Here is a 67877-nt window from a genome sequence, read left to right on the forward strand (position 1 = left end):
CACAGAAAAGCTCCTCAGAGGTCAAAAGGGGAGCGATGTCAACCTACTCATAGGCCTCTTCTCTGGAATCCATCTTGGCTAAGAGGTGCTCACGCACACACGGGAGGATCCTGAGATATACCAAATACGGACTCAGAACCAGGCAAAGCAAGATGATCAGCCAAAGGAAACCCAGAAGAAATGCCCCATATAAGTGATTCAAGCTACCGCAAGGGTGCAGCTCTCTCTCTCTGAGTCTCCTCTTGTGTCTATCCACACATACTCTTTTTCCTCCTAAACACTTTACTTGTTTCACTACTTTCCATCTTTGTGGGAATTCATTTCTGCAAATCCAAAGGGCCAAGACCTTGTCACTGGCCACTGGTCTAGTGGCTAGGATTCAGTGCTCTCACTGCCTCGGCCTGACTTCAATCTCTGGCCAGGAACCCAAATCCTGCTTCAAGCCACTGCAGGCCAAGGACACTAGAGATCAGACCAAACCTCCCGTATTGGCAGGAATACCTGCTCAACCATAAAGAGCAACCTTTGCCCAGCACCAACAAGACAACTCCTTAAAATATAGCATTCCTTCTAGATCTCGTAAGGGGTCACATGACCCACCATGATGAGGCTTAGATCTGGATCGTGTAAACTGTCAATAATACGTCATTTGATGTCCAGCTCTCTGCCTCAAAAAACTTATATGACTGTGCCTTGATTTCTAGCTGGTGGAACAATCTCAGAGCTCTCTGAGATGCTTTTCCTGGGCATGCTCTTCGAGCCAAATTCTCAAATTTGGCTTGAATAAAATTTTCCTATTCTTTCTTAAATCGACTGATTAATTTTTTGTGGACACCCTCTAAAAGGGAGGGCTACACGTGGATGTTGAACGGAGCAGCCAAAACTCCACAAGCTCTGCAGAATCTCTCATCTTCATCAGAGCTGCAGAAGGGGAAATGCACACAGGAAGCACACATTTGACTCAGACACAGGCCCAAATGCAGTGCCACTCAGGAGCATTTAACTCGTCGGAAGGCCCCCCAATTATACGAAATTATCATCCCCATTAAATTCCTGGCACTGCCATTAAATATCATTAGGGCTAACTCAGTTCTCTGATCACATCCTGAAGGAGTGGATTTCCCGCATAAGCACCTCCCAATTAAGAAAGGAGTCCTAGATCTTAAAGTGTAAAGGATAGTCCCTCAGTAGTCACTTAATTACCATATCCGCAAAGCTTCCACCAGGCTGAGCACCAATCGTTTGCAAAGCAATGGAATGATTCGGAATCAGTACAAAGTGTAAACTCAGCCCCTAGATTTCCTATCAGTCTTAACCCTCGACAAATATCCTGTATTGTTTTCTCCAAGCAGGGAGTTCCCTGGGTGCCTATTACTAATTTCTACACGTAGGCATAGTTCTTATACTTCTCTGCATTAGCATGGTGCCTTGCACATAGGAAGTACCCAATACTTTTTAGGAGTGATCAAATTATGAAGTTGAACTTGAGATTCTAAACCTGCAGATTTAAGAAACGTAAAAACTAAGTCCCTTTCTAGAGTGGCTTTACACCAAGGTGATCCTTGGAATGCCAAAAAGTAAAAGGAACTTTTGGCAAACCTACAGAAATCTGTTATGAAACAGCTTATTATAATACAGCCTTGGATTTACACGAGTCTAGTAATATCTCCCTAAACAGAACTACTAGTAAAAGCCTAATATAATGCAACTAGCTTAAAACTCCTGGGTATCCCACAGGCAAATCAAACTCAAGTCCCTATACCAGGTCACTTTATTTTTCCTTTCAATCCTGTGTCTACTCTTTATTTCCAGCCTCTGTTGATTGAATCACCATTTACCCAGAGTTCCAATGCCAGAAACCTTAATTCCTATCATTTTTTCACCTACCACTTTCCTGGTTCCTCCCAACTCCCCTCATCTCCCTCTCCATCTCTTCCCACACGTGGACGCATTGGCCAAAAGTTGTGTGACCGAGCAGGACCCTATGGGGTCTTCCCAGGACAGGCCTTCCCCCATATCCTCTGCTTTAGCTCCTCTCTGAAGTACCTAGATAACAGTATTTGATGCACATTTCCTGAGTTGTTTTACAGATGGGAAAACCCCCCACCAAATGGAAGATGTTAACTACTTGATGCCCATGAGCACATGGGCCCAGGCCTCCAGGAGCCTAAGGACTGATAATGTTAACCCCTGTGACACCACCCTGTTACCTCACCATCAGCCAATCAGAGAACTGTGCACGTGCTGATCACATACCCTGTGACACCCCTCCCTCACCTGCTTTTGAAAATGCTTTGCCGAAACCCTTGGAGGAGTTCGGGGCTTTTAGGGCATGAGCCGCCCATCTCCTGGCATGGCCCTGCAATAAATCTTTCTCCGCTCCAAACTGACGTCTCAGTTTGTTTGGCCTCACTGTGGGTCGGGCACACAAACTTGTGTTCACAGTTGCTCTCAATACCACTTCAGAAATTTCCTTCAAGTGCGTCCCATCTTTTCCATTCCCACCACCATCTCCGTTTCGAACAAAACTATCTTTCAGCCAGACAACTCCCAACGGCCCTGCTTGCCTCTGTCTTTCCCTTAACAAAAGCATCCTCCCCACTACTGCCAGGATAATCTTCCTCAGTTAAAAACAAACTAAGCTAAAACAGGCTGATCACATTGCTCTCTTGAGCTAAAATCAATCAATCAATCGATCCAGTGCCTACAAGAAAAACTCCACACTACTTAAATCATCACCAAAGCTCTTGGCAATCCTACCCAGACAAGCTCTGATGCGTGTCCCATCCTGCCAGGGGCCGGGCAACTCATTCCCCCAACGGTGGTGCCCTGATCCTGTTTAGGGAGGCCTGACTCCACATCACCTGTGCAATAAGCAGATGCTTTTCTCGCATCTTCTTTTAATTCCAGTAGGAAACTTTTTCCAGACATATTTGTAACATGACGTTCCGTTTCCCTTATTTATGCATATTTTTAATGGGACTTCTGTTGCTCTGTGTGGCTTTTTTCCTAATGGCTCACTCTTAAGCAATAGAAGAAGTCTCCAGACCTGACCTTTGATGGCAGACAGGGTGTGCGTGTTACTTTTGGCCTCATTTCCTGCTCACTTGCCCACTTGTGTCCTGGACAAATTCCCTTCTTGGATGTGTAGCAAAAGTGCAGGATTGCCATACACAACTCCTGGCCCTATCCCCATCCCCTCAGATTTTACTGTCTTCTCTGCGTTTAAGCCAAATGTATTGAGGTTCAATTTACGTACCATTACACACATTTTAAATGTAAAGTCTGATGAGTTTGGACTAATGTAGAGCCTCACAAAATCCATACCTTAATTAAAACATAGAACAGTTTCACAGTCCCGGAAAGTTTTCTCTGCACTCAATCCTTCCCGTCCCCCACCCCAGGCAACCACTCATCCACCTTCTATCAGAGTTTTGTCCCTTCTAGAACATCATCTAAATGAAGTCACACAGAATGCAATCTTTTGTACCTGGCTTTCTTTATTCAGCATGTTTTTTGAGATTCGTCTATGTGACTATGTACCCTGACAGTTTAATCCTTTTGTTACAGGAAAGCATTTCAATGTATGGATTGTTTATTCACCTGTTGATAGACGTTGGGATGCTTCCAGTTTGAAGGGACTAGGAAATATGTATTTTCTAAAAAGAGAAAAATAGAGCATGGGATCATATGATATTTTAAATGACGAAGTGCAGGATTTTTACCTGATTTTATTTTGTATCTCTGTCCTGGAAAATCTGGTCTCCTAATGTCATTACCAACATTATTTCCTTACCCTAAAATGTGTCTACCTGTATATCGATATAGTTGTTTTGACATTACAATACCGGTATTATTATCAAAAATAAAACTGTAGAATGTAGTTAAAATTTTTTAACGCTCATTACACATGGGTAATGTGCGTACAGGTAAATTTCTGTGCTATCATATAAAATAATTTTTTTCTATGTGATTTATTTTCAACCACTTGACACAGAATTAGGATCATCTGCGTCTCTAAATTTTTTAAATTTTATTTTATTTTTACTCTGTAATGTTTGATAACGTAGAACATTCACCTGGTTCCAAAGTCAAATCTACATATCAAGGCCTGTTCAGAAAGGTCTAGTTTCCATCTTCGTCCCTACCTTATTTCCCCTTATCATTCTATTTGCTCCTATAAAAAAATATAAGCACATGTGAACCTCTCTTGGCACTCCTCTTCCTTTCTTATACAAAATACTAACTGCATTCTCCATCCTAACACTCTAAAAGAAGCAGTATGTCTTTCTCATTTCTTTTTACAGCTGCTTCATTTATAGATATACAGTATTACAGTTTGTTCAGTCAACTCACTGGTGGACATCCGGGTTGTTTCCAGGCTTGTGCAATTATCAACCATGCTTCAATAAAAGAATCTAGTGCAAATATCATTTTAGATGATGCCAGTGTCTTTGGGGTTGCCTTCCTGATATGGTACTGCTGCCTCCAAGGGTGAATCCACAAGCCGTTTCTCTAGCTATTGCCGAAGTTTCCTCTTCCGGTGTTGCGTCATGTTCCCACCCAATGGGGTGCGAAGTGGCACTTGCTCCCGTGGCCTCACCCTCAGAGTATGTTGTCATACTTTTCGATGTTTACTAATCTCATAGTTGAGAAATGGTATCTCAGTGGAGTTCGAATTTGCATTTCAGGCGGTTACCCTTTTAATTTGCAAGCAAACCATTGTCTTCCCTTGATCTCTCCATCCACAGCAGGCAGATTATTTCTCATTACCTGTTAGCCCCAATCGCCCTTTGATGGTAGTAACTTCAGTCCTCCTCCAGAACCCTCCACTCCCTCTGTCAGGGCTGCACCCTGGGTGAAGTTTCACCATGCAGTTCAAGATATCTCTCCCTGGACTTCCCTGGTGGCTCAGTGGTGGAGAGTCCGCCTGCCGATGCGGAGGACACGGGTTCGTGCCCCGGTCCAGGAAGATCCCACATGCCGCGGAGCGGCTGCGCCCGTGAGCCAATGGCCGTTGAGCCTGCGTGTCCTGAGCCTGTGCTCCGCATCTGAAGAGGCCACAACAGTGAGAGGCCTGCGTACCGCAAAAAAAAAAAAAAAAGAAATCTCTCCCTTCCACGATAGAACCAAGCCCGCCTCAAAACCAGTTTTCCTGTATAGAGAACAAACGAATGGCTACCAGTGGGAATGGGGGGAGGGGCAATATAAGGGTAGGGAAGTGAGAGGTACAGACTATTGGGTGTAAGATAGGCTCAAGGATGTATTGTACAACGTGGGGAACATAGCCAATAATTTGTAAAACTGTAAATGGAAAGTAACTTTTAAAATTGTATAAAAAAGATGTATTAAAAGGAAAATTGTTTAAAAAAATATAGTTATACTGTAGTGACAATATCCTGGGATGGAAGTAATTTAAAAGGAACAGATACAGCTCTTTGAAAGTCTCCAGAAGCATATTTTTCAGTACTTAATACATGTCATCACTTTCACACTGTATCTTTGATTCTCCCTCCCTTTCTCAGAAGATGCCATTATAATGGACTCAGCTATTACGGAAACAAGTTGTTAAAATAGAACAGATTATCGTATTCAACAATCCCAATACCTAGGTCTAGGCCCTAGGTTGGTAAGCCCTGAAGGATAAAAGCCCGGCTTATCATCGATGTTAGCTCTGCTTGCAAGGACATCTCCTAGCTACATTCTTCTTTCATCCATAGACTCAGATTTGGAGGGAAAAATAAAAGATAAAAATAAGCCATGGAAAAGTTCATTGCAACTCAGGTCATGGTATCAGACCGAGAGTCATTGTGAATGAGGATTTTACCAAAGCTGTGAAATAAAAGTCAATCTCTCCCGATTTCTCCTGCCATCTCTTTCTGGGAAGCTCTGTCCACATGGCATGGATCTCCTCAGGAGGAGGACCGAGTCCTGGAAACCCCGTGGAGCTGTCCAGGCACTGACAGGAATTGACCAGGCTGAGCTGATCTCCAAGGACCTCCCTCAAATCCCTCCACCAGGCCAGGGCTTTTGTTCACCGCTGTCTCACGCTGTCCTCTCGAGAGGTTTAGGCTCTGGAGCCAAAACCCTCACCCTTTCCACAAACAGGCTTTGTAATATTTTAGTGTAATTGCACCAAGCATGTTGGGAAATGAAATACCAGCCCACACCCAGTGGTCTACTTAAAATGTCAGCAAGAAAGGCAAAAATTCACTCCCAGGGTGGCAAAGAGCCATTCCAATTCTCAGAGACCGGGCTCAGACATCTTCTAAGAATAAACAGGAACATCCACAGAGGGCAGCGGGACTGATGTAGGTTATTCAGTCAAAATGGACACACTGCTTTCCAGAGTTTGGAGGTCTAAGCTCATGTGTGCTTTGGTTGAGAGAAGCAAAAAAGCAGAGGAGGGAAATGGCAATGGAGTCCACATTTAGACCCAGATTACCAGGCAGAGAAGTGCAACCATAAAAACTCAGAATCAGACAGCGGGTTGGCAGCGAATGACTTTTTTTTCCCATTAAGTAGTTTGTGGGCAGGGGCAGACCTCCAAATACTCTGTGGCAGTGCCACTGAGCAAAGAATGGTTTGCGCCTTGATTGGTTAAGACCAACAATGACACACTCTCACCCTCCTTCCATGCAGAAACACTTGCACTGAAATGATTTTTAGGTCGATGAGCTGAGACCTTTTACGGTAGAATTGTTGCGCATAAGAGGTTAAACTAGAAAGGATCCACAGACTTGGTATTACTGAGCAGTATGTTCTCATCTGAGGTTTGGCACAAGCCAGCAGGACATTTATGGCCTCAAGCAGCCATCACCAGATCCCAAAGGCCATTATCAGTGCCAACTATTTGCCTTAATTAGGATATTCTGATAGTGGTTCCTCATAGTGGTAAAGTGGTAACCCCTGTGGTCAGCTCTATTTGGTGTTATAAGTCATACAAGATAAATACCAGAGGAGCTGGTTGATACCTGGGTTGATGGCAAATGTGCCAAAGAATCACATTTGTCGTTAGTAAGTACAGGTAAGAATCAGATCACGTTATCATGAGAGTAATGACTTCAAACCTTTACAGGTGGGGCTTCCCTGGTGGCACAGTGGTTAAGAATCTGCCTGCCAATTCCGGCGGCATGGGTTCGAGCCCTGGTCCAGGAAGATCCCACATGCCACGGAGCAACTAAGCCCATGCGCCACAACTACTGAGCCTGCCCTCTAGAGCCCACAAGCCACAACTACTGAAGCCCGTGCACCTAGAGCCTGTGCTCCGCAACAAAAGAAGCTACCGCAAGGAGAAGCCCATGCACCGCAACAAAGAGTAGCCCCCGCTCGCCTCAGCTAGAGAAAGACTGCTCACAGCAACGCAAACCCAATGCAGCCAAAGATAAAATTAATTAATTAATTGTAAAAAAAACCCTTTACAGGTAAGAATAGGGGCTTAATGTGTCCTGACACTCATGTAGACAGACTGTACAAGAGTGCCTTTCAAACCTTAATACGTGTGCAAATCAGCCAGGGATCTTGTTAAAATGCAAATTCCAATGCAGCAGGTCTGGAGCTGAACCTCAGATTCTGCATTTCTAACGAGCTACCAGGGTATGCAGCTGCGTAAGGATATCGAAGGTCCATTGGGACAGCCTTTGAGTAGCAAGACTGTAAAAAAGATGAAACATAGAACTCAAGGATGATAATAATTGTTCCCCCTTCAAAGTGGTTTTGGAAACATGTATTCCAAAATTGTAGCCACTGCTTAAAATAGTTTTTAAAATTTCTCTTTTAAAGTTGCTTTAGAGACAATTTTGTAATGTATTCTAAAGTCAATTCTACTATTTTAAAGTTAATCCTTTGTTTTGACATAGGAAACCAATGCAGTATTGGTTCATTCAACTCATCCATCAGTCTTGGCATCCAAAATCCATGAATTCGAGAGATGGGTCTGTGAGTTTACAGGCAAGTAAACAGATTTCAAAGCTGTGTGGAGCAGTGGTAGCTGTTCTGAAGGGTCCTATAATGATTTAAAAACTAAAGTCAGATTCGTTGGTTACATGAAAAGATGCTCAACACTGTTAATTATTAGAGAAATGCAAATCAAAACTACAGTGAGGTATCACTTCACACCAATCAGAATGGCCATCATCAAAAAGTCTACAAATAAAAAAAAAAAGTCTACAAATAACAAATGCTAGAGAGGGTGTGGAGAAAAGAGAACGCTCTTACACTGTTGGTGAGAATGTAAATTGGTACAGCCACTATGGAAAACAGTATGGAGATTCCTCAAAAAACTAAAAATAGAGCTGCCATATGATCCAGCAATCACACTCCAGGGTATATATCTGGAGAAAAATATAATTCAAAAAGATACATGCACCCCAATATTTATTGCAGCACTATTTACGATAGCCAGAACATGGAAGCAACCTAAATGGCCATTGACAGATGAATGGATAAAGAAGATGCGCTATGTATATACACAATGGAATATTACCCAGCCATTTAAAAGAATGAAATAATGCTATTTGCAGCAACATGGATGGACCTAGAGATTACCATACTAAGTAAAGTCAGAAAGAGAAAGACAAATACCACATGATACCATTTATATGTGGAATCTAAAATATGACACAAATGAACTTATCTACAAAACAGAAAGAGACTCACAGCCATAGAGAACAGACTGGTGGTTGCCAAGGGGTTGTGGGGTGTGAGGAGCGATGGACTGGGAGGTTGGGATTAGCAGATGCAAAATACTATATAGAGAATGGATAAACAACAAAGTCTTACTGTATAGCACAGGGAACTCTTGATATATTCAATATCCTGTAATAAACCACAATGGAAAAGAATATGATAAAGAATGTATAAGTATATATGTAGAATGGAATCACTTTGCTGTACAGTAGAAATTAACACAAGGTTGTAAGTCAAAATACTTCAAGAAATTAATTTTTTTTAAATTAGCCTGGGTCATTAGCTCTTCTATGTAAAATAATAATAACAATAATAATATTGTTAGTACTTAGAAGAATTCTTAAAATTCACCTAGCCATTGGCTGTAAGTACGCTATAACAGTGTATTCCCATAACAAGATTCCCCGTTAGCTCTGAGCAGCATTTGGGGAACTGGGGTGCAAGGTCAATGTAAAACCAGTGAAATAATAAATGATTGTATTTTATATTGAGTGATAGTATATGCATGTTCATATGTTATAAATATATAAAATACACTTATGCAGGATTGACTACATCTGGCACAGTCCTAAAAGCTATTTTACATGTATGAACTCATGTGATCTTCACAAGAACTCAGTGAGAAAGTTATCCCCATGCTGCCGTTGAGGGAACTGAAATACAGACGGATGGGCTAAGATGGACACTTCCATGCAGCTAGTGAGAAATCAGAGCCCGTGATCTCCATCACGCTGCCCTCCTGCACCTTGATGCTCTCATCACTGCAAGTTGGTTTGCTTGATGCAGATGAGTGGAAGCAAACGCCCACCATGACTTCTGTAGAACGTGGGATCTCAACATCCATTTCCCATCTTTGCAGGTGTCTGAGCACGGCGATCATGCCACAGCAGTGAATGGGGCCTGGCCTTGGCACGTTCAAGTTCAGAAGGGAACACTGAGTTATACTACAAGAGAGATTCCAGGTCATGTGGGTCGACATCATTTGAAAAGTCCTTGTTATAAGTAGCATGTCATGTAACATTTTTACTTGTGTATCATGAAAGAATTGCTTCATATAGGAGTTAAAAAAAATCTGTGAAACCTCTGCATTGGAAATGGTTAAAAATTATTAGGACTGTTTACAGAGAAAGAAGTTGTAGCTGGTTCTCCTGTTAAGTGACATGATCCATCCTGGAACTGCTAAGGTAAGGCAGGAGCTCTGGCCGTGGGTTGAGAAAGACTTCAGATAGCCGTGTTAAAACAGACCTCACGTGGGCAGGTCCTGGTGTTTGTGGGGTACACATTTTGTTCTGTGAAAAGAGTGGATGGGTTTTATATTGTCAGAGACTTCTTCTGGAAGCCAAGAGGATTCTTGATATGTGTAGATCAGTTTATACTGAATGTACCCCTGAGGTACAAGGGGAACATTTCATGGTGAGTTGTCTATAATGATAGCAAATACTTAGATGGTACGTGCTGTTTATGTGTATGAACTATGTTAAGCCCCCTACTGACCCTATGAGTTAAGTACTAGTATTATTATTCCTATTTATCAAATGCGTAAACTGGGACAAAGAAGTTTTATGATGTGACCCAGGGGTCACGTGGCAAGTGAGCAGTGGGGACAGAATTTAGGACTAGGCAATGTCTCCAGTGTCCCGGCTCCTGACCACTGGCCACTCTGCTTCTTCACAAAGTAAGTTCCTCCCTTCCCCTTGCCCTGTGGGGCTTTGCACCAGCTTCTCCCCTCTTCCTGCAGCATAAACGTTGTTCTTCTTGACCTTCAAGGAGTGACTCTTCTGGGTGCCTTCAGGGTTAATGTTGCCAATACAATGTGGAATAAGACATTGCATGAAACATACCTATACTAAAATATTATTGTTTATCTGAAATTCGAATTTAACTGGAAGTCATGCATCTATATTTGCTACACCTGGCAATTCTACTCAGCACTCAGCTTAAACATTTTCTCCTCAGAGGCCCTTTCTAAACACACAGACTTAAGAGACCCCCAGCCATTGCCCCATCCCCACAAATCTCTGCACAGTCCTCATCTAACAATATCATTTTTCTTCACTTGTCTACTTGACCTCATCTGTGTCCTGCTATGAAAATGTCACTCAGAGAGTCAGGAGCCTCGTCCATCTGGTTTACCACTCTATCTGCAAAGCCTAGAACAGTGCCTGTTGAATAATAAAGCATGTGATAACCTTGTGTGGGAAGAATGAGCTCTTCCCTGCTGCAAGGACCTCTGCCTACATATGTGAGGGATGCTTTGTTCTGCCAGCAAACACAGAAGAGCTAATCGGAAGATATACTGTACAACGTTGCCTTTTCCCTGCTTTGTGCAAATAACCTGGAACCAAACACACTGACCCGATTTTCTAATTCAAGGGCGATAACTTTCCTATTGGCTAATGGTTATTCATATTTTTAAAACTGTTAAAGAAATGTCCGTTCCCTTGCAGGCAAAGTGGTAATTTAGTGTATGTCTTTGAAAATAGTGATCAGCACTTCCCCAGTGTATGTGGCAGATGCCCTCAAACACGGAAAGGAGTCGGTATAGCTTTGAAAAGCACTACGATGACCACGATGACAGCCAGGGAGAAATAATTCATTTTTATGCAGTAGCCCTCGGTTTGGGTAAAGCACATGATAAACATCTATTTCACTAACTCTCTTTTAAGGTAGCGCTGTTTTAGTTTTACAACAAAATTGAGAGTTCGAAGGTACAGAGATTTCCCATATACCTCTTCCCCCACCCTTTCTCAACATCATCACCAAAATGGTACATTTGTTACCACAGATGAACCTACACGGACACATCATAAGCATGCAAAGAACCCAAAGGCAAAGTCCATAGCTTGCCTTAGGGTTCACTCTCAGTATTGTACGTTCTATAGGTTTGGACAAATGCTCTCTAACCTATATCCGTCATTATAATATCATACAGAGTAATGTCACTGCCCTAAAAATCCTCTGTGCTCTGCCTATTCAAGTCTCCTCCCTCCACACCCCTTGCACCCACTTATATTTTTATTGTCTCCACAGTTTTGCTTTTCCCAGAATGTCATATAGTTGGAATTATACCACTAAGTCTTTTTTTACCCACTGCTTCAAGTAAATGGAGTAGCAATACATGTAGAACAAGCGAGTGACCCTCTATGGACATACACTTTCCCATTGAAGACCTTGATGTGGTAAGTAAAAGGCTATAGCACCAATGATTTTTAACCTGGTTTAATACGAACAATGAGGGTTTGATAAAAGATGAACCCGAATGAAGTAAGAACAGAAATCTTGAGAATCTTTGAGCTGTTCAATCAACATCATTTCCAGAATGGGTTAAGTGATGCTGAAGTTCCCTGTGACGGTAACTATGAATTTGTAGAAGGTAGAATTTTCACCACTTTTATTCATTGAAAGAAACTAAGACATTTCTCACATGCAAGTTACAGATGTTTGGCTACTTTTCAAATCCTAATTTCACTGAACCAAAGCTATTGCAAAAGAATCACTAGTTGCTAATTTTTTTAAAATGAGTAATTTAGTCTTAATATTAGGTATAGTTAGAATAACTAATTATTGATTTTATTTTATAGTTATGACATCTTAAGTTGGAAAGACTCTTCTACTTCAGTAATTTGGGGGAAGAGTTGTAAGAAAATGTTTTAGAACATTAGAGGTGCAAACCCTAGTGTGTGGGCTATGTACTCTACATAGACCTCTACAAAGCTTATTTCCTGACCTCCTTTTTTATAATCCAAACAAAGTGTAAAAAAAAAAAGATGCACTTATCAACCAGGACTTTTTTTTTTTTGCCAAGAATTTTCTCAGAGTGAAAAAAAATCAATAATATACACCCACTTTACCTGCCCACAACTCCCTCTTCTCTCCCGATATCTTTTCAACCTTCTACAACTGATCAACACTTTGCATTAATAAACTTTGAAAGTAAGAAAAACTGATGATGACTACTTCAAATGGGAATCCTACTGGGAAAACCATTGATTCTTTATCAGAAAACTCTAAAATGCCACCCAAGGCAAAATGAACTGATTTTAATATTTTATTCTAAATAACAGTGTACTTTCTCATAAGATGATATTTTTAAAAATAAGAATGAGTGAAAAACAATTTGCTCCGAGGTACAAGAAGTCACTTCTTATTTTATATGGGGGGGGGGGGGGGAATTTGTGGAACTATTGAGGGATATGAAACCCCTGTCTAAAAAACAACTTGAACTGATGTCCATATAAATCACAGCTTTAGAAATTCAACAATTTTATTTTAAGATATGCTCGTGGCTTAATCTATATGCAAACTTATACCTTTCCCTGAATTGTCATTTCTCTAAAACCGTTGATTAAGGATGAGCCCCTGTCAGGAAATGCAACCTTCCTCTCTATCCACCATGGGGCAGGGGACATGCAATAACTGATAATTTTCTTTTAAGACAGCTTTGCCATGATCTACCTGGCATACTCCTTAACCTCTTTGAACTCAGCTTCCTCACTGTGAGATGCCATAAAAATACCTATTTCATTGAATTGTCATGGGGATTAAATGAGCTAATGTATACAAAGTACCTGTTGTATAGTAAGTGCTCAATAAATGTTAGCTTCCCCCCTGCATTTACGTGTATATGTTAGCAAGGTTATGTAATAGCAGATGTGTAAACAAGACTGGATTTTCCAGTTCTTATTTACAGATCTCAATTCATGTTTTTTTTGTTTTGGGGTTTTTTTTTATACATTATTATTTTTTTAAATAAATTTATTTATTTTTGGCTGCATTGGGTCTTTGTTGTTGCACATGGGCTTTCTCTAGTTGTGGTGAGCAAGGGCTACTCTTTGTTGCGGTGCACAGGCTTCTCATTGCAGTGGCTTCTCTTGTTGCAGAGCACAGGCTCTAGGCACACGGGCTTCAATAGTTGTGGCACATGGGCTCAGTAGTTGTGGCTCATGGGCTTAGTTGCTCCGCAGCATGTGGGATCTTCCCGGCCCAGGGCTTGAACCCGAGTCCCCTGCATTGGCAGGCAGATTCTTAGCCACTGTGCCACCAAGGAAGCCCTCAATTCATGTTTAATAATTAACATTAATATACACAAATGCAAGCAGAATAAAATAACTTATGCACACAGTCAGATGCCTCACACCCTAATGCGTTGTAAAATGTCCTTGAAGTTTTTCAATCTCTTAGAATGCTGTGTTCTTCAATCTCCCTTTCCCCCTAGGCACCATTTGGGAGTCTCACCATGCCCCTCTCTCCATGAGTCCCTCTAGTTGACTCCACAGGCTACTTGGACCCTGGCTGGCAAAGTTCCAGGGAACGCGGGGGAATTTCACTCGATCAGAACATCAACATAAGCACACCACTTGGGAGCTCCTGGTACAAGTCCAAGTGGATAATTGCTTATAACCGTCATGCGTTCTCCACTAGACATATAGGATACAGTCCACGAGCTTTTCATTACATCAAGACTGTAATATAATGTATTGTAGGTAAGGAAGATATTCATCACTTGGCAATTGCCCTGCATAAGACATTCAGATTTGCAAAGCATTGAAAGACGGCAAATGTCTATGATTCTCCAATGACAGATGATGAAAAATATCAACTATATGGCAGAGGCTGAAATCACTTCTTGGGCATCCCATGACATCTGCAGCAGCTTAGAGCAAAGATCACCAGATTTGGAGTCGCAAGACTTAGATGTGGGTTTTAGTTCCGACACTGGTATTTTTCAGAACCTCAGATGTGTGACCTGGAAGAAGGAGAGTAAAGACTCTCCCAGTGCTATTGTTCATGAATCAAATAGGGTGGAAAGGTAGATGACTCTATAAAGCCCTACACACGAAAGTTATTGGGGTCGTCTTTGCTTAGTTTGTAAGAAGTGGACTTAAATCATTTCCAGAAATTCTCAATTTCTCCATCTTCAACGCCATGACTATTCCTGCCTTTCACCTGTAACCCTCCTCTGACTGGTGCAAACTGTAAAAAATCATCATCGATACCACACCGCCATTTAAGGAGGCGATTTTTCAGATCAGAGTACCAAGACCCACATAAATGCACGTTAATCAAAGTCATGCGTGCTGATTCGTAGACTAATATCCTATCGTTTTACACTCTGCACTTATAAATTTCAGTTAAGAATTTTGCTATTCTATCTCTGTGTATTCTCTACAGGGAACATGCTGTTGCTGTTGAATAGTGTTATTGGTTTTTGTTCTATAAAGAGATTCTAGACTTTGTAACTACACAAATTTATCATCAATCATGAAACTGAAAACTCGGCTGTCGAATCTTTCATGCTCTTTGCTTTTAAAATACAATTTAAACAACCATCATGCCTATTTATTGGCATCCTTACCTGATATATTAAAGAACCATTAGCGGTTTGAGGGGCAGAAATGTAGGTGGTGCTAAAGCATGACACGTGGGATGTATTTGACATTCGAGCAGCTCTCACCGCTGCCTGTCAATTGCTTCCCCTGAAATATCACTTACGCCCATGTGGGCACCCTAGACACAGGGGGATAGTCTCAGGAAATGGCGCTTCCATGATCCAACGATAGTGTTGGAACTTGGAAGCAGAACCTTAAACAAGTGATCATTAGAAGTCTCTTTCAACTTTGGAAATTTTTTTAAAAATGGATACCATTTTCACAGAAAACAAATATGATATCCAAGCCAGTCCCAGCACTTTGAGATGTCCAGATTAGTCAGAAGTCCATAAAATACACACATTTGTGTGCCAGAGAGAGAATGAGATTACATGTGCATATATTAAGCTTGATTATAAATGAAATAGTTGTATGTTTGTACATTGTATAGATCCACATATAGACATACATAAACATTCCATTAACAATTAAGCCAAATATTAAAAAAATTAACTCCAAACCAAGTTAATGGTCAGTAAGAAAGAAGAACAAAATATAGCCAATCCTCTGTAATTCGTGTTAAAAATGTTAAGACACGGATATGGATACTTTTTATCAAATTCAGATTTTGCTTTGAAATGCAGGATGTGATGATTTTGTACCATATTTATTTGTGCTAAAACTTTCCACTCTAGACAGAGAGCAGCTAACTTGGGAGCTACAAGAAGTAGCCTGAGAGTGAGTCAAACAATATTATTTACCAGGTGCATGGAATTTTAGGAGCTTGAAAATCACGACATCCCCACTTTCTCGATGAGAAAACTGAGACTCAAAGCATAGGGGTCACAGCTAGAATTCTAGTCTGAACTATTCTAAAACCTAAATTACCTAAAACTATCATGTATCTTTTATTTATTTTTATTTAACAAGCTCTTAACTTAGCATTACCATGTACCTGGCACTTCTGTAAATGGTTATATACCTATTAATTCATTTAATCAGATCCCCTAAAGACCTAACAAGTAGGTACTGATGTTAGCCTCATTGCACTGATGAGGAAACTTTAGGCTAGAGAGCTTAATTTACCGAAGTTTCGATAGCCAGAATGTGGTGGAGGAGGGTAGGGTGAATCCAGGCTTTGTGTGGCCTGAAGCTTATACAATTTGGGGGACTCTCTTTATAAAAAAATAATACAAAATTGGGTATGAATAGGAAGAAAAATCATAACAAATTATTGGAGATTTGGGGCCTTTCTGATGAGACACCAAAGTGAATGTACTAGAAACATTTCCTGATCACACCTGTCTCCCGCCCCAACTAAAACATTCTGTAGCTTCCTGTGAGTGCTGAGTGCAGGTAGCTTTCCATATGGTACTGCTAATCTTATTAAGAGCCCTGTAAGGCTGGTCACTGAGGCAGGGAGAATGAAATGACTTGAAGACCTTCTTCAGGAAGCCTAGATGGTTCCAAATCCTGCCCTTTCTGTGAAGCTCTTGCCAACATCTCTCCTAGGAGCTGGCTTTTATAGGACTGAGAATTCCTCCTCCTCTTTCAGGTGATTCCATTGCTTCCTCTAAATGACTGTGCACATCCTTCTTCAATATCTCCTGCTGCTAACACGGAACACTGTTATCCACAAAGAGGGAGTGCTGTTAATAGAAAAATAAGAAGATCTTAGATTTTTGAGCATTCTACTCAAAACCCACTAAAGACTCTAGTGCATTCTGACTTATATAAGGGTTACTGGTTTATAAGATGTGCTGTTAGCAATAGTTTAAAAATGAGTATATCCTTTGATAAAGGAGGCAAGACTATACAATGGAGAAAAGACAGCCACTTTAATAAGTGGTGCTGGGAAAACTGGACAGCTACATGTAAAAGAATGACATTAGAACCCTTCCAAACACCATACACAAAAATAAACTCAAAATGGATTAAAGACCTAAATGTAAGGCCAGACACTATAAAACTCTTAGAAGAAAACATAGGCAGAACACTCCATAATATAAATCACAGCAAGATCCTTTTTGACCCACCTCCTAGAGAAATGGAAATAAAAGCAAAAATAAACAAATGGGACCTAATGAAACTTCAAAGCTTTTGCACAGCAAAGGAAACCATAAACAAGATGAAAAGACAACCCTCAGAATGGGGGAAAAAATTTGCAAATGAAGCAACTGACAAAGGATTAATCTCCAAAATATATAAGCAGCTCATGCAGCTCAATATGAAAAAATAATAATAATAACCCAATAAAAAATGGGCAGAAGACCTAAATAGACATTTCTCCAAAGAAGATATACAGATCGCCAACAAACACATGAAAGAATGCTCAACATCACTAATCATTAGAGAAATGCAAATCAAAACTACAATGAGGTATCACCTCACACCGGTCAGAATGACCATCATCAAAAAATCTACCAACAATAAATGCTGGAGAGGGTGTGGATAAAAGGGAACCCTCTTGCACTGTTGGTGGGAATGTAAATTGATACAGCCACTATGGAGAACAGTATGGAGGTTCCTCAAAAAACTAAAAATAGAACTACCATACAACCCAGCAATCCCACTACTGGGCATATACCCTGAGAAAACCAAAAATTTTTTGTAGTGAGGTGGATGGACCTAGAGACTGTCATACAGAGTGAAATAAGTCAGAAAGAGAAAAACAAATACTGTATGCTAACACATATATATGGAATCTTAAAAAAAAAAAGTTTCTGAAGAACCTAGGGGCAGGGCAGGAGTAAAGACGCACACACAGAGAATGGACTTGAGGACACAGGGAGGGGGAAGGGTAAGCTGGGACGAAGTGAGAGAGTGGCATGGACATATATACACTACCAAATGTAAAATAGACAGCTAGTGGGAAGCAGCCGCATAGCACAGGGAGATCAGCTCGGTGCTTTGTGACCACCTAGAGGGGTGGGATACAGAGGGTGGGAGGGGGATGCAAGAGGGAGGAGATATGGGGATATATGTATAGCTGATTCACTTTGTTTTATAGCAGAAACTAACACGCCATTGTAAAGCAATTATACTCCAATAAAGATGTTAAAAAAATAAAAACTAAAAGAGTGTATCCGTATTATATCATATCTTATATATTAGTATTCATTCTAGCAAACGATTGCTTTGTATTTTTTCTTGTCAGGTGCTAGGATCAGATATCTCTACGTTCAAGATAGAAATGGAAAGGCTCACAACACAACCCAGAGAGGATATCTGAGTCAAGAGTTCAAAAGTCAGACAATAGACTAAACTTACCACATTTATAATAGATGTGCCAATCACCAAGGCAAGCCTTTTACTGGCATAAAAGGGCAGAATCCTGCTATCCCCTACTTTACTGCTTACTCTGACCAATGGAATCAGTCTGGTCTCTTTTTGTTGTATCTGTTTCCTGCCAGCCTCACCACTTGTCCATAGGAATCACTTTATATGGCTCCATAGAATGCTACACCCAGGACTAGCACTGCCAAAGAAGCAGCCAATTCCCACAACCCAGGCCCAGCAAGTGGCCCTGCCGAGGCTATGGAGAGTGGATTCACGGGAATTCCAAAGAGGTCCTCCCAGCTTGGTCTCTAGAGCTGAACTCCCTTTGAATAAGGTAGATTCACCAACCTTTCCTTCCTGGACCATGCAATCTTCTCATAGGTCCCATGTCTCTAGGGAATACATGACCATTCACAGAAAGTACTAATTACAAGGAGGCCTGACCTTGACCTCCTATGGGAGAGGCATCAAGAGTTCGCCTAAGGATAAAGATCCATCCCTTTAAGACAGCAACTGAGTCCAAAGACTAAAGTGTGAAAAGAACAACGGGTCCAAAGATGAGCACATCAACACTTTCATTGCCAACAGCAATTGGTTGCATCTAAAAATAGTTCTGTTTTTAAGGAGAACTGTTCCAAATGACTCTTTAAAAAAAGAATAAGCCCACATTACCAAATTTTACACATTCCTATCTCCTAGGAAGAAATTTCTACACTTAAAAATTAAATAAGTAAAACATTCTGACCCCTTAGTTTATGCCCAAGACAAATTCCTTGACTCCACACATTCACAAATTTGCTAACCACGCAGCTGTGGTTAGTCATATGGTTCCTTGGTTAGGTAACTATGGTTTTGTTCTGATCCTTTAAAAAAATACATTTTTAGCATATCTTCCATTTTTTAAAATATATTTTCTCATTCTTGCCATTCAAATCATTTGAAATGCTTCCCTAAAGATCTATATCAATAGTGTTGAAAGAAATGAATGCTTGGGAACAGGAACAAACAATGGAATAGACTTCCGGCTCTAAATATTCTATGAGTCTATGCTTCATTTAAAAAATTTAACCCCAGATCTGCCAGTAGAGCATGGATAGGTGTTGAATAATCCCAGATCCCAAAGTCTGTATTAGAATTCAGGTAATTGGTCTTTTTATCATCCTCAGCAGTCTACAATATTATCCTTGATTATTTGTGACACTTTTACTTACCCTTCTAAGTATCACTTGTTTCCATAGCAGACAAACCCAAATACCTCTCAACCAAACTACATTTTTTGCACTATACAGCCCATGTGCAGAAATTCAGTTTGTTTATATTCTGATTTTCTCAAATGTAGATTTGTAATTAAGTGTATTTGTTGCCCTTAGAATAGTGTAAATATTTTGCCTGCAAAACTCAGCATAAACATTCATCCATCTTTTTGAGGCTCCAATTCACTTCTGTGCCTCTGAGGATGTAGTGGTGGGGTTGTTAATCAGCTCTAGACATTGAATTACTGTTCGGATGCCATGTTTCACCTTTGGACTTGTTCCTCACAAAGCTGGAAGCAGTGTCTTTAAAACTATGCGCAAATAACAGATTAGCAGCAGTAAAAGACTTTTCAGCAGCATCAATAAAACCTCGGCAGTATGCACGGGGAGCCAATGGTCAGAGAGACCCAGGAGGCCTTCCACACAGGATACGTATCTTGTTACAGAATTCCTCAATGCCTTTTTGCTGTCTCCCTAATGACCAGTTAAACGGGCTCCCTCGAGGATGCTTGAGTCAGCGCCAGCTTGAAAACTGCTGAGGAAACATCCTCTTTTACTGGAAATGATTTCCATCAAACTGCCATGTGCCATATTTAGACTCATGGCTTAGTAACACCCAGCCAAAGGGGCTAAGTTTGCAGGGCAGGAGGCCCTGCACTGTGAGAAAAGAACTTGCTTTCGTCTGGCCCAAGTGACCACAGGGCAGTGAGCTAGTGAGTCTGTGGTGGGCTGTAACCAGAGGCACAGAATCGTTTCTTTCTATCTGGAGAGACAGGCTTCCTTCCGCACAGGCAGCTGCTTCATCCCATCCTGCTTGTCCCACAAATCAGAGGTGTGAATAGGGAGGTGGTGATTCAAGTTTATGCACATCTACCTGCCAGTGGGACATCACAACCCAGCGATTCTGCTCACCGGAGCTCAGCGGGTGGATGGCGGGCAAATGTCTCTTCTCCCCCACCTAAACTTAAATCACAGAAAAATGATATTAAAATGTCTTGAGTCATAGAATATAATTCTGCTAAAAAGCTGAGTCACAAGATTATAGAACTTTAAGAAATGTAAGATGTTATGGAAAAACCTGAAATAACCTTTTGGGCACCCCAATATTTATACATAAACATACACGTATAACGACGTAAATGTTTAAGCAAAATTATGTAGACATGGGATTTTAAGTGCAATCATTTCCCCCACCCCAATTTTGTCTTTGCCTTCTCTCCTCTCCCCGTTCTCCCTACTCCCAATATATCACCCCAACTTCCCAGATTAATTTATATTAACAACATATCTTACATCTTTCCATGTTCCTCCTTATGCTTATATAATTGTACACAAACACACAGACATATATGCATATAGCTAGGTCATTTCTGTCACTGTTTGATGTCTACAAAAAGAATATTCTATTGTAAACACTTTTCTGCATTTTGCTTTTCTCTCAATAAGAAATCTGGGAAATCCCTCCAAGTCAATAGTCAATAGCTCTGATTCAGTCTCCAACAGTGTGTAGTATTCCAGGGTACGGAAGGTTCATCATTCTTTCAACCATTCCCCTCTGAAGGGGCAAAACTTCATGAAACTCTGTCCTGTATTTTTAAATATACGTTTCCACTGGAAAGCCGAACAAAGAATGCTTACCCAAGTCCTAAATATATCTTAACAAAGAAAAGTTCTCCCTTGAGCCCCAGTACAAGCTTATCTTCTATTCAGTGCACAAGGTAATGCTGTTTCAAAGTGTAGGTTTTGTTATTATTCAGGTACCGTAAGGGAACAAATCAGGAAATGACTGTAGGGAAAAGATAGTTTGTTACTCATAGTCCCCAAGAGGAGAGGGCATGCCATGCCATGCAGGGCCACATGCGGAAGCACCAGGGTTAGTCTGGAGAAAGAAGTGTAAGGGGAAAACTTGAGCAAAGAGCCTTTATTGTGGTTTTGCTGGGAAGGAATGGGCAAGATAGTGTAAGCAAGTTAAGCAGGTTTAGGATTAGCTAGTTTGAATAATTTCAGTGGGATCTGGGTTATAGGCACTGTCCCAAGTTGTCTGGTACTTGGACCTGGAGTGATTAGGGAAGGGTAATATTGGGCCACAGTATAAAAGCCCCAGAGCTCAAAAATGGAGGCGGTTGGGAGGTATGGGTTTTGGATCAGTTGGTTTGCAAATGAAAGTTTCACTCCCAGGCAAGTGGTTTGCCATCTCTAGGAATTAGCTAGTGCTGGAAAGGAGCAGTCCCACTCCAGCCAGTGAGACCCCAGAAGCCAAAGCATCAAGAATACAGAAAATAAGGGCTTCCCTCGTGGCGCAGTGGTTGAGAGTCCACCTGCCGGTGCAGGGGACATGGGTTCTTGCCCCGGTCTGGGAATATCCCACATGCCGTGGAGCGGCTGGGCCCGTGAGCCATGGCTGCTGAGCCTGTGCATCCGGAGCCTGTGCTCCACAATGGGAGAGGCCACAACAGTGAGAGGCCCGTGTACCGCAAAAAAAAAAAAAAAAATACAGAAAATAAGAAAACATAGTAAATGCAAATGCCCAGCACACTCAAGTAATATTTGGTAAATGACAGGCACATTAACCAAGAAAACACAGCACACTCTGCCTCCTGCCAAGGGACACAGCTCCACAGACTCAACCAAGTTGTTGCAAAGGGCCTTGGGCTCTGAGGGGTGCATAGGAGTTTGTTCCGGGGTAAGGTGGGAGAGGTACTTCTGGAGCTGTGGGGCTGGTAGCTAAGATGACAGCATCAAAGCCATGCAGAGCTAGCACTGTGGCAGGGAGAATGACCACAGCCACTCTTTGGTCTACACAGCCTGTGGTCCTGCCTAGTGATGCCCAGCTGTCCTCAATCCCCTGACTGCTTTGGGCAGTTGCTTCAGATCCTGGAGTGGCATCCAGAGTGTCATAAATTCCCTCTCCCAGGATTAAGAGGTCTGCCACCAGACAGCTCTTTGCCCAACTCTCTTCCACTGGAGAATCTCTCCTGCATTCTGTCTCCATCTTCCCTCACTTCCCCTGTTCATGGGAGGAAGGATGGAATTCTCCCTGCCATGCACAGGTAGGACCCCTTTAGACCTTTACTGGGACCTTTTGCTGGATATGTCTTATTCCCACACACACTGGAATACAATGACTATCATGTATAGTGATCACTGGTCATTTTTCCATGTGTTTCTGAAGAGGACATTACTTAGGGGTTTTTTTCATGTATAGAGGGATTCATAGGTGAAACATGGCAAAAGAACTAAGGTGTTTGGGTTTTTTCTTTTCTTCTCCATCAGCCTACTTCCTATATCCTCCCTTTCTACTGGCTGACCCTCAGGTGTTGCTGAGTTTGAGTTAACTGAGGAAGCAAAAACTGTGCTAATGACCAGCCAGGCCAGTTCAGTTCAGGTATATCAAGAATGTACTGTGTGTCTCTTCTGCACTAGGATTGGAGACTAAAATAAACAACATGGTCCCTTCCTTCCAAACACCTGTCCTCTAGTGAGAGAAGCAAAGCAGAACAAATGTTTTGAGTATGTACTGAGTGTTGTCAAGAACTGTGAAGGGTCTGAGATTTGATTCTGCTTGGAAGCTAACAAGTGAGTCTGCTACATTTCATGGATGCTGGCAGAAGACACGAGACTCCTGGGTCAGAGACAAGGGACTTAGTGACTCACAGCACAGCAAGCAGTATGAGTGTCGCATTCACTTCAGCTCTCTTTGTCCCTCAAACCCCACGGAGGTGAGGAGGAGGGATCCAGGTGGATGCTGCAAACAGAGTGAGTTTGTGTCACAGCTGAGGAATCTCAAGGTTAGGTAACCCAGACCTTTATAGAGGGCCACAAGCAAACCTGCCCAACCCTTTGCTCCATTGGGAGACACTATCTCTACCATGCGAGGATGGGAGCTATACAAATATCTTCAAAAAGATAGTCCATAGAAAATGGACAGTTAGTATTCTTCTCATAAGACACGCAGAAGCAGACACCTGTGGGGAATACTATCCCCAAGGGCACTTAAGACCAGCCAGGAATTGTCCTAAATGCATGATCTCATTGATCATCATAGCCACTCCAGTTGGCATCACCCTTCCCATCCTGCAGATTAAGAAACAGATGTGTGCCTCAACTTCCAGTTCACCAACACAAAACTAAAAGGTGACAAAAGAAATGGGATTCAGATCTGATGCCTTTGCTGTGTCCTTCTGATTACACCACACTGGTGTCAAGAGGCACCAGAGGTAGAAAAAGAAAATCTCATTCATGGCATATGACTGAGAGTTGGCAGCAAGCAGAAATCCAAGTTGGGATCCCAGAGAGCTGGAAGCCAGGCATGATGTTGAGGGGGGAAGATATTAAGACATCCTCCCTTCCACCACCCACCAGTGCCCCAGGACATTCTGGAAGATGCTGCTCTCACACATGAATAATTACGTTGCTTTCTGTTAAGATAATCCACCCTGTCATGACAATTTGGCAAGTGGATAGATTAACTATCAATCTTTTGAGTTCTTACCTCTTGCTGGACACTGTTCTAAGTGCTGGCAGTAAGTGACTGCCATGAAAAGAAAGAAATTCATCCTCAAGGAGCTTGCCCATCTTCTTGTGGGAGGAGCCAATCTGCTGTCCAAAAGGTGTACATTTTGCAGCTACACAGGTAGTTTTGCCAAAGACAGTGTAATATTTATCACTCACCTCCCCATTACCACCTACTAAAAAAATATCTCAATAAGGCCCTTGCTAGGTGTTCAGGTGTTATGCCCATCTACAGATAATGATGGAAGTCATGAAACAACTTTCAAATGGACTTAATGATCCAAATGTCACAGGCAATTGTTTTCCTCCATGAAGGCTCAGGCTAGTCAGAGAAACAAGATGACCAGAACATAACTATGATACTTACCTGACAGGTTAGAAAAATACCATGAAATTTGCAGATTGCAAACATAGGCAATTATGATGCTTAGCTTGTGTATCTCCATTCCAGAAATATTTATTTATGGTTCACCAAAGGCCAAGTTGATATTGCCTGCCCTTGTATCTTAGGCATTTTCCATTCACTGTCAGATCTTTAAAAAGCCAAGTAACTAAATGTTTTAACTTTGGGTTTCTGCTTTTAAACACTTTGCATGTTTTTAATATTTAATAGAATAATTAACAGCATTGATTCTGATACCTTCCTAAATCTCTAAATTTTTTCTCATCTATCTAATCTGGGTAACAATAGCTTGTTTAATGAATGTACAATTTTTGTTTCATGTTAAACTTAGTGCAATTAAATTAGACTAACCTAGCCTAACTTAAACTCAGCGCCATTAAATTAGACTAACCTAGCAATCACTTAAATCTCCCTCTCCTCTAACTCTTCCTCTTAAAAGAAAATTATGATTCTGCCCAAGGATGGCAAGTAGAGTGTGTGCCCAGCTTTCAACATTGTAAGGCAGAACTGCCATTTGGATGCCAGGGATATTCGGAGGCAGGGACATACTGACAGATCACCAATCCCATCACTCCTTTCCACCAAACAATTAAAATAAAATAAAAACTTTTTTTTTTAATTACCATGTATGTAAATTGAAGTGCCTCCTCCCATACCTGGCCTTCATCCTAACCTCAACCCCATAATCAACCCCCACCCCAAGTCCAAGAACACAATTTCAAGTTCTGCTTCAACCAGTGGACAAGACAGGGCGTTGCTATGGGTTGAATTGTATCCCCCCACCCAAAATTCACATGTTGAAGTCCTAACCCCCAGTACCTCAGAGTGTTACCTTATTTGAAAATAAGATTATTGCAGAGGTAATTAGTTAAGATAGGGTCGTTAGGGTAGTCCTCAATCCAATAAGACTGGTGTCTTTAAAAAATGGGAAAATTTGGATACAGACACATATAAGGATGAAATCTGTATAAACAATAAATGCTGGAGAGGATGTGGAGAAAAGGGAACCCTCTTGCGCCGTTGGTGGGAATGTAACTTGATACAGCCACTATGGAGAACAGTATGGAGTTTCCTTAAAAAAACTAAAAATAGAACTACCATACGACCCAGCAATCCCACTCCTGGGCATATATCTGGAGAAAGCCACAATTTGAAAGGATACATGCACCCCAATGTTCATTGCAGTACTATTTACAATAGCCAGGACATGGAATCAACCTAAATGTCCATCAGTGGAGGAATGGATAAAGAAGATGCTGTACATATATACAATGGAATAGTACTCAGTCATAAAAAAGAACAAAACAATGCCATTTGCAGCAACATGGATGGATCTAGTGATTGTCATTCTGAGTGAAGTAATTCAGACAGAGAAAGACAAATATCACATGATATCACTTATATGTGGAATGGTACAAATGAGCCTATTTACAAAACAGAAGTTGAGTCACAGATGTAGAAAACAAACTTGTGGTTACCAGGGGGGAAGCGGGAGACAGATAAATTGGGAGATTGAGGTTGACATATACACACTACTATATATAGAATAGATACTTAACATGAACCTACTGAATAGCGCAGGGAACTCTATTCAATACTCTATAATGACCTATATGGGAATAGAATCATAAAAAAAGGGGATATTTGTGTACGTATAACTGACTCACTTTGCTGTACACCTGAAACTAACACAACATTGTAAATCAACTATACTCCAATAAAATTTTTTTTAAAAAATGGAAGGCAGAGGGGCTTCCCTGGTGGCGCAGTGGTTGAGAGTCCGCCTGCCGATGCAGGGAACACGGGTTCGTGCCCCAGTCCAGGAAGATCCCACATGCCACGAAGCGGCTGGGCCCGTGAGCCATGGCCACTGAGCCTGCGCATCCGGAGCCTGTGCTCCACAGCGGGAAAGGCCACAACAGTGAGAGGCCCGCGTACCATCAAAAAAAAAAAATGAAGTCAAAGATCTAGGTGATGCTTCTACAAGCCAAAGATTGCCATCAAACAGCTAGAAGCTGGGAGAGAGGCACAGAGCAGATTCTCCCTCACAGCCTCAGAAGGAAAAAACCTGAGGCCACTTGTGTTCAAACTTCTGGTCACCATAACTGAGACAATCAATTTCTGTGGTTTAAGCAATGCTGTATGTGGTGTTTTGTTATGGTAGCCCGGGAAACTAACATAGGTGTCATCATACCTTACTCAGGGAAAGTGATGGGAAAATAAGGACTACTTATTTCCAGGGGCTGCTGCTGAGTCAATTCAGCATTTGTCAGATGCCTTCCTCACCTTCCTGATAACCTCTCCATGCAGGTTGGTTCCCACAAATTTGTGGGGCCCAGGGCAAGATTGGAGAGCTCCCTTGCTTACATCTAAATATCTACATCTTATAAATCAAATTAACAAACTGTTAAATAAAATGTTATCCTTATACCTTTATGATATCAAAATAAATGATTTTTATATGACTGTCAGCAGGATATAATAATTAATATTACTAGGCAACAATTAATATTATTAGTGTTCTGCTTGTGTGTCAGCATTCTTACCAGAGTAATAAAATTTAAATGTACATAATTAATTAAATATTATATATTTATTCCATAAAATTTAATCCTTTTTTACTTTCCTTTCAAATGTCTCTGTAATCAAAATTGTCACATAATTTGCATTGTGTTGACTATAAGCCAACTGAGTCAATATAGTTTTTTAATAATTTTAGTTTCAAAGAATGAAAGTGCTGAGAGTGGGCATCCTTGTCTTGATTCTAATTTTGTAGGAAATGCTATCAGCTTTTCACCATTGATTATGATGTTAGCCGTGGGCTTACCATATAAGGCTTTTAGTGTGTTGAGGTAAGTTACCTCCATACCCATTTTCTGGAATTTTTATCATAATTGGATGTTGAATTTTGTTAAAAACTTTCCCTGCATCTATGAAGATGATTGTATGATTTTTATTCTTCAATTTGCTAATATGGTGTATCACATTGATTGCTTTGAAGATATTGAAACATCCTTGAATCCCTGGGATAAATCTCACTTGATCATGGTGTATGAACCTGTTAATGTATTGTCGAATTTGGTTTGCTAATATTTTGTTGAGGATATTTGAGTCTATGTTAATCAGTGATATTGGCCTATAATTTTCTTTTTTTGTGATATTTGCCTGGTTTGGGTATAAGGGAAATGCTGGTCTTGTAGAGTAAGTTCAGAAGCATTCCTTCCTTTGCAATTTTTGGACTAGTTTGAGAAGGACAGGTATTAACTATTCTCTAAATGTTTGGTAGAAATCACCCATGAAGCCATCTGTTTCTGAGCTTTTGTTTGTTGGAAGTTTTTGTATTACTGATTCAATTTCATTACTGGTAACTGGTCTGTTCATACTTTCTATTTCTTTCTGATTCAGTCTTGGAAAATTGTATATTTCTAGGAATTTGTCCATTTCTTATAGGTTGTCCATTTGATTGGCATATAATTGTTCATAATAATATCTTATGATCCTTTGTATTTCTGTGGTGTTTGTTGTAACTTCTTTTTCGTTTCTGATTTTATTGATTTGGGCCCTTTCTCTTTTTTCTTGATGAGTCTGGCTAAAGTTTTACAATTTTGTTTATCTTTTCAAAGAACCAGCTCTTAGTTTCATTGATCTTTTCTACTGTTTCTTTAGTCTCTATTTCACTTATTTCTGTTCTGATCTTTATCATTTCTTTCCTTCTACTAACTTTGGGCTTTGTTTGTCCTTTTTTTCTAGTTTCTTTAGCTGTAAAGTTTATTAGAGAATTTTCATGTTTCTAAGGTAGGTGTGTGTCACTATAAACTTCCCCCTTAAAACTGCTTTTCCTGCATCCCATAGATTTCAGTTCATTGTGTTTTCATTTGTCTTCAGGTATTTTTGATTTCTTTTATTTCTTCAGTGACCCATTGGTTGTTTAGTACCACATTGGTTAGCCTCCATGTGTTTTGGGATTTTTTGCAGTTTTTTTTCCTTGTTAATTTCTAGTCTAATAGCATTGTGGTCAGAAAAGATGCTTCATCTCATTTCAATTTTCTTAAGGTGAAATTTCAAATTTCTTAAATTTACTAAGTCTTGTTTTGTGGCCTAGCATGGGATCTGTTCTGAAGAATTATTAACGTGTACTTGAAAAAAATGTGTATTCTGTTGCTTCTGGATGGAATGTTCTATATATACTTATTAAGTCCATTTGGTATAATGTGTCATTTAAGGCTAGGGTTTCCCTACCGATTTTCTGTCTGGATGATCTGTCCATTGATGTAAGTGGGGTGTTAAAGTCCCCTACTATTATGTTACTCTCAATTTCTACCTTTATGTCTGTTAATATTTGCTTTACGTATTTAGGTGCTCCTATGTGTGTTCATATATGTGTGTGTGTGTGTGTGTGTGTGTGTGTGTATATATGCTATCCTTATATCCTCTTCTTGGATTGATCCCTTCATCATTATGTAATGTCCATCTGTGTCTTATTACAGTCTTAGTTTTAAAGTCTATTTTGTGTGATATAAGTATTGTTACTACAACTTACTTTTGATTTCTATTTGCATGGAATATTTTTTCCATCCCCTAACTTTCAGTCTGAGTGTGTCTTTGGATCTGAGTGAGTCTCTTGTAGGCAGCATACATATGAGTCTTTTTTTTTATCCATTTAGCTACTCTCTATATATCTTTCTTTTTAAATAGCTGATAAGAATTTTACTTTTACTTTTCTAGGGAATATTAATATTTAATTGAGCAGAACATTATTATACAAAACGAACTAACAATTATGTATGATAACATTATTTTTGCACTTCTGCTTATTTAATTTGCATTTTTAGCCACAGTTTTTAGAAAGTTGGTTTTTTGTTTGTTTAACATCTTTTTTATTGGAGTATAATTGCTTTACAATGGTGTGTTAATTTCTGCTTTACAACAAAGTGAATCAGTTATACATATACGTATGTTCCCATATCTCTTCCCTCTTGCATCTCCCTCCCTCCCACCCTCCCTATCCCACCCCTCTAGGTGATCACAAACTACTGAGCTGATCTCCCTGTGCTACGTGCTGCTTCCCACTAGCTATCTATTCTATATAACTTTTGATTGGAGCACTTAGTCCATTTATATTTAAAGTAATTATTGATAGGTATGTACTTATTGCCATTTTGTTTATTGTTTTGTGGTTGTTTTGTAGTTCTTTTTACTTCCTTTCTTCTTTTGTTCTCTTCCTTTGTTATTTGATGACTGTCTTTAATGTTATATTTAGATTCATTTCTCTTTTTTGTATGTGTATTCAACATAGTATTGGAAGTCCTAGCCACAGCAAACAGACAAGAAAAAGAAATAAAAGGAATCTAAATTGGACAGAGAAAAGTAAAACTATCACTGTTTGCAGATGACATGATATTATAAATAGAAAATCCTAAAGACACCACCAAAAACTACTAGAGCTCATCAATGAATTCAGCAAATTTGTAGGATACAAAATTAATATTCATAAATTTGTTTCATTTTTACACATTTATAGTGAACTATCAGAAAGAGAAATTAAGAAAACAATACTATTTACCATCACATAAAAAAAGAATAAAATACCTGAGAATAAATCTAACTAAGGAGGTAAAAGGCCTGTACTTGGAAAACTATTAAGACACTGATAAAAGAAATTGAAGATGACATAAACAGATGGGAAGATACTATGCTCCTGGATTGGAAGAATTAATATTGTGAAAATGACAATGCTACCCAAGGCAACCTACACATTCAAGGCAATTCCTATCAAAATACCAGTGATATTTTCCACAGAACTGAACAAATAATTCACACAGAAGACCCTGAGTAGCCAAAACAATCTTGAGAAGGAAGAACAAACCTGGAGGTATCACACGCCCTGATTTCAAGCTTTACTACAAACCTTCAGTCATCAAAACAATAAGGTCTTGGCACAAAAACAGACACATAGATCGATGGAACAGAATAGAGATCCCAGAAAGGAGCCCACACTTATATGGGAAATTAATCTATGACAAAGGGGACAAGAATATACAATGGGGAAAAGATAGCCTCTTCAACAAATGGTGTTGAGAAAACTGGACAGCTACATGCAAAAGAATCAAACAGGACTACTCTCTCACACCATATACAAAAATAAACTCAAAATGAATTAAAGACTTAAATGTAAGATCTGAAACCATAAAACTTCTCTAAGAAAACATAGGCTATATGCTCTTTGACCTTGGTCTTTGTAAAAAAGTTTTTGGATCTGTCTCTTTAAGCAAGGGAAGCAAAAGCAAAAACAAACACATGGGACTACATCAAACTAAAAAGCTTTGCACAGTGAAGGAAGCTATCAACAAATCAGAAAGTCCACTTACTGAATGGGAGAAGATATTTATAAGTGATATATCCAATAAGTTGTTAATATCCAAAATATACAAAGAACTCATATAAATCAACATCATAAAAACCAAACAACCGATTAAAAAATGGGCAGAGGATCTAAATAGACACTTTTCCATAGAAGACATACACATGGCCAACAGGCACATGAAAAGATGCTCAACATCACTAATCATCAGGGAAATGCAAGTCAAAACCACAATGAGATAACACCTCACACCTGTCAGAATGGCCATCATCAAAAAGACTACAAATAACAAGTGTTGTCAAAGATGTGGAGAGAAGGGAAGACCTGTACATTGTTGGTGGGAATGTATAATAAATTGGTGCAGCCACTAAGGAAAACAGTATGGAGATTCCTCGAAAAAATTAAAAATAGAAGTACCGTGTGATCCAGCAACACCTCTCCTGGGTATTTATCAAAAGAAAATGAAAGCATTGGCAAGGACATCTTGTGACATTAGAACATCTGCTGTAGTGACTAACACTCTTCAGGTCCCAGGGAAACACTTCTCCACCTCTCATCTCCTTGTGTGATAACTGAGTCCAAATGCCATGAAGGAGTGTGGGTTTATTACTGGCAAATAAAAATATAGGGCACCCAGTTAAATTTGAATTTCAGGTAAGCAACAAATATTTTTTAGTATAAATATGTCTGCAATACACTGTAATTTATGTTAACCTTATGCTGGAGATGGACACAGCTTTGGAGACACCCCTGGACAATGAATAAATTAATGAACTTGTTCATCCTTAAAGACAGAGGTGCTCAAGACAGAGGTGCTGATCTGGTCTTTAAGGCAGGTTCTCTTTCTGCCACCACAGGGAACAATTGTTATGCACACACTTCTTGCCAACTCTCTGCGAGATAACTCCATTCTTCTTTCTTTTATTATTTCATTCATAAATATCTATTGCATGCACACCAGGAGCCAAGCACACCTCCAGGCACAAGAGAGGTGAGGAAGTAGAAGACTACAAAAATGAGTAAGAGAGGAACCTCACACTCTGTTGCCTACAGACTATCAGGAGAGACAAGGCACATCTTTAATAGCAAGAGCATGAACAAAAGATCTTGCCTGTGAAGGTCAGGAGTAATTTCAAAAAGAAGCAGCCTTTAAGTCACCTTACATGCAGACTGGCTTAACAGACAAAGAGAGAAGCAAACAAAGGAGGTTGAATGTCCCACGTGAAGACATACCAGGAAAGAGTGTCACGAGGCAAAACTCATATGTCTTAGAGGTAAAATTTGATAAATCCTAATGTAAGTTACTATTTTTTTCTTATGTAATAGAAAAGTTGGTCATTTTTCCTTTGGAAAAATTGACCGTAATTATCCTGTAAAGAAACTCATGGATACTAGTCAAGGAGCAGGTCAGTCCCTTTCACAGAGTGAGAGTTCAGGCAGCTATACTTTTCTAGCATCAGTTAATGCGTGAGACCTATTCCTCAGCCCTTCCAGTTAGGGATGCCCTGCAGAGCTCTCTCCACCATGCCGCAGATGGCATACCGTGGTTCTGGCTGTTAAGCTGGAAATGCAAACCACCTTTTTGTGGTTCAAATAATCTCCAGGAGATAGTTTCCTGGAAGTTTTAAGTCCTATTTCTCATATCACCTCCATCTAAATTGATGATATCTATGACCTTTTCATCTAATTACACTAGTATTTTGTACCTATTTTTATTAAATGGTTCCATTACATACCCATTATGTGATAGCTGCTTTCTGTTAATAACTTAATGAGCCCACTCTGCTATTTCTCTTTCTTTTCACAATTAGATCAACATACTTAAATACTGAATTTGTCATGTTATCTAAGATTGTCACAGAAACCCTTATTTGACAAGTGATTTTTACTAACACCTAAATAGAAGAGATAGACAACTAAAACTCTACCAAAATCACGTGTACCCCACTTAGAGAAGTACCTAGATTGGGTCACAGGACAAGGAAAAAGTGGAGAGGACTGAAAAGCAGGAGGTAAAGAGATGACATTGCAAAGGAGAAATCGAGGAATGCAAAAAAAATAGATGACAAGTGGGAAAATGATGGGAAGAGCCTGAAGAATTCCCCAATATGTCACCAGTCGTTACAAGATGCACTGTGTAGCCACCATGGGCAGTACAAATCAGCCCTCTACCCCACTTTCGAATCAGAAAAATTCACAGTGTAAGGCAATATCCTCCTAATATGTTGTGAAAATTCTACTGGGTCCTAGTTAAAGGTAGAAATTAAATAAACGAAAAGACATTTATGAGAACACCATTAGGAAGACCTGCACTTCTTTACTATGGAGGCTTATCAGTGAATTGTCTATTATTATGACTCGCATATTAACATTGCATGGATTTCCACTTGCTCCTACCCCACAGTATTTGCTATATTTGAGTTCTAAACCACTATTTTTATTTTGTTTTCTCCTGTCCGATATTTGGCGTGCATCTAGTCTATTGGGAACATTTGCTATGTTTGCGATAATTATTCAGAAGTTATAAAACGGGATTATATAGCAGCATGTAGCTGTTACATGTGATTAGAAATTACTAAATGCAAGGCAGGGAATTCAACTAGAAAAGTTAACTCATTGTGTTAGCTAGTATCACGAAGAGAGCCTGACTTTAGGGAAGACTTTTTTACTGAGGGCAGTAAGCCAGTAATGATATGCCTAAACCATATTAATAGCAATTGCACTGCTAATTTCATTAGCATTTGCATTATCATTATGTATTACTTACTACAGTGAGGCCACCAAAGACTAATATCCAAATCTGACAGCACCAATTCCCCAGATGCATTTTGTGGTCGTTGAATGATTATCATTCAACAGTTTGCTGCTTTGACAAATACAAAGCAACACAGGCTCCCCAGCCTTGACAGGACCGATCGCACAGACATCATTTAAACTAAGCTAAAAATGCCTTCAAACACTTTAAAAAGAGAAGATGCTGCATGAAAAAATGAAGGAATAGATGAGAAAACACCAAGCACAGACGGTTACAAAGTTCTACCTTGACTCCAGGTGGAAGGTTTTTGCTCAAATTCAAATTCCTTCAAGTGGAGTGACATTCTCAGGGCTTTCTCTGATGATCTGTGCTACTGAAAAAAAAGTCAGTGGTCAACTAAGCGCAGGAAACACTGATCTAAAAAGAAACGTGGATCCTACTGCAGACCTTCTCAGAGCTTTTAACATGTTATTGCCAGTTGTGATCTTATGAGAGGAGGATAGAATTGGCAGAGTTTCCTAAAATTTGCTTGACCATCTAATCTTTCTTCTCACTGCCTATCTCCTAGAATTATTAATCCCAGGAACACATTTTTGAAGAAGCTGAATTAGCAGAATATAACTTTAACCAGAATAGTGAGCATTTCATAAAAGTAAATACCAACTCATGCAATAAAAACTTCTGTTGTATTTAAGAGAAATCCATTGTCATTAGAGGCTCCATAATTTCCATATAAACCTCTAGTCTACATTGTGAGCAGAATCTAATATCATTGCCAAGATCTCTGCAAATTATTCTCCTGGATACTCTGCCCCTGAGCCCCAGGTTCTACGGAACTAGGAATCTATGGATCATCTCTTCTCCAGTGCACAGTGTCTCCTTCCAGCCCACATTAACCCAAATAAGGAATGCCAATCCTTTCCTAGATTTCCACCAAAACCAAACAAAAAAAACCCTCTCACAAGGTCTGTTTTTTATTTTTTGTAGGCTTTGCTAAATCCTGGGGAGGCATTTGGAACTTATACTGCAGCAATGTAGTTGCAGACAACTCAAAATTGAGTAAGGGTGAGCTTCGACGGCGAGAGAGAGTCATGGACATATACACACTAACAAACGTAGTAAGGTAGATGGCTAGTGGGAAGCAGCCGCATAGCACAGGGATATTAGCTCGGTGCTTTGTGACAGCCTGGAGGGGTGGGATAGGGAGAGTGGGAGGGAGGGAGATGCAAGAGGGAAGAGATATGGGAACATATGTATATGTATAACTGATTCACTTTGTTATGAAGCAGAAACTAACACACCATTGTAAAGCAATTATACTCCAATAAAGATGTTTAAAAAAAATTGAGTAGTAGACACATCTTTGCTTTCTTTTTTAAAAGCTTTATTGAGATGTAATTCACATACCATATAACTCACCTGTTTGAAGTATGACTGAATGGTTTTTAATAGATTTACAATGTTGAGACACACCTCCGCTTAACTTCCGCAATTAGTTCACCAAGGTGGTGGCCCTCCCACTCCTCTACCTTCTCTTTTTCTCTCCAACCCTCAAATTCAATTTCTTTCTTTTGCAATTCTTTGGTGTTCTTGCCTGCAGCCAATCCCTTTTAATCCCATCCCTCAACTCCAGATAGCACAGTAGGGTAACTTTCTAAATAAAGATACAGCAGCACTAGTTACAATAGCCAAGACATGGAAGCAATCCAAGTGTCCATCGACAGAGGAATGGATAAAGATGTGAGATATATATATATGCAATGGAATTCTATTTAGCCATAAAAAAAAACAGAAACAGACTCACAGATATAGAAAACAAACTTGTGGTTACCAAAGGGGAAAGCGGGGGTGGGAGAGGGATAAATTAGGAGTTTGAGATTAACAGACACACACTACTATATATAAAATAGATAACAAGAACCTACTGTACAGCACAGGTAACTATACTCAATGTCTTGTAATAACTTATAATGGAAAAGAATCTGAAGGTGAATACATATATATACATATATGTATACATATATATATATTTATAAATATATAAAACTGGATCACTTTGCTGTACACCCAAAACTAACACAACATTGTAAATCAACTATACTTCAATTACAATATTTTTTTAAAAAGATGGATCTCTTCCTGAGTGTCAGATGTCAGAATTTAAAATCTTGAAATAGATAAATAAAAACTTTATTGCATGAGGCCAATTTTCATCTCCCCTACAGAAGTCTCATGATGAATTCTATCGGATCGCTTCTGGAAAAGCTGTGGCTCCTCCTTTAATATAGTATCATCCTACATGAAAACAGTTATAGCTGTTTCTCACTTCCCTCAATCCATCTCCTTCACCTAGTTATGTCCCTCAGACAAACTTGCAGTAAAACCAACACAGAGAGCTGAGTTCAGACTCCCTCATGACATCACCATCGCCTCTACCCGAACAAGCCGAGAAAATGCTATTATTCAGTCACAGGCAAACAATTCAATAGAGCAAGTGAGTACACAGTGTCTCTGGCTGAGGGCCTGGCCTCCAACAAAAATGGCCCAGACTTTCTTAAGCAAAGAAGAGAGGGAGGGAAAGTAAATGGAGGAGAAATGGTAGTGGGTTTAAGAGCGCTGCACCATAGGTTTCTGACCGGCCATGTCAGATGTGGGCTGAGGATGAGAGGAGATCTCAAACTCCGTAAAAAGCAATGGGGGCTGCAGAAAGCACAGGAAGACCATGACCCACCCCGTCCTTAGGGTATTTCCACCCTGGTGAAGGGTAAACAGCTCAGTTGCCGGATTATGAGTTTGTTGTGCAGGGCACACCTAGAATTTTCTTTCCAGAAAGGGAGGCTCTACCAATTTTTTTAACCATTGGGTAATTATTGCAATAAAAGCTCTACACATTTGCACTTGACCCATGTGTTCCCTGTATTCGTTCATTCCCTGTGTGTTCTGTCCAGGCTATACAAAGACACGTCTTCTTCACTCTACCTTGAAGCATTTGGTTTAAGGAATTTCAACTTTCTGTTGTGTTTCATCATAATTCCTTATACTTCATATCTTCAATAAATCTTTCTTCAACACTTAGATCGAAGAGCTCAATGCTATGTACATGCAGCCAACTGACATCAAGAGGATGCAAAGGATGGTGTGAGGGACTTCCTGGTCAGTCCATCTGGTACATCACTGCCTCACATCTCAGCAAGTGATGATCAGGTGAATAATTACAACTTTATTTGAGAACCAAAGCCAACAAAGACAGGGAACTTGGAAAGGTGTCTGTGTCTAGTGGTCCCCAATCTCCATCTGCTCTCCCCACAGTAATACCATATTTAGATGGGCAGGTGCTGGTCCAGAGCTATAGATCATCTCTAGACTATATTTCCTTCTATGCAGCTAGGGGGGCTATTCACAAATAAGCCTTTAGATATGCAAATTTGTTACTGAGCTGTTGCTACCTGGGGCAAAGAGGCTTTTTTTTTTTTTAATTGAATCTGTTGAGAACTGATGCTTTTGTAAAATACAATACAAATTAACTATAAAATGAGCCAGGCATCTGGATCTCCTGGCAATGTCACATTGCTGTTAAAACTTTCCAAGTACTTGACTCTCAATTTCTGTGCTTATCTCAGCGCAGACTGTCCAATAGGATGTGAGAGGAAGGTATGTACACGACCTGCAGGTCATGCTTTGAAAGGGAAGGGGCGTGGTCTCCCTTGCTCCTGCATGGTCCCCTTCTTATTGGCTGGCCCGTGAACTACCTGGGACCACACAGACATAACCAGTGTGTTAGGAGGACAGAGAAACAAGGCAGAGGAAGTCTGGGCTCCACTGACTTCACTGAGCAAATTGCCTCACCAGCTTGAACTTTTACACTTCTCTGGTTCAGGAGACATTGGTCACAATGGCAAACCTATACCTTATCAACATATGGACTCAAGGCCAGATTGCTAGTTGGAACATCTCTATACATATGGATGTCTGAGTATATAAACAAGTATTAAAAGTCCTCTCAGCAGTGTTCTGTAGTTTTCAATGTAGAGATTTTGCAAGTATTTTGTTACATTTAAAAGTGTTTTATGTTTTTATGCTATTATAAAAGGAGTTGGTTTAAAAAAATACATCAAAGTCACAATAAGATCCTACTGTATAGCACAGGGAATTACATTCAATATCTTGTAATAACCTATAATAGACAAGAATCTGAAAAAGAATAGATCTATATGTGTGTATATATATATGTATAACTGAATCACTTTGCTGTACATCTGAAACTAACACATTATAAATCAACTATACTTCAATAAACAAATAATAATAATAACTTGGAAAAAATACATCAGAGTCCAACTGACTCTATGTCTAAATATTTGGGTAACACACCTTGAAATTCTTATTGGTTTGGTCCCTTAGTAAAAACAGAGCCAGAAATTTACCTCCTTTCCCTCCATGTGGGGACAGGCTATTGTCTCCCTTGAGCTCTGACAGCCTCTGCGCAAAGATACACCTTGGTCATAAAAAACAATATATGATTATATGTATCCTAAAAATATCATTCAGCAATGAAATAGTTTGCTATGGAGCATATGGTTTTTTCCCTGGGGGTTGAAGGAATTTGATAATGCTTTTGTATTAAATTTTGAAGCAAGTTGACGGAAAGCAGTCCATCTGCAAATGTTCCACACATAATGCACATTGACCACGGACAGGATTTAAAAAGGTGTTGGATTAGGATGCAAAAAACAATAAAGTCAGTTTAAAAGCACTTTACCCGTATTCCTGAATAATGAGCTATTAAAAGAACTGCCTTTAAAAAGACCTTTATTGAGTTGATAATTTAATAATCTTATTAATTTAGAACCGATTGCTATTTATCGCAATGTGTGTGTGTGTGTGTGTGTGTGTGTGTGTGTGTGTGTTTAAAGGTATCTCATTTATTTTAAGCCTTGAGTAGAGCTTTCTGAACTGTCCAGGTTGGAGCTACTGAAAGTGAGTTTTGTGACCAGTGTGGTCCAGGAATTGTTTGTAATCCATCTGTACTAAGAACAGAGACTGGGAGTCAAGTACTTAGAGACATTTATAGCAACATGACATCGCTGTGAGATCCAAATACAAGTTCCACTTTCTAACAACTAATTTTTCTTGTAGAGTATTGATACAAAAGCACCAGTTCTGAACAGACTTGACATTTTAAAAAAATGGCCTTTCACCACAGATAGCAATTGGTCTAGTAACCAATCTGTGGATACGAAGGCCCATTTTCACATTAGGCCTCGGCTTCACATATGCCTTAACTCACACACAGCCAACATAAAAACTTCTTAAGGACAGAGGCACAGAAGTGAGCACCTACAGTAAAAACAAAACAAAAACTTATCATTCATATATTCTTGCCACTTGGCAACAGAGCAAGACTGTTATAACTGATATTGATTATTATCAGTGGACAAATTTGCAAAGCATAGTTTTATGAGTATAAAAATTACAAAATAATTTACTTTATAAGAGAGACCAATTTGTATTCGTGTGTGTGTCTCAATCATAGAAACAGTAATGGTCCCCATGTCTTCTGGACTTTGTCTTCAATTCTAAAACCATTTCTTAGAATTTGCTCCAGGTGTTGGTAGCTACACCTCTGGAAAGAGTCTTTGGTTGATACCAAACGCATTTGACTTATTTCTTTGGAAAGCTTTATTTTGTCCCTGGAGAAATGCAGCCTGGTTAAATGTCTGAACAAATTGTTATTATTATTTTACTGAGCAATAAACTAAAGAGTGATTGAGTTACCAGTGACTCGCAGATATTGTTAAGCCTGGAATCACATGGTTGAATGACCAGAACTTGGGTGATTCAAATGATCCAGAAGACAAATGAGCCAGGAGCGAGAACGTCTCACACCAGTGCAAACGCAATTAATGTCAACAAAATCCCATTAAATTTATCGGTTGCCTGGCTTCTGAAAATGGTGGAACCAACCCCTTTCCTGTGCCTGCAGGGCAAATTCATTAGATGGAAAACAGCATCTTGTTAACCATGGAGTTCAGCCAGGTAAACATGGGGGGGCAGTGCCAAGTCCTTGAGACACTTACAGAGGGTCAACCTAGAAGGAGGGACCACAGAGAGGAGTTGCTGGACTTCCTTTATGACGCACAGTAGGTTCTTCCTAAACAGTGTCTTCTTAGAGTCACCTTACAAGATGGAAAGAATATATCTGATTGTCATTCAGTTCATAAAAGAATGATTATATATGGCGGGGGGACAGAGACAGAAAGATTGAGATTTTGCCTACAAGTTCATCAAAGACTCCCACTTTTTTGTTTTTTGTCTTAGTATTTGTCTTAGTTTTTTCTCTTAGTAAGAATGGTTCATTTGTGCTGACTCAACTTCAACTATATTCACATCAGATGCTCTTATGCCCACAATTGGCAACTCTGTGGAACAAAACAGAACTCGCTGGCCCCAAAAGTCATCAAACCTACAATTTTGACTTCTGTTCTATGTGCTCACACCAACTGGATGAACATTGCTAAACTCATCCAACTCTAAACGCTCTTAAACGATCCATCACTGTGCTATTTGGCAATGGGATGGCGCCGCTTCTGAGATAACTCATGCCGCAAAACTCAACAACACTCCCCTTGTTCAAAGTAGAGATGATGAACAGTGAAAGGGCCATGTCACAAAGGGCTTTTGTGTGAACAGACTTACCACCCTGGGGTGAGAGAAGTGTAGCCTGGAGAATGGTTTGGCTGGATAAGGCAAAAAAAAAAAAAAAAAAGCCAAACAATCAAAAAGCATGGATTTTCAAAGAGATCATTTTCCCAGCCATGTCTGATTCTGAATTCAAACCCTTAGATTTCATGGTGTTCTATCAAAAATCTACTGAAATCAATCCAAAACAGAAAAATATTGAGGTGAAATGTTACCAGCATCAGAAAAAATGTCAAAAATACTTTTCTTATAGAGCAAATGTTCTTTGTTGGTTAAGTGGCTAATGCAAGATGTAGCACATTATGGCAGTGGGAAATTTAAAAATTATTACTCATTCATTGAGTCAAAGCTTATGTGTCTGGCATTGCTCAAGGCTCATGGGATAGTATTTCTTTGTGCTTTTGCTTAATTTTTTTTTTCCATTTTTAATAGTGATTAGTGCATGAAGAAAATCTGGGAGGTAATGAGACAGAATTCCAGAAGCGAATGGCAGAGTAATCCATTTAAGAGAGGGGAATCCCGTGAAATCTAAGAAATTTGAGCTACCATAACTCCCAGTGTCCTTTAATTTTTGTATTTTTACTTAGCTCACGGGAGAAATCAAAATTCATAAATGATGGCTGATCATGGATCTTTAGGGATAACAAAAGTTGACATGTGATTAACATTCTGAAGAAAACTAGATTCTGGTTATTCTTAACATGCCATGACAAGGCCCTTCCAGAATGCAGAGCAGAGGCCATTGAGGAACAGGGGGAAAAGTGGGATGAGGTCGAAAACATCAATAGAGCCAAGAAGCAGCAAGCATAGGGCAAGGGGGAAGGAGGGACAGAGAATATACCTCATGGCCTCCTAGAAGAAGTTCTGAAATGTAATGAAGGAAGTAGAGGGAATATCTGTACATTAAACTGCCTGGAGCCTTCCCCATATTCTCCTAGACTCCTGAGCCTTTCTTTCATAGCATTTTTTCTTTGCTGATTTCGATGTTACCCAAAAAAATTTGTAGAGTTTCACTGCTGATTTTTTCTCCAGACCATTTGCTCATTCTTGCCCTGGGCACCCTAATCCATAACTATTGTCAGCTGAGACAAAACTAGCTGCTTCACGATTTACCGACTCATGCAGTCTCCACAACATCGATCCCAGCAGAAATGTAGATCAGCTTTTCCAGGGAGAGCCTCCCTCCTGAAGAAATGACCCTAGGCCAGTGTCCACCACAGAGAGAAATCCCGAAGAACTCACCTGGGTGTGCAGGCAGGAGTTGGGAGGGTCACAGGGTCTCACAGTCCATGTGACACACCATAGGCAGGAGCTCATAACTTGCTGCTCCCAGCAGTAAGACAGTGATGTGTCAGCTCTTTTCCTCTCTCCTTGCCAACTAGAATTCATTTGGATCCTAGAAAGTGGAGGAGACCAGAAATCAGTTTCCCTTATTACCCACTATCATATACCGCTATTTTGGCAGAACTGGGCCCTGCAGCTGTGTGGAGGGCAAAGTCTATTTCAGTCCTGCCATCAGAATATCCAGCAGCCAATGGACAGGGGGGTTCGGTGTAAACTGGGGGAGGGAGAGGGAGCGGGTTGGAGGGGTATATGCAAAAGCTACAGGCACTGAAGGGGTCAGAGATCTGCTAAATAAAGTGAACCTTTTCTTCCACGATTTGTTTCTCCTTGGATCACCATTGGCAATGCCCCCCAGATAAGAGGGAGCCCAGCTGGGGCCACTCTGCAAATTCATGAGGCAGGGGAAACACACAAGCTGGGCATATGCATGATTATTACAGGAAGAGGAAAACACTGGAACTATTTAGCATCTCATGGTTGGACAGGGCTATTGCTGAGACAGTGGTGGGGAAGAGACAAATGGGGTGGGGAAAATTCTCTAATCTTAATAAAATCTGTTTGCCTCTTCCAGTAAGTAAAATATTGAGTGATTACGTGTCTGACCCTTTAATATCATCAGTGGAACGAGAGAGATCTAAAGGAAAATATTTAGAAAAACAGAGTCTATATTTTGCCTTGCCTGTGTTATGTCTTAATAGGTTCTCTCATTAGCAATAAGCCAATTCTATATAAACAATGCTTTCTCAGCAGGCAACAGCAAGTTAATAAGGTACCCTCAACACTCCTTAGAGCTCCCAGGCTTTAAGAACCTACCTAAAGAGATATTGTGGCTTTCCTGGTACTCGGCACACATTTCAGTGGGGAATAAATGGGTGTGTGCGAGGCAGTAAAGAGCAACTTCCCTTAACAAGCTTACTCTTTTCTGCCACTGTCCACCAACATGGGGGAACGTGAGCAAAGCAATTATTCAGGCTTTACCTGCAAAAGGGGAAATATCATACAACCATCAGAATACATACTACAAAGGTTAAGTCATTTTTTCTTTCTAAATGACTTTTTTTTCTCAATTTGGGAAGATGTTTTTAGTCCTTATTTTAAACAGATGTAACTTCTGAGGTGGGCAGATAAGCCATCTGAGTTTTAAAACCATAAGTCATTATTAATTGACTTTAGTTATCAAATTAAGTTTCTTCAAAGATCTGCTGACTTACTAAACCCCAAATCGGACACAATTGCTTTCCTGCACCTTTCCACTTCTTGATCAGCTACAAAATCTGATATTTGAGATGGATTCTATTTGCCTTTGCCCAAAACTTCTTAGAACCAAACTGGAAAATTATTTCTCTTTCCTCATCCTATTTAGACTTTGTACTTCCCTGGGAAAATGTAAACAGTATTTGCAAAACAGCTTAAGGAAAACCCAATTATTTCCCTGGTTTTATTAACTTGATATTTGTACCAGTAACTCTGTACTTCCACACGTATCAATAAAGTTTATCACTTGTTTCCTTCATGGATTGGCTGACATGGTCAGGGCAAAATTTAATGTCTTAAGGTCAGTATTTTGGAATTATAAAAATGATTATTTTGGACATTCTTTGTAATATTATATATAGTTCAAAAGCCAAGCTCTAAAAGTCTATTCCCCTTTAAGAAATGCCATAATTATCTTCAATTATAAATTTAAACACATATAAATCTGTATTATAATTGGTATACTTTAAATCAGTTACTCACTTGAATCTTTAAGAATACGTTTAAAACCAGTATAGTATAGGAATACTTGCTATTGATCAAAAATAGAAAGATTTCACAATATGTGTTAACCTACATCTTACTTACCTTTCTTTTTCTTTACCTTATGAAATAAAAATGTTCTGCAAAATAGGATTGCTACTCCCAAGCCCCCCTAGACAAGCCATTAAAATCAAAATGACAATCTTATTAGCTTTAACTTTAATTGGTTTTATACAATCAGTGCTTTAAGTTGTTAGGTAAATTCACTTCTCAATATATTTTAAGTATTAAAAGATTACCTTGATGTCTAATAAAAAAGTTGTACTAGCTTTAACTAAATTTTTTTTTCTTTTTAAGCATTACTTCCCCTCTGTCTTTCATTTTATGTTATATGCACTGCGCGTATTCCCAATATTTTTAGAGTTTCAATACCCTACTGTTAACATATTTATGTTTTACTTGAAGAGAATTAAAACATATTTTAAAAGTTGAAAGTTTACCTCATTCCTTCAGAAAACTCAGTACACGTCAATGTATCACAGTATCAGGATTGATCATCATCTATTTAGGGGCTGAATCATTCATATCCTAACTAGAATTTCTCATCTTTCTTTCAAAAAACTTTAAACAGGTATAAATAAGTTTTAATATCCTGAAGATTTTAATAGGAAAATCACATTTGTATGGTTATACTTCTAATAATTAAATCATTTAAAGCTAGAGGAATACGTTAGCTCAAACATTATTTTGAGGACAAGAAAATGGAGCTCCAGTATATATAATTTATTATGTGGCAAACAAACAAAATGCAATCTTGAATTAATTCACTGACACTATTCCTTGAGTAACAATAAAACAACAAAACTGTAAACAGTTTCAATGTATGTTATATTGTTATTTGTAAATCCAGAAAAGCAAGCACAACTAAAAAACAAACAAACAAACAAAAAAAACCTTAAATTTTACATTCTACTCAAAGATACAGGTGCTCTGACTATACCAAATTTGTTCTCACTAATACCCAAAGCAAGGGTTCTTAACATCGTTTTTGTTTTGTTTTTTTTCATATTACATCACATTTCACTGACATTTAAGTTATCAACCAGCTGAAGGGACTAAAACCAGGCCCCCCTTACTACTCAAAAAGATAACATTCACAGTGATAATGTGTCAAGCAACTGTACTCGAGTGATTTTGATTTTGATTCATTTCTTGTCTTTACAACTTTCACTTTGACCTTTTTCAAATGGACACAGAAATGAGTGAGTGGTGTGATTTCTTTTCATTCATTTATTTGACCATTCTAAACCTTTCACTGAGTGCCTAATATACGTGAAGCATTATAAAATGGCATGACCACAAATAAAGCAAATATTGCCAAAGCTTCGATTAACAAAAACAGCATGTCTGGAATGAGGTAAGTGCTGGCTCAGATACTACTAGAGTATCATTTTCAGCCATCCTCTAATAAGGATGCACCTGGGGTGCACTAAGAAGTAAGTGACCAGAAATCGTCAGTCTGCAACTTCCGGATGGACTAGGAATGTGTAGCCAGGGAGGAGATACCTTGGTTGTAATAAACTTTGTCTTGGAGTTCCTCAACTGTATCATTTAGTTAAGGCCTCCCCTATTTTTCTGTAGTATTTTTTTTCTCAGACTTAGTTGTGCTTTCTTACTTTTCAAGCACATATAACTATGTTTATTATACTCCCCCCCAATGGATACACAAAACTGCAGGATCTCCTAACAAGTCCTCTATGTTGAACACTTTCAGGGCATCATTTACCAGTGGGAAGGAATACTTCCTGCTCGTTTGCCTTTTAGCATTTATGTTTCCTTCTTAACTACATGTCAAGCAAGAACGTTTGAGCTCACCCAAGTCCTGGAATTGGGTAAGGATTCCTCTGTTTACTTAAAATATTTGCTTAAGTTTTGCTTCATTTGTTTAAATACCCAATAAACCAGTAGTAATTTCTTTAGTTCACATTCTATGTTTAAACCAAAAAGAAAGAATAAGTATGATCATATTGTGAAGTATATATGGTAAAGAATAAACTGGACTTTAAATTTATCACAGAGAGATTTTGATCATCTATCTCCAAGGTTAAGTTATTTAACTGTTCATAAAATTTGCCAAGCTTTCCTCACATCATTAGGATGTTTCAAATTGTAACCCCCAAAATCATTTGTTTTTACCTCAATAATTTTATCTTGACTCTTTTTAATAGGCATGTGAATGTCTTTCAATCCCTAAGTCTCTCCAAGACCAAACTAAAAAGGAAGACAGAGAGAGAAAATAAAAATCCCTTTCTTTGCCTCCTTCTAACCAATAATCGCTTATGAAGTTCATCAGCTATGAAGGACAGAAAAGGCAGAATCACAGACACAACTGGAAAAGTAACAGGAGGTACCTTTCCATCCCACAGACTAACTTTGTGATGTGCTTCATTTAGCAGTTCCCAGGCCCAGGTGGAAATTCTCTAGCATCTTCTTAATAAAGTTTCATGTTGGGAAAGTTTCATGTAACAAGTCATGTTTATCATGTCAGCAGATTTTTTTTTTAAGCTAAACTAAATTCATAGCACCACGCATGATTTACAATAAAACCTTAACGAAACGCTGAGAACTGTTTAAAAAGCTGCAGCAGGTTTTTAAGGAAATTGGTTGTCTGTATTTACTCTTTGAATTAAGTGTTAAAGAAAAACAGAATAATAATATATAAAACCCTGGTTTCCTGTAACAACAATAATTATGATAACTAACATCTGTATATGGCTTTACAGCTTGCAAAGTGCTTTCTCATACGTTACCTCATTTAGTAGAGTGGAAATGTTTAATGATCCCAGTCTTAAACTGCATTTCATTAATAGTATATACATATAATATTAATAAGCACATATATGCAATATTATATATATAATATTAATAAACACATTTAGAAGAAACCGTCTTCATAATCACTCTGCACTAAGCCTGAACAGAAGGGAGATAGGGAGACGCTGAAATCCAATATCAACCCCATAAATCAAATAAATGTCAAATAAAACCTGTCAAACACTTCATAATGTTCTGTGCATGTCATCAAACTCAAGGAGAACCCTGCTGTGTCACCTCAGAATGATGAAGAGATCTAAGGTGTGAAAGCACGCTGTTAGAAGTTTCATTAAAGCCTTATTTACTAGTTCCAAACGAAGTTACATTGATCTTTTAAACTATTGCTAACCACAAATGCATTAAACCTAAACAGTCTTCATTTACTGAGAAATAAATGTGTCAGCAGAATCATGACTTTTGTCCAATGTTGTTCCGGCATTTAATTCACAGAGGCTCAGTGTTAAGCTTTTTATTGCTTGCTGTGCTAAAGCCTGTTCATTTAATTGCAAATATATTTCCTTCCTGCATCATTATCAAAATTGTTATCTTAAGGAAATATTGTTTTTAAATAATCTGCTGGAAAACCAGAGCCGTACATGGGCTTATTCCGAATAATTGTTTCCTGCTACAGATGAGTTAGCAATTAAGTGGTAACGTTGCTCAAACAATTTTAAAAGGAGGTGAGGATAAAAGGAATCGGACTGTGCTGATCCAAGTTATGAGAAGCTTTTGGAGTTTTTTGTGGAGTCAACATGCACTCGTGGCTGATTTAATCAATACTTACCTGTTTACATTTTAAAAGAACTTGGTTAATGGTTCCAGGGCCTAATCTAATAAATAAATCATTTCAATGTAGGTTGTAATTTTGTGAGATATGAATTAATTCAAAAGTGACCTTAGTCTTTCTATCCTTGAAATGGAGACAAATGTTCTGCATTTGACCTTGACCTTGATCTTTCCTTATATTAATTTGGGGAAAGGACTTGCAGCCAGGTTTTAAATTAAATGATGCCAGTAACACTATTATGGGCACACCCATACTAAAGAAAAAAATTAAGATGCTATAATAAAATAAGGAAGAAAATGCATTATGTGACTCCAGAATCTACAGTACTTACATGCACTTTTTAAAAAATTACTTTTCCATAGCTAAATACAACAGGCATGGCATGTTTGTTTCAGTGGGTGAAAATGTATCGACAGCATTCCCAATTCTTCATTAGTTAAATCCACACTAAATAGATCGCATCATATTGTCCATTAAAGGAGACTTACAAAAAAAGGAAGTGCTCTCTAGGAGATGACTCCAGTTCAATAGTATTTAAATTCAAGAAAAGAGCAATTGTTTACTGAGGAGATGACTATGGGAAATACTTTAGAGAGTGTTCATTATTTCTGAGATTAGTTCTATTGCTAACAATGGAGAAAGACACAATTTCTAGAAATTAAAGCAATATTAATCAAGCTTCCAATGGGAAGCAACCAAGATAATTCAAATTTGTAGTTAAAAAAAAATTGCCAGTAATTGACTGGTGATTATTGCTCTATTTCAAAAGAATTGAGAAACCCTCCATGTACCTGTTACTACATGGAATTATCCAGTTTATTTCAGAGGGAAACAGTAAGAAAATGATTGGCAGGGTGGGACCAGAAATGGGTGGACCCCTGCAGTGGACCAATGAGCAATTAGCCATGTCCTGCGTGGCCAAGACTGGGGAGTGACAGGAAGACATAAATGATAAGAGTCTAAGGTAGTAAACACTCACAGCCTACCTTGATTCATCCTGTCCTTTGTCCGCCATGGAGTATCGGGAACATGGGCAAGGGACACCCATTCCCAAGGTACAGAGGGTACCCACCCCAAACTTCCATAATACATCTACCCCCCAGCAGCCTGGAAACCAACAGACTTGTCTAGGTATTTTCTGGGTTTCTCCTGCAGAACTCACAGAGCGAAGGGCTCCAGGAGTGTGATGGAAATGGGTAGCAGCTACTAAGTAGTTAGAAAATGGAGTTAGAAAATGGGTAATACGGGAAAGAAATTTCTATTTCTGCAGTCAGCTGAGCCTCTGAAACCTGGCTTCCAAAGAACGAAGGTGTTACCTTGACAAGGCTGTTGATGGGCATCCTCTCACGTCTCTGCCCACATGCATCTTTCAACGTGCTCTCCCACCGTCACAACCTTCTGCTGCTGTCACCCTCCTCCTCTCCCGGGTCTCACATGGTTATAAATATTGCAGTTCTCGAGCACTTGTGTGCCCTTCCGCCGGCTTCAGAACTCCTCTCCTTGCTCGCTCACCTCCACACACCTCCCACCACTTTAATTTTGACCTAACATTACCTGTGGTTTTCTTGTAGCTTCCACCATCCATTTAGGTACTCCAAAGGATTGGATTATTGTCTTAAATGCCTTCTTGAAATCAAGACCCAATTCTTTTCTGAGGTCAAAGATCAGATTTCCTCTTGCTCACAGTCACCTGCTATTTGGCAATCTTCTGCCATCCATAAAAGCATCCTGCATGTGCTAAAGTGTACCACAACATACTAACTCTTTGCTGCTCCCAAGCCGAAGAGATGCTCAGCGAGGATTTACCTTCTCTTCTTCTGGTCTTACCTTAGCCTTCACGGGACGCCAGGTATATGCATGCACTTCATATGTTCTCATTCTCTGAAAATCCAGGCGAACAATGTCAGTATCACCAGCTACCTAATTTTCCCTTAAGAAAATATATGTTTAACAAAACTTTAGGACCTTCTGGAGATCACAGCTGAGGAAAAGTATCTGAGCACTTTGAAACAATTAATTCGAAAACCTGAGACACAGTATACATTCTTTTTATGAACAACAACATGGATGTTTACATTCAAGTTCCTGCCTAGATGTGGACACAGATGTCTCAAGCTGGTAACAGGCAGAGCAAATCAGACTGGAAAGTGTGTTTTAGCCCACACAGGCTAATTCGTATCTTAACCTGGTCTGGATCCAATACATAAAAAGCTGATGACCTGACAACAGAGACCATGTTCCCATACTTTCTGTAGTGACTGGGCAGACATTGTATTCTTCAGATACAACATATGTTTTCCAGGACTTGAGGAACCCAACCCATTTCTCTCAAACATATAACCTGTGTGACCCCCAGGGAGATTTGAATGGTCCACGCTTGATCAATAAATTTTTTGAAAGTCAAGAAAATTTTGATGAATAAGAAATAAATAGATTTTTACTCAGTGTGCTTTTGGGAATCCTCTTAATAGCTTCATTCCAACCACATCCCAATCCAGTGACTATACCTGTTCACTTTTTCTAATGATGAAACAGGGTTGGTCCCTTTGCATATCTGGCAGCTAAGAGAAACCATGAGTATCCATCAAGGGCATTAAGTGTTAACCTCACTTTCACTTTATGAGTTTCGGGCCATAGGCTCGTGGACCAACCCAACCGTTGATCCATAAACAGTGTCCCCATCCTGAAGAGTATAAAGTGAGGTTAAGCACAAGAAACCACCAAGAGTATCTCCTTCAAATATTTACAAGGCTGTAATATATGTATGTGCTTTATGTCTTGGTCAATATGTCTGATTGGTGGGAGTTCCATTTTTATGAGTTCCAGGTGCTTTGACTCATGAGCTTTTTATTCACATCTAGAATATAGGTATATATATTTCCAGATATAATCTTATCCAGCCTCTTCAGATGTTAGTACTAACAATTTCAAGAATATTCAAGCAATAGGATGGAAGAGATTCCTCTAGAATGAAACCAAAACAATATTAATAACAACCATAAGACCAAGATGAAACATTATGAGAGCCTCATTTGGGAAGCTTATCTAAAGAATAAGCTGTTTATTAATGAGTATAAACCCTATTTATACATTCAATCATTCCCATCTTCAACTCATTGCTCTACTTTTTCTTTCAATATTTTATTTCTATATGATGCCCCTTGACCCCTCAGTAGGTTTCATTGGAAGGGTATGCTCTTTGAGAAAATAAGATCAATAATGTTATTACTTTCAACTGTGCTATCATTTTCACAGATCCAAGTTGAAATGAAATCAATTATGAGAACAAGTAGCACTGTTTTATTACTAATGAATGAATTTAGCATTGTTTCCCATATTCCCACCACTTAAAATGGAAGAAATAGAGCAAATGTGGTCCAGAGAAAGCTCAAATAGTCCAGGCTAATGGTGGAAATACTTAAGTATCGTCCGTATACAGCTAATATAAACCAAAGTGGTTTATTACTACTGTTTTGTGATTTATGACTCACATTATGACTTTATTTTGAAATGGTTGCATGAAATATTAATGTGTGGTGAAAGAACACACAAGAAGGAGCAGGGATCATGTTCTATCAGATGTTAGGCTGCTCAGTGATTTATTCCTCATAATACACTGAACTCAAGTCTTAATATCCTATTTGCTTTCTTATTGTAATCAGCCCCTCATATTCAAACTTTTCAAGGTGAGGTAGCCCTACTTTTGTTCCTAGATTGTAGGTTGTGTACTGTTAATTTTTAAAAGGATGGAGTGGTTTATAACAAATGTGAATAATTTATAGCAAATGTTCTCAGCATTGATTAGTGTTCTTTAGAAATAGAATGTCCTCTTGATATGCATTACTCCTTTAATGCCTTATGAAAAGTCAGAAGACCTATTACTGCACTGCTTAATGGACAAATCAACTTTAATTTTAGTCATATATAATATGAAAGATAAGTACCTATGTTTTTCCCTGTTTGGGATTTGCCAGGCATTAACACTGAACATTAGCTCAAAGCAATCTAAAGAGAAGTTAACAATAGGACACAATTGCTCTCCCTTGGAATTTACATTTGATCTGGTTTCTCCAAACTTTGGGGTGGATGGTTTCTGAAATCTTTCATTTTGCTGCACTTTAAGTCATTCTGCACCTCACTTTACAAAGCTCCAACCTGGGGACTTAAGTAACAGATTCCACAACAACTTTACTGAACAAGTATATTAATTTATACAGTTTCCTATTTCATTTTAATTTGATCAACTGCATCCAATGCATGAAAAACAGTATCTTTTTGAATCATCATGAAAGTTAACATGGTTTGATTTTTATAGTATTGAATTCACCAACTATGATTTTATCATATATATTTAAATGTCAATTATTGGTAAATAAAGAAAATAACATAAAATAATAGTTGACACTGTTCTTTCTATACAAATGACATACACTGTCCAAGAGCTTTACATATATTAACTGACTTTATTCTCTCAATAACCTGTAACATAAGTACTGTTGTAAGGCCTGACATACAAAGAGGAAACTGAGGCACAGAATCAGTAAGTAACGTGCCCTAGTGACACTGCCAGTAGCGGAATTCGATTTAAGAAATTAGATGGCTTGATTTCAGAATCTATGCTCTTACTACTACACTATTCCTATTGTCCTTTGCTAAGAAACATTTAGCTTCAATGCCCTTTGTATAAACACAGAAAAATGAAAAGATCTAATGATCTGGACCTTAAGAGTACAAAATCTAACTTTATGAAGGACCAATGTTAAGAATTAGGTTCAAATGGTGAAAGGGGAAAAGGACAGATTTTGCTTTTGAAATTCTTTAACATGTCCTTGAACATCCATGGTCATCCAAATGGCAAGATGGCTACCTCCTGCATGCTCCAGGAATAGTAAAATGTACACCAAGAGCACTAGGGCCGAGAGAACTTGGCTATGAATACGCATCATACTGGGCAATCCTGGGATTATCGCTGAACTTCTCTGAGACAAGATTTCCAATTCCAAACTAGATAATAACACCCACCAGTAAAGCAGTTGTGACAATAAGAGCTAATATAAAGTGTCTGGCATATAGGTCCACAGTATGTTATGATATATATCTGTTGTCATTGTTTTTGTTCTATCAATTTTATTCTTTCAGCAAGCCTACCCTCAGACCGAGTCACTGCATGAGTGCAGGGAACTCAGCCCTTTAATGATGTTAACCCCTAAGCTCTTTAGTTACCCTTCCCGCCTTGCTCCTGCCATTCAAACTTACATTGCAACTCACTCAGTTAAATTCACATGCATTCTTAACCTCCAATAGCCATTGGAAAAATGATACAAGAGACACTGAGAAGGCAGAGGGACTATGTGATGTCCTACACAAACATGTCTCCACTCAGGGAAAATCCTTTTAGGGAAGATGCTTTGCTCTTACCTCTGTGGTTCGGTTGGTAAATGTGTGACCACTGATATTCCTTGTCTGTGAATTCCTAGTCCTTTCCCAGCAAGATGAGGGCTTGAGAGAATAAATAGAAGAAAATCCAAGAGAAAAGAATCTGTATGATTTGGGAAAAGAAGACAGATGGAAACCAAGAGGGAGAAGAAATGAAGAAACGAGAGAAAGAGAGAAAAGGTTTCTTCCAGAGAGAAAGTAAATCAATAGTAGACATTTCCGCATGGAATAACTGTGATAGAAATAGGATGCAAACTGAGCCAGGCTCATTTATTGTTTTGTGCATCCAGTTATAGAAAGTAGCGTGAATAGCAAAGGGTTCTGCCACAAACATGGAATTCCCAAAAATGAAAAAGGGCAATTCCATGGAAGTGAAGCATTGCTGCAGCCTTATTGTATTATTATTATTATTATTATGAAAAAGCACATCACATGCCAAGGGCTGTTCAACTTTGTAACTTAGCTGCCCTAAGACAAGGGTGTGAGGTCTAAATGCTCCTCCCTCGACCTAACCAGAAGTGGATGGAAATATAACCCTTTATCCAACTGAGGCTCCAAGGAATGATTTTTAAAGTTGCCTCCATCTCTTTAGATGTATGCATGAGGGGAGAAATGGCCTGTGTAGAGCAGTTTTTTAAATGCTGCTTAATATTTTTCCTTTATATCTACCATCTTTTTCTTTTGACTGTTTTGTGTCATAAGGATCGTGACTACTTTTTTTTTTTAACTTTTGCTACCTCCTTTCTCTCATCTTTCTTTCCCAATTTTAATTCTTCCCTGAGAACGATCAGAACCCCAGACTTCAGTCTAGACTTCCCATAGCTCCCCCTCCTCTCCCACTGCAATGACCCAATTGCCTGATTGTGAATGAGTAAGTGTCACGGAAAAGAGGTCTACGTACATAACTACTAACCTATGCTCCATGATGGAAAGTTCTAAAGCCAAAAAGACTACTTTGGAAGGGACCTTCAAGATGGTGGAGGAGTAAGACATGGAGATCACCTTCCTCACCACAAATACATCAAAAATACATCTACATGTAGAACAACTCCTACAGAACACCTACTGAATGCTGGCAGAAGACCTCAGACTTCCCAAAAGGCAAGAAACTCCCCGCGTACCTGGGTAAGGCAAAAGAAAAAAGAAAAAACAGAGAGAAAAGAATAGGGACAGGACCTTCCCCTATGAGAGGGAGCTGTGAAGGAGGAAAAGTTTCCACACACTGGTGCAGACAAGGGGTGGGAGTGGGGGAAGCTTTGGAGGCATGAAGGAGAGAGCAGCAACACGGATGCAGAGGGCAAAGTGGAGAGATTCCCAAATAGAGGATCGGTGCCGACCAGCACTCACCAGCCCGAGGCTTGTCTGCTCACCTGCTGGGTTGGGCAGGGGCTGAGAGCTGAGGCTTGGGCTTCGGAGGTCAGAGCCCAGGGAGAGGACTGTGGCTGGCTGTGTGAACACAGCCTGAAGGGGGCTAGTGCGCCACAGCTAGCCTGGAGGGAGTCCGAGAAAAAATCTGGACCTGCCTAAGAGGCAAGAGACCATTGTTTCAGGGTGTGCAGGAGGGGGAATTCAGAGCATCGCTTAAAGGAGCCCCAGAGACGGGTGCGAGCCGCAGCGATCAGCACGGACACCAGAGACAGGCATGAGACGCTAAGGCTGCTGCTGTCTCCACCAAGAAGGCTGTGTGCGAGCACAGGTCACTATCCACAACCCCCTTCTGGGGAGCCTGTGCAGCCCGCCACTGCCAGGGTCCCGTGATCCAGGGACAACTTCTCTGGGAGAACACACGGTGTGCCTCATGCTGGTGCAATGTCATGCCCAGCCTCTGCCACTGCAGGCTCGCCCCTCATTCTGTACCCCTACGAACCCCCAGCTTGAGTGAGCCAGAGCCTCCAAATCAGCTGCTACTTTAACCCTGTCCTGTCTGAGTGAAGAACAGATAGCCTCAGGTGACGTACACGCAGAGGTGGGGCCAAATCCAAAGCGGAACCCTGGGAGCTGTGCGAACAAAGAAGAGAAAGGGAAATTCCTCCCAGCAGCCTCAGGAGCAGCAGATTAAATCTCCACAATCAACTTGATGTACCCTGCCTCTGTGGAATACCTGAATAGACAACGAATCATCCCAAAATTGAGGCAGTGGACTTTGGGAGCACCAGTAGACTTGGGGTTTGCTTTCTGCATCTAATTTGTTTCTGGTTTTATGTTTATCTTAGTTTACTATTTAGAGCTTATTACCATTGGTAGATTTGTTTATTGATTAGGTTGTGCTCTTCTTTTTTCTTATATATATATATTTTTTCCTTTTTCTCTTTTTGTGAGGGTGTATGTGTATGCTTCTTTGTGTGATTTTCTCTGTATAGCTTTGTTTTTACCATTTGTCTTATGTTTCTGTCTGTCCTTTATTTTTTTTAGTATAGTTTTTAGTGCTTGTTATCATTGTTGGATTTGTTTATTGGTTTGGTTGCTCTCTTATTTCTTTCTTTTTTTATTACATTTTTATATTTTCATTTTTAATAATTTTATTTATTTTAATTATTTTGTTCTATTTTTTTCTTGCTTTTTTTTCAACCCTTTTCTTCTGAGCCATGTAGCTGACAGGGTCTTCGTGCTCCAGCCGGGTGTCAGGCCTGAGCCTCGTAGGTGGGAAAGCCAAGTTCAGAACATTGGTCCAACAGAGACTTCCTGGTCCCATGTAATATCAAATGGCAAAAGTTCTTCCAGAGATCTCCATCTCAACACTAAGACCCAGCTCCACTCAACAACCAGCAAGCTACAGTGCGGGACACCCTATGCCAAACAACTAACAAGGCTGGAACACAACCTCATCCATTAGCAGAGAGGCTGCCTAAAATCCTAATAAGTTCACAGACACCCCAAAACACACCACCAGATGCGGTCCTGCCTATCAGAAAGACAAGAACCAGCCTCATCCACCAAAACACAGGCACCAGTCACCTCCACCAGGAAGCCTACACAACCTACAGAACCAACCTTAGCCACTGAGGGCAGACACCAAAAACAGCGGGAACCTGCAACCTGTGAAAAGGAGACCCCAAAGGCAGTAAATTAAGCAAAATGAAAAGACAGAGAAACACACAGCAGATGAAGGAGCAAACTAAAAACCCACCAAACCAAAAAAAAAAAAAAAAAAAAAAAAAAAGCAGAATAACTGAGGCAGAAGAACAGAAAAATGACCTGGAAGATAAATAGTGGAAATAACTACCACAGAGCAAAATAAAGGAAAAAGAATGAAGAGAGTTGAGGACAGTCTCAGAGACCTCTGGGAAAACATTAAATGCAGCAACATTCGAATTATAGGGGTCCCAGAAGAAGAAGAGAAAAAGAAAGGGACTGAGAAAATATTTGAAGAGATTATAGTTGAAAACTTCCATAATATGGAAAAGGAAATAGTCAAGTCTGGGAAGCGCAGAGAGTCCCATAAAGAATAAATCTAAGGAGAAACACACCACGACATATATTAATCAAGCTATCAAAAATTAAATACAAAGAAAAAATATTAAAAGCAGCAAGGGAAAAACAACAAATAATATACAAGGGAATCCCCATAAGGTTAACAGCTGATTTCTCAGCAGGAGCTCTACAATCCAGAAGGGTGTAGCAGGACATATTTAAAGTGATGAAAGGGAAAAACCTACAACCAAGATTACTCTACCCAGCAAGGATCTCATTCAGATTCAACGGAGAAATTTAAACCTTTACAGACAAAAGCTAAGAGAATTCAGACACCAAACCAGCTTTACAACAAATGCTAAAGGAACTTCTCTAGGCAGGAAACACAAGAGAAAGAAAAGACCTACAATGACCAACCCAAAACAATTAAGAAAATGGTAATAGGAATATACATATTGATAATTACCTTAAATGTAATAAAGCAATTGTACTCCAATAAAGATGTAAAACAAAAAGACTACTTCATGTGGTCCACCACACCAGTTAGGAGGAAACATCCTTTTAAACACAATCTCTCATGTGTCATCTCAAATATTAAACCCTGAGAGATGTTTCACAGTGTATGGGTCTAATGTTGTTGACCAGTTGGCCTGTAGACTGTTAAATAAACCACGTTGTCCATGAATTCCCCCCACACATTAAAAGGCAGAAGTTGGCAAATGTATACAATATACTTCAGCTTATTAAGGGTATTTTTAGACTATCCCTTTTGGGTTAATAAAAACAAAAATTGTCTTGTAGAAGGGAAAAACTCTCTGGGGCACTTGGAATATCATGCATTCCAGACTTGGAAAGGAGTTACAATTTCCAGTTTCAACAAAACTTTTCTTACCTAAATAGGAAGACAGAAAAAAAAAGATAGAAGTTTACATTATAACTCAGGTCCTTCTATTCTTCTGATAAGAAAATAAGACCTAAAACAAAAACAAACAAAAACTCATCAGTTATTAAACTTCGTAGGAGGATAAAGAAATGTCATTCTCACTTTCAAATTTCTTTATGTATTCCTTGAGAGGTAAATGGGTCCTGACTTCCCTCCAAATTCTCCTTTAGAAGAAAATTTCCAAAGACTTTTCATTCTGTGAGTAAAAAGTGCATCCACATTTATTCAGTGGTTTATTCAACAAATATTTTTGAATATATGGAAAGGCAAAGTTTTCAGAAATAATGTTGTTTTAGAAATAAGCAGTTATTTTCCCCAAGTATAACTCAGTGACTCAATCTACCTTCTGCTGAAACCACTGTCATCACCACCAAAGCTTGAGTATATGAAAAAATTTAGAACTCACTTTCAAAAATTGTCCCAGCATAGAGGTAATTAAAATAGAATTATTTTATAATTCTATTATAAAATAGAATTATATAATTCTGTTTTTTTACCTCTAATTATATATTAGAGGTAAAAACATAGAATTAAGAACACATAAAATGCCAGACAGGCAAAAGAAATCTAAGGGAACTGGCACTAAAGTTTTCAAAACACGGGGAACTGAGCTTTTCAAATGTCAGCCAAAGCAAAGCAGCTCATCAGGAATTCAAGGAAAAAGAAAGACAGAATCATTATCCCTGGCATCTGACATGACTATTGGGAGAAAAAAGTAAGGAAGTTCTGTTTATAGACTTTAAAATGCCATTATTTGGACCAGAGTCATAACAGAAAAGCGCTGCTTATTTCAGTGAACTGTAAATATTAAACCCAAAGCCCGAGATCTTAGAACTCAGGAAATGTTCACCATTGACTGGTGTTGCCTAGGTAAGAGGGCCGCTGTGGCTGTGGATGACTCTCTGATACACGTTGTTTCTTTTTCTCCCCCCTGGCTATTCTGTGTCTTTGTACATTCTTTATAACACTCCCTTCTCACTACTATTCAATTAGCTTTCAAATGGGTGAGGAGTACCTATGCACCACTTTACCAACCATCATCACAAGAATTCACAACCGGCTGCTTTGAAGTAATTGGCATCAAAATGTGCAGAAAAAATTACTTTTCTAATGGCTGCCTGGAAGATTTATATCTTTAAAATGTAATTAAAAAGTAGATTTAGAAATCTGCTCGGCAACCAAAAAGATTAAATATTAATGTGGAGTGTAATTAATAAATTATACATCCCTTGATTACTAATGGCTTATTGACTGTAAAAGCATAACATTATGGAATATTAGGGCAAACAAAGGCTTTTGGGGAATATTGCTCAGCTTCAGGGATGAAGCTTCTGCTCTCGAATTTTCAGAAGAAATCCCGATCTTGCAGATAACATAAAAATTTGCCCAGTTGTTCCCATTATCAGTCTTCATTCTTTACGTTACAAAGTCTGCTGCTCTTTATAAAGTGAAAACTTTGTAGTTTCTTGAATTCTTTTTTATTGCATTAAAGCAATTTCTATTGCTTATCCTCTGGGCTTTCCAGTTGAAATTTCAAATCTAGAAGTATTTCTGTCCCCTTATATGAAAACAAAAGGTCTAAAGCCATTGCAAAGGGCAGCAGTGAAGAGAAACATGTGAAACAAGGTGAGTGTATGATGGGTAATACTTGCAGGGCGCTTCAAACTGAAGCGCAGGATGAAACTATGAATGGAGATAGTGGGCTTCCTAATGGCTTCCGTAGACGACTTTGAGCTCCAATCATCCTAAGTTCCTTTTACAATTTTTCAAGACATTCATCAGAATCTTAGAATGTGAAAGCTGTAAAGCATCTTGGAAGTTATCTGGTTGTAAAATTTCTTGGAAGTTATCTGGTCTACCAGCTTCATTTTGTATATGAATTTGGAATTCTCTTATCCAAGGCAGGCACATGACTCATACAAGATTTCAAGGGTACTCAAGGGCAGAATGGGTACAATAACTCGGGTCTCCCCCCAAAACCAGTCCAAAGCTTTTTCCTTTGTTTCATTAGTAACTGAGAAACCAGAATGGTCTTAATTTACAAATCGTAATTTACAAATCTTTTGATATTCAAGTGTTTTTCCAAGAAATTTTATTAACATATACACAGAAACAAGTGATGTCCAAACCACTAGAACCAAACTTCAAATAACTACCTCTTTAGGAGTCCCTCCCAACTCAATCCCCACTAACCTTTGTCTAAGACAATGAATTCTTTCTGCCAGAGAATCTTCCAATGGAGAAAAATTAGCAGAGTAAGATACAGCCAAGGACCTAGAGTTTCAGTCTCATTTTATTCTTCTGAAATTAGGCAACTCTTTACACTCCTCAGAAACCAGAACAAATAGCTCTGTAGTTCAGCACTTAGAGTGATGAAGGCAGGACTTTGGCAGGAATAATATTTGGGCAACTGTGCTCAATAAGTTTTGCTCAGGAAATTTCCCAGAGAGAACCTGGTGAGTGCTGAGAAAGTTAATCTGATTCCTAAAGCAGAGTACTTCCTGGGTCAGAGTTCAAAAAGGAGGAGGACTCACCCCCCCCTGCACTGGGAAGCCCATGAGCAACCAGACCTTGGCTCTCATCTCAGCTTTGATGTTCCTCCTTCAGGCAGACCCTCCCTCTCTATCTGCACACTTTCTTCATAGCACACATCATAATTATACTTACTTTTTGTCTATTTATCTAATAATCATCTATTGTATCCATTTATTTATTTGTTTTTCTATGGACACGTTTATCAGTTTATTTTGTCTATTTCATGCTTTTCTCTTTTAGAGTGAACTCTAAGCTCCCTGAGGGCAACATTTTCTTTACTCCTTTAATTCCAGAGTCTAGCACTACACCAGAAAAATGAAAGTTCCATGAATATCTGTTGAGAAATAAATACACGTATAAGAGCAGAAATTTCCGGAAAATCCTCCCAGCTCGCTCTCTCCCTGCTTGTCCTTGGCATTATATACACTGTTCTTTCATTTCAACACTGGAGTCTCCTCTATTTTCCCTGTGCAGCCAAAATGTGAGGAGGAAGGTGGAGGGCCTCCATCATTAGGAGGGTGGCCACCATCAACGTGGAAAACTGTGGGGGCAAGAATGGTGACAATATGCTCTAGAGTGGTCCTTTCTCTTAAGTGGATTAAGTTGCAAAGCATCTCACCCTAGAGGAAAATCAAAGCTCCTTCTAGAATGGATCAAATGGTCTTTCTCCAGTGACAACGAGTAGGACACAGTTAAAGCATAGCTCTGAACAAGAAATAAAATCAAAGGGGAAAATGTAAATAGGCAAGACTTTTCCAAGCTATGTTAGAAATTCAGGCATTTAACAGGTATATCACTCGATTAATTTCACACGAATGTAGTTCATAAATTCTAGCTTGTAAAATTCTCCTTCCCTTTTTATGAACAATGTCATTCATATGTCCCTACAGATGTCACTCTGTACGATTCCATGGTTGAATTTTTTTTTAATTTCAACGTAAGTCCAAAGATGTCATATTTGTTGACCAAAAAGAAAGAAAGATACTTTAACATTTTGAGAGCGTGACACTACCTTTCTTGTTGAACTGAGTTAATCTCAGCTCACTTCACTTCCTCTCAACCATCATTTTGCTCTGTCTCTTCTGTCACTATCAGTTCTGTAGCTGACAATAGCAAAAACACTCGGAAAATATATGGACAAATTAACATGGGCTCAAAACTCCAAAATACAAACCTACCAGCTTAGCTCTAATAGAAATTCAATCACCAGAAATTATTATTTTTAAAAAGTTACAAATAATCAAAAAATCCTAAGGATTTTAAGGAGGGAGGGATCCTAAGGAGGGAGGGAGATGCAAGAGGGAAGAGATACTGGGGACATATGTATATGTATAACTGATTCACTTTGTTATAAAGCAGACACTGACACACCATTGTAAAGCAATTATACTCCAATAAAGATGTTAAAAAAAAAACAAGTAATCAGTGGCTTAGAAACTTCATACAATTTCTGATTTTACAGAGGTGGAAATTAAGTTCTTGTGAGGTTAAGTGACTTGGTTTAGGTCTGAGTCACTTGCTAAAATAAATGCATAACCTAAATGGTATACATTTTGATGCAATTATTTTATTTTATAAAACTGTACTCACCGTGGCAGAAGTGTACCTGATTCAGATCTTGACAATTATTTTGCATACTATTAACAGCAGTGCTTAACCCATGTGGCAGGATAGCTACCAATAGTTTCTGTTGTGTTCTCTGTGTTTTTTCTTCCTCCTTCCAAGGTAGCAGTGGAATACTGTGTTCAATTTTACTTCAAAGAAGATTCTTCAAAATGACAGTTACAAAGGAAGTAAAATGCATAGAAAAACACATGTTATAATTTTAAATTTAAAAAGACGAAAGACTAGCGTCTCCATTGAGTAAATTACATGCACATGTAAGGTCTGAAGGAAAACATGACAAGATTTGCTCTGTTAGAGCACAGATTTTTCAGTTTCTACCAGTATATTACTTATTCAAATAAAAATTAAAATTTAACATCATTAAGTACACATTCTAAAACAACAGGTGGAGGTTGATTGTTTCTTTGGGATAGAGATTCCAGATATTTCAGCAAGTGGCATCTAAAAATACAAAGTCCTTCCTAGGACGGAATTGTGTGGCATTTTATCTAAGATGCTGTGGTTATTGGATTTGATGTTCCTTTGGCAGCATGAACGTTTTGGACCTTAATTATGCTCATCAAGAGTCCCTTATGACAATTTCGAGGTCCGAACATTTCTGGAAACTGAAATTCTTGTGCTAACTCATTTGGGACAAAACCTGCCTGAAAGTGACAGGTCGCTATGCATAGTCCTTCTCCCACTGATGAGAATATTAATATATTTGATTAAAGACATAGTTAACAGTTTAGATTATGGAGTGATGCTGCAAACCTTGCTAGGGCTCTTATACGATGTGTGATATGCCTACTAAAGTACGGTCCAAAATCTGAAACCTTCCAAATTTCAAGACACGTCTGGCTCAAATGTTCAAGAAATGGATAGTGAACAGTATTCTGTCTTATTTTACTGTTTAATGTAATCATACGCTAACGACAGCATCAAAATCCCTTTGCAGTCCTGTCCTGCATGATCACAAACCACACACAGCCCAAATCTGACCAGCCCTCAGAGTTAATCAGCTGACAACTTATTAGCAAAATCAGCGAAGGAAAATCATCCTTCGTGGTTGTTGATGGCTTGTCAGAAATCCACAGAGAAACTCCGAACCTTAATCTACATAAGTGATGACAAGAGAAATCTTATTCATACCACTTTAAATACTCATCTGCCTAATATATTCTGGAATCTCTCAACAGTACGTGACACTGATAACTCTTAAATGTTTCCTGTTTCAGAATGAAAAGCTGTCTGCGATTTGGGTTTGAAATAAAATTATTTCCCAACAACTTGAGCACCAAAACTGTCAAACGGCCTAACTTTTTAGGCTTATGCTGCCGAGGTGCTCTAGAAGTGGGGAAATAGGGAAAACAATTAAGCTTGTCATATTTCAACTTTTAACAATTTTTTTTTATGACACACAACATCAGTATAAAGACGTAATTAAATTTTCCAACCCATGGGGATCCACGTGTGTTGTCATGCACGGGCAACTTAGTAATCAGTTGACTTTTAGTAGAAATCAGGAGTATTTCCGACCATTTTATCACCAAATATTATTCCACTTCCTCCTGTGCAAATTCATCAAATCTGCAAAATGAATAGGCTTCGAAAACAGAGATACTGAACTCTGAGTAAAGAGTAAAGTACTCCGTGGATAAGTCATGTATTTTGGGTAACATGTTAACTTTTTGAAAGCTTCTCAGGGGCCATTTAGCATATTTAAATAATAAGTAAGGAAATCAACATCAATTAATATTTTCTCTGTGCCTGCGGGGTACTTGGCACTGTCTGTTGGACTCAGTGGGAAACAGTCATTAACTGTCCCTGTTCTCAAAGGGCATTTTCCAAACAGACCATAACACCAACCTCATTCTTTCACAAACCGCAGAGAGCAAACAGAAAAATGTAACTTTAGCCAATTAAGAGACTTTGTTTTTAATGGATACTTTACTTCAGTTGGCTTAAATCTTTGTCTTTGAGGTGGTGGAGGAAGGATTGGGAAAATAATAGGATAAGACAGAGAAGTGATGATGAGAAGGAAGGAAAGTAGGAAAGTGCTGAGTAGACATTATGTATTTCTTTTCTCTAAATGGCCAATAAACACAGCTCATTCCTTCATCTGCTCAATCACTCAACTCTATGTCCCGAGAGCTTCTCTACGCAACCTGGTCCTGGGCTGGGGACAAAAGAGTGAATCATGGAGCCCTTGCCCCCGACTATTCAATGGGGCTACAGGGATCTCTATCTCACTGGGTTCTTGTGAATATTAAATGAGCTAATATGTGTGACAAGGTTCAAATAATGCCCGGCACATACTATATGGCACAAGTGCTCTAATATTTTGGGAAATGGGCACATAAACAGACATTTTCCGTGCAATGTGGTAAGGGGGGAGTAGAAGACTGTGGGAGGGTGCACGGGTCGGGATGCAGAGGAGGGGCGGGGAGATTAGGTGGGGGCTCCAGAGTCCTGTCCAGGCATCGATGCATCAGAGGGCTGCACCTGTGCAGCTGGGCTGCCCCACGGAGCAGGCAGAAATCCTGCCTGGGCTTCTTCCAGACACCATGTGTCCTGGCCTGGGACTGTACGTGCCAGAATTAAGGGGCATCTCCTCTTTCTCTCAGCAAGTGCTGTGTACTCCAGCAGAGGAACTGCTCAGTCTTTAAATAACAGGTGGAACTGATCAGGTCTGTATTTCCAATCACTCAGCATGGCTGATTCTGCTTTCCCCGGAGGATCAGGCGCTCTGTTGGGTGTAGGTACTGTGTCAGGGCCCTGCCCATGGCATTTTCTTGTCCCTTTTCAGAACTGCCTCGTGGACTAAGAGAAGGACCCAACTCTCCAGTAAACCCTGACTCTGCCTAGAAAGCCTCCCTGGACAGGGGCCTCCAGTGGGGAGGCTGCAACTGCCTGGTTCCCAGGTATCCAGGTGTGAACCACCTGTTGGCCAGGTGTCTTCAATAAAGAGGGGAAAACAGGAATCCAGCTCTTACTACCATGTTGAATTTGGTTCAAGTTCCATTTGTTAGAGCCTGGGGAAGAGAAGGGGCGGAGGGCGATCCAAAATGACTCACCTGGGGTGCACCTGTTGAGTGAGGTATCAGCCATGCAGTGAGAGGCAGAGCTCACTCCACAGTGGTTCCTGCAACTGTTGGGAGCCTGCTGGGTGTCAGGCCCTGAGCCAGGGCACTGGGGACCCACAGTGAACAGAACACACCTCTAGCCCCCCAGGGTGTGTATTCAGCTGTGCCAGACTGATGCACAAGTACTCATAGTAAACGGTTAGAGGGAGAGTGCCCTCAGCATTCAAGAGCCCACGTGGGTCCAAAGAGGGGACCATAGTTGGCCTTTAGCCCAGATGTTGCCGGGCCAGGAGGCTAGAGGCAGATGCTATGAGAGGTGCTGGGTAAGGACCCAGGGTCTGAGCAAGACAGGGACTGAAGTGGGCTGTCATGGGGGATGACTCTAGGCAGGCCACCACTGGTTGAGTAGGACCCTCTAAGCCATTTGTGAGGGCAGCAGACATCGTAGGCCATCTACCAACTCCACCTAAAAAGGATGTTTGCATTCCTGGAGCACCGGCCGTGGATGATGAACGGAGCGTGTTTAGACCTGGATCTCAGAAGCCTCCTCTAAGCGAGCTGTTGAGAAACTGGAGGTGTGTGTTCTCCTCGGTTCCCCAGAGACTGCCCTAGAATCATCTTTAGAAGATTTTAGATGAAGAAAAAACAAAACATAACAAAAACCATGTTTTAATCCCTCTGCCATTTATTAATCTTGAAAATAAATATTCACTTGATTCACAGAGGTGGTGTGAATTAACCTTTGGTTTTTAACTTTCAGGCTTCAGAAGCCTCCTACGTTGGGAAGTTCTCTATGCCATACCAATGGTGGTTTTTCTGTGGAACGACTTGAGGATAATCTTTTGCCCTATAAATTGGAAGCCTGGATAATGCTTTAAGGGGGGTGGGGTTTGTTCTCATTCTTTGGTTCTGTATAATAGAGAAAAATTTACAGAAACCCCAAAGAAAAAAAAGTGAAAGATGTTCCTTGTTCATAATCGTCAAACTACTGTCTCCCGAGGATATTAGGGACCCTCAGATCAGATTTCAAGTTCCAACTCCTAATGAAGTACTAAATAGGTAACTTTGGCTAAATCGTTTAACCTCTGTGAGGCTGCATTTTGCTCATTTACCGAAAGGGAGAAACAAGACCCACCTCTCTTGTACAGGCTCCGGTGTGATAGCATCAGTGAAGGCATTTTGCATACTCAGAAGCAGTGGACGAATGCACAGAACTAGATTCAGTCATCAGCTCCTTTCCTGATGGATGAAACGGTAGCAGAAAATCACAAAGGTCCAAGTCCTTGTACGGTTTCCTAAGGCTCTGCCTGCTTAGTGATGTCAGAGTCCAAGTTATAAAAAAGAGAGGAATCCAAAAATCCAGAATTAAGGTTCGAAATCTTATGAAGAAAGCATCCTGGGGCTTTGGAGGATTCCAGCATTAATCCCTTGCCTGCCATCCCCTTGGTTTACTCTGCCCTTCACAGATCGCAACCTGCAAGGCCAGACCTTCACCCATTTTCTGCAAACACTCACAGAGCAGCACACAGGCAGATAAGGGCAGACCCATGCTGGGTTCATCAGAGAGGGGAGGGGAGGGGTGCCCGATCTCAGCACAGAGGTGACCAAGTTCACATAACTGTCAGGAAATGAACCTGATTCCCAACTGGACTCCAAGTAGAACTCATCGAGGACCAACTATGGGCTTACCTGAACCTCATGTACTCCTCACAGCAGCTCCATGAGGACTTCAGATATGTATCCTCTAGGTCTCTCAAGGGAATGACTACAGAAATGTACAAACTGACTTGTTGATACAAGCCGTGGTTTAAGCCCAAGCTCCTCTTTCTGAGAGTCACGATACCTACGGTTTATTAAGCACAGATCACGTGCTAGGCGCTATGTGCCAGATGTTTTCCATGTACCATTTCTGTTGTTCCTCACCAGCTCCTACATGTCAAGGATTATTATCATTCCCACTTTACAGATAAGAAAACTGACTCTCAGGAAAGTAGTCACTTGCTCAAAGACACAGAGCTTGTGTGATTTAAGCCAGAGCTTGCCTTTTCCTCTGCTCTACCATCTCCTCAGGAAAAAAAGGTCCATACTCTAAGCGCTGGTGAGGCAGGGCATTACTGAAATAACCTATAATTATTGATCTACACAGACATTGGGAATGTCCCAGGCAGCCACTTCCTAGCCTACAGACCCTGATTTTGTTTGGGCACCAATGTGTCACTCTGGATGATTTAGTTGGTGTAACTGAATGGTGACAATCCCAATCGATTTAGCCAGTGATTGGTGGTTGCCACTTGACCTTGTTCTGACCAAAGAGATGTAAGAAATCTCTTCTGGATTTCCAGAAAAGATTCTTTCCTCTCTGACAAATAAGACTTGCAGAGGAGAAAGCCCTTTTGCGCCAGCTCCTCCTGTCACAACACCTGACAGCCACAACACTGTCAGATGTGTGAGGACCCAATGGTTGGAGCAGTGGCAGCTGTCTTGCGAGCGTGAGTGGAAGGTGAGGGGCATTGCTCTCACTGTAAGGGTGTCAGAATGAAAAAGAAAACAAGTTCAGGATTTGGAGTCATTGTTATGCCATCAAACCTACCCTGGGACCACCTACTTCCAGAGTTTTTGTAACGTAAATACGAGTTGTTATGATCGAAACCTCTGTTAGTAAGTTTCCTATTGCTCCAGACACACCCCAACCGATAGAGTTATGAAGTCAAATCAAAATGCAATGTTGGGCTTCCCTGGTGGCGCAGTGGTTGAGAGTCCGCCTGCCGATGCAGGGCACGCGGGTTCGTGCCCCGGTCCGGGAAGATCCCACATGCCGTGGAGCAGCTGGGCCCGTGAGCCATGGCTGCTGAGCCTGTGTGTCCGGAGCCTGTGCTCCGCAACGGGAGAGGCCACAGCAGTGAGAGGCCCGTGTACCGAAAAAAAAAAAAAATGCAATGTTGACTTATTCTTTAAAGGCAATTTGAGTGTGTTCAGGAAGTCAGTGAGTCACCTATTCTGCATATGGTCCTAGTTATCAGTCACCTAGAAGAGCAGTTAGTGACTTGGAGTTCTTTGCCTCTGGAGGGGAGGAAAAACTCTTCCTCTACCCTCTTATGTTTTCTGACTGGGACATGCAGATTAAACTAACAGCAGTCAGATTCACAAAAGAAAAGCATACAAAGTTTATATGATGTTAACATTGCTTATGTGACACAGAGGGTTTCATGGATAAGAAGCAAAAACTCCAAAGAACTTGTTAGACTCAGGAGCTTATAAACAACTTAACAAAAGATGATAAATTTGTGGAGAAGTGGCAAGGTGAAGGAAAGGGATTTGGGCTTTTAGGGGTGAAACATTGTGGGAAAGTGGCCAGGAAATACATGAGGGAAACTAATGGAAGATGAGGGTTGTTTCAGTAAGGTTTGTGCTTATGATGAGTTGACTCATCTTGGTGTCAACTTCCTATCCCCCATGATAAGAATGTTCTCTTCTTCCTGGTACCAGGAGAGCACCTTTCTCATGGGAAATTTATGTCCTGCTTTTAGGTAGAAAGGGTGAGGATAGAGAGCAGTTTCTCAGTTGCTGGCAGCTCAAAATAATCAATATGCCAAAGCAGCATATTTTGGGGTGACATGTTTTGATCCCCTCCACTTCCAAATAAATAAGATATCCATTATTTTACTTTATATTTAAAATATAAATAACTTATATTTTATATTTGAGCTATAAATATAATTAAAATATTTAATTTTGGGCTTCCCTGTTGGCGCAGTGGTTGAGAGTCCGCCTGCCAATGCAGGGCACGCGGGTTCGTGCCCC

General features: G+C 39.7%; 1 long non-coding RNA gene across 2 annotated transcripts; it reads right to left on the reverse strand.

Moving 5' to 3' along the window:
• Window positions 1–15057: 15057 nt before the first annotated feature.
• On the reverse strand, window positions 15058–42694 carry LOC112408590 (uncharacterized). Of its 2 annotated transcripts, XR_003004972.1 has the most exons (5): window positions 42476–42694; window positions 41561–41714; window positions 33905–33989; window positions 20463–20551; window positions 15058–16705 (listed from the first exon to the last, which is right to left on the reverse strand). It is a non-coding gene; the product is annotated as an uncharacterized LOC112408590 (long non-coding RNA). The 2 variants fall into 2 exon arrangements; XR_003004973.1 differs by lacking the exon at window positions 20463–20551.
• Between the last annotated feature and the right edge of the window lie 25183 nt (window positions 42695–67877).

Source organism: Neophocaena asiaeorientalis, unplaced genomic scaffold, assembly GCF_003031525.2.
Source record: "Neophocaena asiaeorientalis asiaeorientalis breed wild unplaced genomic scaffold, Neophocaena_asiaeorientalis_V1.1 scaffold45, whole genome shotgun sequence".
In the NCBI taxonomy this organism is placed as follows: Eukaryota; Metazoa; Chordata; class Mammalia; order Artiodactyla; family Phocoenidae; genus Neophocaena; species Neophocaena asiaeorientalis.